Source organism: Mobula hypostoma (genome assembly GCF_963921235.1).
Source record: "Mobula hypostoma chromosome Y unlocalized genomic scaffold, sMobHyp1.1 SUPER_Y_unloc_1, whole genome shotgun sequence".
Taxonomy (NCBI): Eukaryota; Metazoa; Chordata; class Chondrichthyes; order Myliobatiformes; family Myliobatidae; genus Mobula; species Mobula hypostoma.
In genome coordinates this window covers 638,701-702,797 of record NW_026948171.1, presented here as the reverse complement: position 1 = coordinate 702,797, position 64,097 = coordinate 638,701, and the positions used below count along the sequence as shown (strand labels likewise).

Genomic DNA, 64,097 nt, shown 5'->3' with positions numbered 1-64,097 from the left:
TCCTGAAACTGGTGGTGTGGGGACTGAGGATCCTGCACTTTCACCCTGAATGTTGAGTGTTAATAACGGTTGCCGAACCTGATGCTGTGGGTCCTGGAGCTCCTATACATCCTTCCTGATTGTTTTGGGATAATAACTGTTCCTGACACTGGTGTCATGGATCCTGAGGCTCCTGTACCATCACCCGGACGGTTGACGTGTATTAACTGTTCCTGAATCTGGTGGTGTGAGTCCTGATGCTCCTGTACCTTCACCCTGACAGTTGAGAGGTAATAAACATTCCTGTACCTGGTGCTGTTGGTCATGTGGCTCCTGTACCTCTTTCCTGATGTTTGAGAGGTAATAACTCTTCCTAAACATGGTGGTCTGGGTCTTGAGGCTCCTGTACCTTAACCCTGATGGTTGAGGGATAATAACCATTCCTGTACCAGGTGCTGTTGGTCCTGAGGCTCTTGTACCTCTTCCTGATGGTTAAGAAGTAATAACTGTTCCTAACCTGGGTGGTCTGGGTCCTGAGGCTCCTATACCTCCTTCCTGATGGTTGTTGGTTAATAACTGATCCTAAACATGGTGGTCTGGGTACTGAGGCTCCTGTACCATCACCATGATCGTTGAGGGGTAGAAACGGTTCCTAAACCTGGTGGTGTGGATCCTGAGGCTCCTATACCTTCACTCTGATGGTTGAGGGGTAATAACAGTTCCTGAACCTGGTGCTGTGGGTCCTGACGTACCTGTACCTTTACTCTGATAGTTGAAGGTTAATAACTGTTCCTGAACCTGCTGGTGTAGGTCCTGAGACTCCTGTATCTTCACCCTGATATTTGAGGGCTAATATCTGTACCTGAACCTGGTGGTGTGGGTCCCGAGGCTCCTATAATTTCACCCTGATGGTTGATGGGTAAAAACTGTTACTGAACCTGGTGTTGTGGGTCCTGAAACACCTGTACCATTACTCTGATAGTTGAAAGTTAATAACTGTTCCTGAACCTGTTGGTGTGGGTCCTGAGATCCTGTACATTCACGCTGATGATTCAGATGCAACAACTGTTCCTGAACCTAGTGGTGTGCGTCCTAAGGCTCCTGTACATCTTTCCGGAAGGTTGTGCGGTAATAACTATTCCTGAAACTGGTGGTGTGGGGACTGAGGCTCCTGCACATTCACCCTGATGGTTGAGGGTTAATAACTGTTCCTGAACCTGGTGATGTGCGTCCTGGGGTTCCTATAATTCCTTCGTGATGGTTGTGGGATAATAACTGTTCCTGAAACTGGTGTCGTGGGTCCTGAGGCTCCTTTACCATCACCCGGACGGTCGATGAGTATTAACTGCTCCTGAACCTGGTCGTGTGAGACGTGATGCTCCTGGAACTTCATCCTGACAGTTGAGAGGGAATAACCATTCCTGTACCTGGTGATTTTGGTCATAAGGCTCCTGTACCTCTTTCCTGATGGTTGAGACGTAATAACTCTTCCTAAAAATGGTGGTCTGGGTTCTGAGGCTCCTGTACCTCCTTCCTGACGGTTGTGGGGTAATAACAGTTCCTGAACCTGGTGGTGTGTGTCCTTTTGCTCTTTTGTCTTCACCCTGATGGTTGAGGGTTAATAAAATTCCTGAAGCTGGGGGTGTGAGTCGTGAGGCTCCTATTCCTCCTTCCTGATGGTTGAAGGGTAATAACTGTTCCTGAATGTGGCGGTGTTGGTCCTGAGGCTCCTGTACCTCCTTCCTGATGGTTATTTGTTATTACCTGCTACTGAACCTGGTGGTGTGGGTCCTGAGGCTTCTGTACATTCACCCTGATGGTTGAGGATTAATAACGTTTACTGAACCTGGTGGTGTGGATCCTGGGGCTGCCATACATCCTTCCTGATGGTTGTGGAATAATAACTGTTCCTGAAACTGGTGTCGTGGGTCCTGAGGCTCCTGTACCATCACCCAGACGGTTGACATTTATTAACTGTTCCTGAATCTGGTGCTGTGAGAACTGATGCTCCTATACCTTCACCCTGATGGTAGAGAGGTAATAAACGTTCCTAAACATGGTGGTGTGTATCTTGAGGCTCCTATAGCTTCACCCTGATATTTGATGGGTAATAACTGTTACTGAACCAGGTTGTGTGGGCCCTGTGGCACCAGTAGCTTTACTCTGATAGTTGAAAGTTACTAACTGTTCCTCAACTTGGTGGTGTGGGTCCTGAGACGCCTGTATCTTCACCCTGATATTTGAGGGGTAATAACTCTCCCTGAACCTGGTGGTGTGGGTCCTGAGGCTCCTATACTTTCACCATTATGGTTGATGGGTAATAACTGTTACTGAACCTGGTGTTGTGGGTCCTGAGACACCTGTAACTTTATTCTGATAGTTGAAAGTTAATAACTCTTCCTGAACCTGTTGGTATGGGTCCTGAGATCCTGTACATTCACCCTGATGATTCAGATGCAATAACTGTTTCTGAACATGCTGGTATGTGCCCTGAGGCTCCTGTTCTTGATGGCTTCAGTATAATAATGGTTCCTGAAACTGGTGGTGTGGGTACTGCGACTCCTGTACATTCTTCATGATGGTTGAAGTGCAATATCTTTTCCTGAAGCTGGTGGTGTTGGACCTGAGGCTTCTGTTCCTTCACCCTGATAGTTAGGCTGTAATAACTGTTCCTGAAACTAGTGGTGTGCATCCTGAGGCTCCTGTACATCCTTCCGGATGGTTGTGGGGTAATAACCATTCCTGAAACTGGTGGTGTGGGGACTGAGGCTCCTGCACATTCACCCTAATGGTTGAAGATTCATAACTGATCCTGAACCTGGTGATGTGGGTCCTGGGGTTCCTTTACATCGTTCCAGATGGTTGTGGGATAATAACTGTTCCTGAAACTGGTGTCATGGGTCCTGAGGCTCCTATACTTTCACCCTTATGTTTGATGGATAAAAACTGTTATTGAACCTGGTGGTGTGGGACCTGAGGCTCCTGTTCCTTCACCTTGATAGTTATGGTGTAATAACTGTTCCTGAACCTAGTGGTGTGCGTCCTGAGCCTCCTGTACATCCTTCCGGATGGCTGTGGTGTAATAACTATTCCGGAAACTGGTGGTGTGGAGACTGAAGCTCCTGCACTTTCACCCTGAATGTTGAATGTTAATAACGGTTGCTGAACCTGATGCTGTGGGTCCTGGGGCTCCTATACATCCTTCCGGATGGTTGTTGGGTAATAACTTTTCCTGAACCTGGTGGTGTGAGGACTGAGGCTCCTGCACATTCACTCTGATGGTTGACGGTTAATAACTGTTCCTGAACCTGGTGTTGTGCTTCCTGAGGCTCCTGTACCATCACCCGGACGGTTGATGAGTATTAACTCTTCCATAACCTGCTGGTGTGAGACCTGATGCTTCTGTAATTTCATCCTGAGGGTTGAGAGGTAATACCCATTCCTGTACCTGGTGGTTTTGGTCATGAGGCTCCTGTATCTCTTTCCTGATGGTTGAGAGGTAATAACTCTTCCTAATCATGGTGGTCTGGGTCCTGAGGCTCCTGTACCTCCTTCCTGACGGTTGCGGGGTAATAACAGTTCCTGAACCTGGTTGTGAGTGTCCTCTTGCTCTTTTGTCTTCACCCTGATGGTTGAGTGGTAATAGCAGTTCCTGAACCTGGATGTATGGGACCTGAGGCCCCTGTATCTGCACTCTGATGGTTGAGTAGTAATAACTGATCCTAAACTTGGAGGTCTTCGTCTTGAGGTTCCTGTACATTCACACTGATGGTTATTTGATAATACCTGCTACTGACCCTGCTGGTGTTGGTCCTGAGTCTCCTGTACCTTCGCACTGATGGCTGAGGGGTAATAGCTGCTCCTAAACCTGATGCTAAGGCCACCGAGGCTCCTGTACCTCCTTCTTGATGGTTAAGGTGTAATAACTATTGCTGAAACAGGTGGTGTGGGTCTCGAGGTTCCTGTAGCTTCACCCTGATGGTTCAGGGGCAATAACTGTCCCTGAACATGGTGGTGTGGGTCCTGAGGCTCCTATAGCTTCACCCTGATATTTGATGGGTAATAACTGTTACTGAACCAGGTTGTGTGGGCCCTGTGGCACCAGTAGCTTTACTCTGATAGTTGAAAGTTACTAACTGTTCCTCAACTTGGTGGTGTGGGTCCTGAGACGCCTGTATCTTCACACTAATATTTGAGGGGTAATAACTCTCCCTGAACCTGGTGGTGTGGGTCCTGAGGCTCCTATACTTTCACCCTTATGGTTGATGGATAATAACTGTTTTTGAACCTGGTGGTGTAGGACCTGAGGCTCCCGTCCCTTCACCTTGATAGTTATGGTGTAATAACTGTTCCTGAACCTAGTGGTGTGCGTCCTGAGGCTCCTGGACATCCTTCCGGATGGCTGTGGGGTAATAACTATTCCTGAAACTGGTGGTGTGGGGACTGAGGCTCCTGCACTTTCGCCCTGAATGTTGAGTGTTAATAATGGTTGCTGAACCTGATGCTGTGGGTCCTGGGGCTCCTATACATCGTTCCTGATATTTTTTGGGATAATAACTGTTCCTGACACTGGTGTCATGGATCCTGAGGCTCCTGTACCATCACCCGGACGGTTGACGTGTATTAACTGTTCCTGAATCTGGTGGTGTGAGTCCTGATGCTCCTGTACCTTCACCCTGACAGTTGAGAGGTAATAAACATTCCTGTACCTGGTGCTGTTGGTCATGTGGCTCTTGTACCTCTTTCCTTTCTTTTTAAATCTTTTTATTGAGTAAGTATACAAAAAAGGTAAGCCATATAAACATTAATACAATGTTAAAGTATAATAAAATTCCAAAAGATAACAATACCAAAAAGAAAATACTACAAACAATGTAATTTAAGCATAAGAAACCAAAATAACATAATAGTATACTAGATTTTATATATATCAATGGAAAAAAAGAAAAAAAAAACCCAAAAAAAAACCCCACCGTGCAACTAACTAAAAGCAAAGCAAAGCAATGGGCTAACTTGAAACCAAACAGAGTTAAACTTAAAATCACGTCCTCAATCCCGACCTCCATTAAAACAGTGAAAAAAAAACAAGAAGGGTAAATATTACATTAAATGAAAATATCGAATAAAAGGTCCCCAAATCTGTTCAAATTTAAATGAAGAATCATGAAGGTTACTTCTAATTTTCTCCAGATTCAAACATAAAATCGTCTGAGATCTTGTACCTCTTTCCTGATGTTTGAGAGGTAATAACTCTTCCTAAACATGGTGGTCTGGGTGTTGAGGCTCTTATACCTTAATCCTGATGGTTGAGGGATAATAACCATTCCTCTACCAGGTGGTGTTGGTCCTGGGGCTCTTGTACCTCTTTCCTGATGGTTAAGAGGTAATAACTGTTCCTCACCTGGGTGGTCTGGGTCCAGAGGCTCCTACACCTCCTTCTTGATGGTTGTTGGTTAATAACTGGTCCTAAACATGGTGGTCTGTGTACTGAGGCTCCTGTACCATCACCATGATCGTTGAGGGGTAGAAACGGTTCGTAAACCAGGAGGTGTGGCTCCTGAGGCTCCTGTATCTTCTCCCTGATGGCTGTGGGGAAATAACTGTTCCTGAACATGGTGGTGTGTATCCTGAGGCTCCTATACCTTTACTCTGATGGTTGAGGGGTAATAACTCTTCCTAATCATGGTGGTCTGGGTCCTGAGGCTCCTGTACATCCTTCCTGACGGTTGCGGGGTAATAACAGTTCCTGAACCTGGTGGTGAGTGTCCTCTTGCTCTTTTGTCTTCACCCTGATGGTTGAGTGGTAATAGCAGTTCCTGAACCTGGTGGTGTGAGTCGTGAGGCTCGTATACCTCCTTCCTGATGGTTGAAGGGTAATAACTATTCCTGAATGTGATGGTGTTGGTTCTGAGGCTCCTGTACCTCCATCCTGATGGTTATTTGTTAATACCTGCTACTGCACCTGGTGGTGTGGGTGTTGAGGCTCCTGTACCTTCACCTTGATGGTTGAGGGGTAATGACTTTCCCTAACCCTGGTGGTGTGGGTCCTGAGGCTCCTGTTCCTCCTTCCTAATAGTTGAGGGGTAATAAATGTTCCTGAACCTGGATGTATGGGACCTGAGGCCCCTGTATCTTCACTCTGATGGTTGAGGAGTAATAACTGATCCTGAACTTGGAGGTCTTCGTCTTGAGGTTCCTGTACATTCACACTGATGGTTATTTGATAATACCTGCTACTGACCCTGCTGGTGTTGGTCCTGAGTCTCCTGTACCTTTGCACTGATGGCTGAGGGGTAATAGCTGCTCCTGAACCTGGTGCTAAGGTCACCGAGGCTCCTGTACCTCCTTCTTGATGGTTAAGGTATAATAACTATTGCTGAAACAGGTGGTGTAGGTCTCGAGGTTTCTGTAGCTTCACCCTGATGGTTCAGGGGCAATAACTGTCCCTGAAGATGGTGGTGTGGGTCCTGAGGCTCCTATAGCTTCACCCTGATATTTGATGGGTAATAACTGTTACTGAACCTGGTTGTGTGGGCCCTGTGGCACCTGTAGCTTTACTAACTGTTCCTCAACTTGGTGGTGTGGGTCCTGAGATGCCTGTATCTTCACACTGATATTTGAGGGCTAATAACTCTCCCTGAACCTGGTGGTGTGGGTCCTGAGGCTCCTATACTTTCACCCTTATGGTTGATGGATAATAACTGTTTATGAAACTGGTGGTGTAGGACCTGAGGCTCCCGTCCCTTCACCTTGATAGTTATGGTGTAATAACTGTTCCTGAACCTAGTGGTGTGCATCCTGAGGCTCCTGGACATCCTTCTGGATGGTTGTGGGGTAATAACTATTCCTGAAACTGGTGGTGTGGGGACTGAGGCTCCTGCACTTTCGCCCTGAATGTTGAGTGTTAATAACGGTTGCTGAACCTGATGCTGTGGGTCCTGGGGCTCCTATACATCGTTCCTGATTTTTTTGGGATAATAACTGTTCCTGACACTGGTGTCATGGATCCTGAGGCTCCTGTACCATCACCCGGACGGTTGACGTGTATTAACTGTTCCTGAATCTGGTGGTGTGAGTCCTGATGCTCCTGTACCTTCACCCTGACAGTTGAGAGGTAATAAACATTCCTGTACCTGGTGCTGTTGGTCATGTGGCTCTTGTACCTCTTTCCTGATGTTTGAGAGGTAATAACTCTTCCTAAACATGGTGGTCTGGGTCTTGAGGCTCTTATACCTTAATCCTGATGGTTGAGGGATAATAACCATTCCTCTACCAGGTGGTGTTGGTCCTGAGGCTCTTGTACCTCTTTCCTGATGGTTAAGAGGTAACTGTTCCTAACCTGGGTGGTCTGGGTCCAGAGGCTCCTACACCTCCTTCTTGATGGTTGTTGGTTAATAACTGGTCCTAAAAATGGTGGTCTGGGTACTGAGGCTCCTGTACCATCACCATGATCGTTGAGGGTAGAAACGGTTCATAAACCAGGTGCTGTGGCTCCTGAGGCTCCTGTATCTTCTCCCTGATGGCTGTGGGGAAATAACTGTTGCTGAACATGGTGGTGTGTATCCTGAGGCTCCTATACCTTTACTCTGATGGTTGAGGGGTAATAACAGTTCCTGAACCTGGTGCTGTGGGTCCTGAGGTACCTGTACTTTTACTCTGATAGTTGAAGGTTAATAACTGTTCCTGAACCTGCTGGGGTAGGTCCTGAGACTCCTGTATCTTCACCCTGATATTTGAGGGCTAATATCTGTCCCTGAACCTGGTGGTGTGGTTCCTGAGGCTTCTATACTTTCACCCTGATGGTTGATGGGTAATAACTGTTACTGAACCTGGTGTTGTGGGTCCTGAGACACCTGTAACTTTATTCTGATAGTTGAAAGTTAATAACTCTTCCTGAACCTGTTGGTATGGGTCCTGAGATCCTGTACATTCACCCTGATGATTCAGATGCAATAACTGTTTCTGAACATGCTGGTATGTGTCCTGAGGCTCATGTTCTTGATGGCTTCGGTATAATAACGGTTCCTGAAACTGTTGCTGTGTGTCCTGCGGCTCCTGTACATTATTCATGATGGTTGAAGTGTAATATCTTTTCCTGAAGCTGGTGGTGTTGGACCTGAGGCTTCTGTTCCTTCACCCTGATCGTTAGGCTGTAATAACTGTTCCTGAACCTAGTGGTGTGCATCCTGAGGCTCCTGTACATCCTTCCGGATGGTTGTGGGGTAATAACTATTCCTGAAACTGGTGGTGTGGGGACTGAGGCTCCTGCACATTCACCCTAATGGTTGAAGATTATTAACTGATCCTGAACCTGGTGATGTGGGTCCTGGGGTTCCTTTACATCGTTCCAGATGGTTGTGGGAAAATAACTGTTCCTGAAACTGGTGTCATGGGTCCTGAGGCTCCTTTACCATCACCCAGACGGTTAATGAGTATTAACTGCTCCTGAACCTGGTGGTGTGAGACCTGATGTTTCTGTAACTTCATCCTGACGGTTGAGAGGTAATAACCATTCCTGTACCTGGTGCTTTTGGTCATGAGGCTCCTGTATCTCTTTCCTGATGGTTGAGAGGTAATAACTCTTCCTAATCATGGTGGTCTGGGTCCTGAGGCTCCTGTACCTCCTTCCTGACGCTTGTGGGGTAATAACAGTTCCTGAACCTGGTGGTGAGTGTCCTCTTGCTCTTTTGTCTTCACCCTGATGGTTGAGGGGTAATAGCAGTTCCTGAACCTGGTGGTGTGAGTCGTGAGGCTCGTATACCTCCTTCCTGATGGTTGAAGGGTAATAAATGTTCCTGAATGTGATGGTGTTGGTCCTGAGGCTCCTGTACCTCCTTCCTGATGGTTATTTGTTAATACCTGCTACTGAACCTGGTGGTGTGGGTGTTGAGGCTCCTGTACCTTCACCTTGATGGTTGAGGGGTAATGACTTTCCCTAAGCCTGGTGGTGTGGGTCCTGAGGCTCCTGTTCCTCCTTCCTAATAGTTGAGGGGTAATAAATGGTCCTGAACCTGGATGTATGGGACCTGAGGCCCCTGTATCTTCACTCTGATGGCTGAGGAGTAATAACCGATCCTGAACTTGGAGGTCTGCGCCTTGAGATTCCTGTACATTCACACTGATGGTTATTTGATAATACCTGCTACTGACCCTGCTGGTGTTGGTCCTGTGTCTCCTGTACCTTCGCACTGATGGCTGAGGGGTAATTACTGCCCCTGAACCTGGTGCTCTGGGCACCGAGGCTCCTGTACCTCCTTCTTGATGGTTAAGGTGTAATAACTATTCCTGAACCTGGTGGTGTGGGTCTCGAGGTTCCTGTAGCTTCACCCTGATGGTTCAGGGGCAATAACTGTCCCTGAACATGGTGGTGTGGGTCCTGAGGCTCCTATACCTTCACCCTGATGTTTGAGGGGTAATAACTGTCCCTGAACCTGGTAGTGTGGGTCCTGAGGCTCCTGTACCTTCACCCTGATGGTTGAGGGGTAATAACTGCCCCTGAACCTGCTGATGTGGGTCCCGAGACACCTGTAACTTTGCCCTGATATTTCATATGTAATAACTGTTACTGAACCTGGTTGTGTGGGCCCTGTGGCACCTGTAGCTTTACTCTGATAGTTGAAAGTTACTAACTGTTCCTCAACTTGGTGGTGTGGGTCCTGAGACGCCTGTATCTTCACACTGATATTTGAGGGCTAATAACTCTCCCTGAACCTGGTGGTGTGGGTCCTGAGGCTCCTATACTTTCACCCTTACGGTTGATGGATAATAACTGTTTTTGAACCTGGTGGTGTGGGACCTGAGGCTCCCGTCCCTTCACCTTGATAGTTATGGTGTAATAACTGTTCCTGAACCTAGTGGTGTGCGTCCTGAGGCTCCTGGACATCCTTCCGGATGGTTGTGGGGTAATAACTATTCCTGAAACTGGTGGTGTGGGGACTTAGGCTCCTGCACTTTCGCCCTGAATGTTGAGTGTTAATAACGGTTGCTGAACCTGATGCTGTGGGTCCTGGAGCTCCTATACATCCTTCCTGATTGTTTTGGGATAATAACTGTTCCTGACACTGGTGTCATGGATCCTGAGGCTCCTGTACCATCACCCGGACGGTTGACGTGTATTAACTGTTCCTGAATCTGGTGGTGTGAGTCCTGATGCTCTGTACCTTCACCCTGACAGTTGAGAGGTAATAAACATTCCTGTACCTGGTGCTGTTGGTCATGTGGCTCTTGTACCTCTTTCCTATTGTTTGAGAGGTAATAACTCTTCCTAAAAATGGTGGTCTGGGTCTTGAGGCTCTTATACCTTAATCCTGATGGTTCAGGGATAATAACCATTCCTCTACCAGGTGGTGTTGGTCCTGAGGCTCTTGTACCTCTTTCCGAATGGTTAAGAGGTAATAACTGATCCTAAACATGGTGGTCTGGGTACTGAGACTCCTGTACCATCAGCATGATTGTTGAGGGGTAGAAACGGTTCGTAAACCAGGTGGTGTGGCTCCTGAGGCTCCTGTATCTCCCTGATGGCTGTGGGGAAATAACCGTTCCTGAACATGGTGGTGTGTATCCTGAGGCTCCTATACCTTTACTCTGATGGTTGGAGGGTAATAACAGTTCCTGAACCTGGTGCTGTGGGTCCTGAGGTACCTGTACTTTTACTCTGATAGTTGAAGGTTAATAACTGTTCCTGAACCTGCTGGTGTAGGTCCTGAGACTCCTGTACCTTCACCCTGATATTTGAGGGCTAATATCTGTCCCTGAACCTGGTGGTGTGGTTCCTGAGGCTCCTATACTTTCGCCCTGATGGTTGATGGGTAATAACTGTTACTGAACCTGGTGTTGTGGGTCCTGAGACACCTGTAACTTTATTCTGATAGTTGAAAGTTAATAACTCTTCCTGAACCTGTTGGTATGGGTCCTGAGATCCTGTACATTCACCCTGATGATTCAGATGCAATAACTGTTTCTGAACATGCTGGTATGTGCCCTGAGGCTCCTGTTCTTGATGGCTTCGGTATAATAATGGTTCCTGAAACTGGTGGTGTGGGTCCTGCGGCTCCTGTACATTATTCATGATGGTTGAAGTGTAATATCTTTTCCTGAAGCTGGTGGTGTTGGACCTGAGGCTTCTGTTCCTTCACCGTGATAGTTAGGCTGTAATAACTGTTCCTGAAACTAGTGGTGTGCATCCTGAGGCTCCTGTACATCCTTCCGGATGGTTGTGGGGTAATAACTATTCCTGAAACTGGTGGTGTGGGCACTGAGGCTCCTGCACATTCACCCTAATGGTTGAGTGTTAATAACTGTTCCTGAACCTGGTGATGTAGGTCCTGGGGTTCCTATACATCGTTCCAGATGGTTGTGGGATAATAACTATTCCTGAAACTGGTGTCGTGGGACCTGAGGCTCCTTTACCATCACCCAGACGGTTGATGAGTATTAACTGCTCCTGAACCTGGTGGTGTGAGACCTGATGTTTCTGTATCTTCATCCTGACGGTTGAGAGGTAATAACCATTCCTGTACCTGGTGCTTTTGGTCATGAGGCTCCTGTATCTCTTTCCTGATGGTTGAGAGGTAATAACTCTTCCTAATCATGGTGGTCTGGGTCCTGAGACTCCTGTACCTCCTTCCTGACGCTTGTGGGGTAATAACAGTTCCTGAACCTGGTGGTGAGTGTCCTCTTGCTCTTTTGTCTTCACCCTGATGGTTGAGGGGTAATAGCAGTTCCTGAACCTGGTGGTGTGAGTCGTGAGGCTCATATACCTCCTTCCTGATGGTTGAAGGGTAATAAATGTTCCTGAATGTGATGGTGTTGGTCCTGAGGCTCCTGTACCTCCTTCCTGATGGTTATTTGTTAATACCTGCTACTGAACCTGGTGGTGTGGGTGTTGAGGCTCCCGTACCTTCACCTTGATGGTTGAGGGGTAATGACTTTCCCTAACCCTGGTGGTGTGGATCCTGAGGCTCCAGATCCTCCTTCCTAATAGTTGAGAGGTAATAAATGTTTCTGAACCTGGTTGTATGGGACCTGAGGCCCCTGTATCTTCACTCTGATGGCTGAGGAGTAATAACTGATCCTGAACTTGAAGGTCTGCGTCTTGAGGTTCCTGTACATTCACACTGATGGTTATTTGATAATACCTGCTACTGACCCTGCTGGTGTTGGTCCTGAGTCTCCTGTACCTTCGCACTGATGGCTGAGGGGTAATAACTGCTCCTGAAACTGGTGCTAAGGCCACCGTGGCTCCTGTACCTCCTTCTTTATGGTTAAGGTGTAATAGCTATTCCTGAACCTGGTGGTGTGGGTCTTGAGGTTCCTGTAGCTTCACCCTGATGGGTCAGGGGCAATAACTGTCCCTGAACATGGTGGTGTGGGTCCTGAGGCTCCTACAGCTTCACCCTGATGTTTGAGTGGTAATAACTGTCCCTGAACCTGGTGGTGTTGGTCCTGAGGCTCCTGTACCTTCACCCTGATGGTTGAGGGGTAATAACTGTCCCTGAACCTGCTGGTGTGGGTCCCAAGACACTTGTAACTTTGCCCTAATATTTGATGGGTAATAACTGTTACTGAACCTGGTTGTGTGGGCCCTGTGGCACCTGTAGCTTTACTCTGATAGTTGAAAGTTACTAACTGTTCCTCAACTTGGTGGTGTGGGTCCTGAGACACCTGTATCTTCACACTGATATTTGAGGGCTAATAACTCTCCCTAAACCTGGTGGTGTGGGTCCTGAGGCTCCTATACTTTCACCCTTATGGTTGATGGATAATAACTGTTTTTGAACCTGGTGGTGTGGGACCTGAGGCTCCTGTTCCTTCACCTTGATAGTTATGGTGTAATAACTGTTCCTGAACCTAGTGGTGTGCATCCTGAGGCACCTGTACATCCTTCCTGACGGTTGTGGGCTAATAACAGTTCCTGAACCTGGTGGTGTGTGTCCTCTTGCTCTTTTGTCTTCACCCTGATGGTTGAGGTGTAATAGCAGTTCCTGAACCAGGTGGTGTGAGTCGTGAGGCTCGTATACCTCCTTCCTGATGGTTGAAGGGTAATAACTGTTCCTGAATGTGATGGTGTTGGTCCTGAGGCTCCTGTACCTCCATCCTGATGGTTATTTATTAATACCTGCTACTGCACCTGGTGGTGTGGGTGTTGAGGCTCCTGTATCTTCACCTTGATGGTTGAGGGGTAACGACTTTCCCTAACCCTGGTGGTGTGGGTCCTGAGGCTCCTGTTCCTCCGTCCTAATAGTTGAGGGGTAATAGATGTTCCTGAACCTGGTGGTATGGGACCTGAGGCGCCTGTATCTTCACTCTGATGGTTGAGGAGTAATAACTGATCCTGAACTTGGAGGTCTGCATCTTGAGGTTCCTGTACATTCACACTGATGGTTAATTGATAATACCTGCTACTGACCCTGCTGGTGTTGGTCCTGAGTCTCCTGTACCTTCGCACTGATGGCTGAGGGGTAATAACTGCTCCTGAACCTGGTGCTAAGGCCACCGAGGCTCCTGTACCTCCTTCTTGATGGTTAAGGTGTAATAACGATTCCTGAACCAGGTGGTGTGGGTCTCGAGGTTCCTGTAGCTTCACCCTGATTGTTGAGGGGCAATAACTGTCCCTGAACATGGTGGTGTGGGTCCTGAGGCTCCTGTACCTTCACCCTGATGGTTGAGGGGTAATAACTGCCCCTGAACCTGCTGATGTGGGTCCCGAGACACCTGTAACTTTGCCCTGATATTTGATGTGTAATAACTGTTACTGAACCTGGTTGTGTGGGCCCTGTGGCACCTGTAGCTTTACTCTGATAGTTGAAAGTTACTAACTGTTCCTCAACTTGGTGGTGTGGGTCCTGAGACGCCAGTATCTTCACACTGATATTTGAGGGCTAATAACTCTCCCTGAACATGGTGGTGTGGGTCCTGAGGCTCCTACAGCTTCACCCTGATGTTTGAGTGGTAATAACTGTCCCTGAACCTGGTGGTGTTGGTCCTGAGGCTCCTGTACCTTCACCCTGATGGTTGAGGGGTAATAACTGTCCCTGAACCTGCTGGTGTGGGTCCCGAGACACTTGTAACTTTGCCCTAATATTTGATGGGTAATAACTGTTACTGAACCTGGTTGTGTGGGCCCTGTGGCACCTGTAGCTTTACTCTGATAGTTGAAAGTTACTAACTGTTCCTCAACTTGGTGGTGTGGGTCCTGAGACACCTGTATCTTCACACTGATATTTGAGGGCTAATAACTCTCCCTGAACCTGGTGGTGTGGGTCCTGAGGCTCCTATACTTTCACCCTTATGGTTGATGGATAATAACTGTTTTTGAACCTGGTGGTGTGGGACCTGAGGCTCCTGTTCCTTCACCTTGATAGTTATGGTGTAATAACTGTTCCTGAATCTAGTGGTGTGCGTCCTGAGGCTCCTGTACATCCTTCCTGACGGTTGTGGGCTAATAACAGTTCCTGAACCTGGTGGTGTGTGTCCTCTTGCTCTTTTGTCTTCACCCTGATGGTTGAGGTGTAATAGCAGTTCCTGAACCTGGTGGTGTGAGTCGTGAGGCTCGTATACCTCCTTCCTGATGGTTGAAGGGTAATAACTGTTCCTGAATGTGATGGTGTTGGTCCTGAGGCTCCTGTACCTCCATCCTGATGGTTATTTATTAATACCTGCTACTGCACCTGGTGGTGTGGGTGTTGAGGCTCCTGTATCTTCACCTTGATGGTTGAGGGGTAACGACTTTCCCTAACCCTGGTGGTGTGGGTCCTGAGGCTCCTGTTCCTCCGTCCTAATAGTTGAGGGGTAATAGATGTTCCTGAACCTGGTGGTATGGGACCTGAGGCCCCTGTATCTTCACTCTGATGGTTGAGGAGTAATAACTGATCCTGAACTTGGAGGTCTGCATCTTGAGGTTCCTGTACATTCACACTGATGGTTAATTGATAATATCTGCTACTGACCCTGCTGGTGTTGGTCCTGAGTCTCCTGTACCTTCGCACTGATGGCTGAGGGGTAATAACTGCTCCTGAACCTGGTGCTAAGGCCACCGAGGCTCCTGTACCTCCTTCTTGATGGTTAAGGTGTAATAACAATTCCTGAACCAGGTGGTGTGGGTCTCGAGGTTCCTGTAGCTTCACCCTGATTGTTGAGGGGCAATAACTGTCCCTGAACATGGTGGTGTGGGTCTTGAGGCTCCTGTACCTTAACCCTGATGGTTGAGGGGTAATAACTGCCCCTGAACCTGCTGATGTGGGTCCCGAGACACCTGTAACTTTGCCCTGATATTTGATGTGTAATAACTGTTACTGAACCTGGTTGTGTGGGCCCTGTGGCACCTGTAGCTTTACTCTGATAGTTGAAAGTTACTAACTGTTCCTCAACTTGGTGGTGTGGGTCCTGAGACGCCAGTATCTTTACACTGATATTTGAGGGCTAATAACTCTCCCTGAACCTGGTGGTGTGGGTCCTGAGGCTCCTATACTTTCACCCTTATGGTTGATGGATAATAACTGTTTTTGAACCTGGTGGTGTGGGACCTGAGGCTCCTGTTCCTTCACCTTGATAGTTATGGTGTAATAACTGTTCCTGAACCTAGTGGTGTGCGTCCTGAGGCTCCTGGACATCCTTCCGGATGGCTGTGGGGTAATAATTTTTCCTGAAACTGGTGGTGTGGGGACTGAGGCTCCTGCACTTTCACCCTGAATGTTGAGTGTTAATAACGGTTGCTGAACCTGATGCTGTGGTTCCTGGGGCTCCTATACATCCTTCCGGATGGTTGTTGGGTAATAACTATTCCTGAACCTGGTGGTGTGAGGACTGAGGCTCCTGCACATTCACCCTAATGGTTGAGTGTTAATAACTGTTCCTGAACCTGGTGATGTAGGTCCTGGGGTTCCTATACATCGTTCCAGATGGTTGTGGGATAATAACTATTCCTGAAACTGGTGTCGTGGGACCTGAGGCTCCTTTACCATCACCCAGACGGTTGATGAGTATTAACTGCTCCTGAACCTGGTGGTGTGAGACCTGATGTTTCTGTATCTTCATCCTGACGGTTGAGAGGTAATAACCATTCCTGTACCTGGTGCTTTTGGTCATGAGGCTCCTGTATCTCTTCCCTGATGGTTGAGAGGTAATAACTCTTCCTAATCATGGTGGTCTGGGTCCTGAGACTCCTGTACCTCCTTCCTGACGCTTGTGGGGTAATAACAGTTCCTGAACCTGGTGGTGAGTGTCCTCTTGCTCTTTTGTCTTCACCCTGATGGTAGAGGGGTAATAGCAGTTCCTGAACCTGGTGGTGTGAGTCGTGAGGCTCATATACCTCCTTCCTGATGGTTGAAGGGTAATAAATGTTCCTGCATGTGATGGTGTTGGTCCTGAGGCTCCTGTACCTCCTTCCTGATGGTTATTTGTTAATACCTGCTACTGAACCTGGTGGTGTGGGTGTTGAGGCTCCCGTACCTTCACCTTGATGGTTGAGGGGTAATGACTTTCCCTAAGCCTGGTGGTGTGGATCCTGAGGCTCCAGATCCTCCTTCCTAATAGTTGAGAGGTAATAAATGTTTCTGAACCTGGTTGTATGGGACCTGAGGCCCCTGTATCTTCACTCTGATGGCTGAGGAGTAATAACTGATCCTGAACTTGAAGGTCTGCGTCTTGAGGTTCCTGTACATTCACACTGATGGTTATTTGATAATACCTGCTACTGACCCTGCTGGTGTTGGTCCTGAGTCTCCTGTACCTTCGCACTGATGGCTGAGGGGTAATAACTGCTCCTGAAACTGGTGCTAAGGCCACCGTGGCTCCTGTACCTCCTTCTTTATGGTTAAGGTGTAATAGCTATTCCTGAACCTGGTGGTGTGGGTCTTGAGGTTCCTGTAGCTTCACCCTGATGGGTCAGGGGCAATAACTGTCCCTGAACATGGTGGTGTGGGTCCTGAGGCTCCTACAGCTTCACCCTGATGTTTGAGTGGTAATAACTGTCCCTGAACCTGGTAGTGTTGGTCCTGAGGCTCCTGTACCTTCACCCTGATGGTTGAGGGGTAATAACTGTCCCTGAACCTGCTGGTGTGGGTCCCGAGACACTTGTAACTTTGCCCTAATATTTGATGGGTAATAACTGTTACTGAACCTGGTTGTGTGGGCCCTGTGGCACCTGTAGCTTTGCTCTGATAGTTGAAAGTTACTAACTGTTCCTCAACTTGGTGGTGTGGGTCCTGAGACGCCAGTATCTTCACACTGATATTTGAGGGCTAATAACTCTCCCTGAACCTGGTGGTGTGGGTCCTGAGGCTCCTATACTTTCACCCTTATGGTTGATGGATAATAACTGTTTTTGAACCTGGTGGTGTGGGACCTGAGGCTCCTGTTCCTTCACCTTGATAGTTATGGTGTAATAACTGTTCCTGAACCTAGTGGTGTGCGTCCTGAGGCTCCTGGACATCCTTCCGGATGGCTGTGGGGTAATAATTTTTCCTGAAACTGGTGGTGTGGGGACTGAGGCTCCTGCACTTTCACCCTGAATGTTGAGTGTTAATAACGGTTGCTGAACCTGATGCTGTGGTTCCTGGGGCTCCTATACATCCTTCCGGATGGTTGTTGGGTAATAACTATTCCTGAACCTGGTGGTGTGAGGACTGAGGCTCCTGCACATTCACCCTAATGGTTGAGTGTTAATAACTGTTCCTGAACCTGGTGGTGTAGGTCCTGGGGTTCCTATACATCGTTCCAGATGGTTGTGGGATAATAACTATTCCTGAAACTGGTGTCGTGGGACCTGAGGCTCCTTTACCATCACCCAGACGGTTGATGAGTATTAACTGCTCCTGAACCTGGTGGTGTGAGACCTGATGTTTCTGTATCTTCATCCTGACGGTTGAGAGGTAATAACCATTCCTGTACCTGGTGCTTTTGGTCATGAGGCTCCTGTATCTCTTCCCTGATGGTTGAGAGGTAATAACTCTTCCTAATCATGGTGGTCTGGGTCCTGAGACTCCTGTACCTCCTTCCTGACGCTTGTGGGGTAATAACAGTTCCTGAACCTGGTGGTGAGTGTCCTCTTGCTCTTTTGTCTTCACCCTGATGGTTGAGGGGTAATAGCAGTTCCTGAACCTGGTGGTGTGAGTCGTGAGGCTCATATACCTCCTTCCTGATGGTTGAAGGGTAATAAATGTTCCTGAATGTGATGGTGTTGGTCCTGAGGCTCCTGTACCTCCTTCCTGATGGTTATTTGTTAATACCTGCTACTGAACCTGGTGGTGTGGGTGTTGAGGCTCCCGTACCTTCACCTTGATGGTTGAGGGGTAATGACTTTCCCTAAGCCTGGTGGTGTGGATCCTGAGGCTCCAGATCCTCCTTCCTAATAGTTGAGAGGTAATAAATGTTTCTGAACCTGGTTGTATGGGACCTGAGGCCCCTGTATCTTCACTCTGATGGCTGAGGAGTAATAACTGATCCTGAACTTGAAGGTCTGCGTCTTGAGGTTCCTGTACATTCACACTGATGGTTATTTGATAATACCTGCTACTGACCCTGCTGGTGTTGGTCCTGAGTCTCCTGTACCTTCGCACTGATGGCTGAGGGGTAATAACTGCTCCTGAAACTGGTGCTAAGGCCACCGTGGCTCCTGTACCTCCTTCTTTATGGTTAAGGTGTAATAGCTATTCCTGAACCTGGTGGTGTGGGTCTTGAGGTTCCTGTAGCTTCACCCTGATGGGTCAGGGGCAATAACTGTCCCTGAACATGGTGGTGTGGGTCCTGAGGCTCCTACAGCTTCACCCTGATGTTTGAGTGGTAATAACTGTCCCTGAACCTGGTGGTGTTGGTCCTGAGGCTCCTGTACCTTCACCCTGATGGTTGAGGGGTAATAACTGTCCCTGAACCTGCTGGTGTGGGTCCCGAGACACTTGTAACTTTGCCCTAATATTTGATGGGTAATAACTGTTACTGAACCTGGTTGTGTGGGCCCTGTGGCACCTGTAGCTTTACTCTGATAGTTGAAAGTTACTAACTGTTCCTCAACTTGGTGGTGTGGGTCCTGAGACGCCAGGATCTTCACACTGATATTTGAGGGCTAATAACTCTCCCTGAACCTGGTGGTGTGGGTCCTGAGGCTCCTATACTTTCACCCTTATGGTTGATGGATAATAACTGTTTTTGAACCTGGTGGTGTGGGACCTGAGGCTCCTGTTCCTTCACCTTGATAGTTATGGTGTAATAACTGTTCCTGAACCTAGTGGTGTGCGTCCTGAGGCTCCTGGACATCCTTCCGGATGGCTGTGGGGTAATAATTTTTCCTGAAACTGGTGGTGTGGGGACTGAGGCTCCTGCACTTTCACCCTGAATGTTGAGTGTTAATAACGGTTGCTGAACCTGATGCTGTGGTTCCTGGGGCTCCTATACATCCTTCCGGATGGTTGTTGGGTAATAACTATTCCTGAACCTGGTGGTGTGAGGACTGAGGCTCCTGCACATTCACCCTAATGGTTGAGTGTTAATAACTGTTCCTGAACCTGGTGGTGTAGGTCCTGGGGTTCCTATACATCGTTCCAGATGGTTGTGGGATAATAACTATTCCTGAAACTGGTGTCGTGGGACCTGAGGCTCCTTTACCATCACCCAGACGGTTGATGAGTATTAACTGCTCCTGAACCTGGTGGTGTGAGACCTGATGTTTCTGTATCTTCATCCTGACGGTTGAGAGGTAATAACCATTCCTGTACCTGGTGCTTTTGGTCATGAGGCTCCTGTATCTCTTCCCTGATGGTTGAGAGGTAATAACTCTTCCTAATCATGGTGGTCTGGGTCCTGAGACTCCTGTACCTCCTTCCTGACGCTTGTGGGGTAATAACAGTTCCTGAACCTGGTGGTGAGTGTCCTCTTGCTCTTTTGTCTTCACCCTGATGGTTGAGGGGTAATAGCAGTTCCTGAACCTGGTGGTGTGAGTCGTGAGGCTCATATACCTCCTTCCTGATGGTTGAAGGGTAATAAATGTTCCTGAATGTGATGGTGTTGGTCCTGAGGCTCCTGTACCTCCTTCCTGATGGTTATTTGTTAATACCTGCTACTGAACCTGGTGGTGTGGGTGTTGAGGCTCCCGTACCTTCACCTTGATGGTTGAGGGGTAATGACTTTCCCTAAGCCTGGTGGTGTGGATCCTGAGGCTCCAGATCCTCCTTCCTAATAGTTGAGAGGTAATAAATGTTTCTGAACCTGGTTGTATGGGACCTGAGGCCCCTGTATCTTCACTCTGATGGCTGAGGAGTAATAACTGATCCTGAACTTGAAGGTCTGCGTCTTGAGGTTCCTGTACATTCACACTGATGGTTATTTGATAATACCTGCTACTGACCCTGCTGGTGTTGGTCCTGAGTCTCCTGTACCTTCGCACTGATGGCTGAGGGGTAATAACTGCTCCTGAAACTGGTGCTAAGGCCACCGTGGCTCCTGTACCTCCTTCTTTATGGTTAAGGTGTAATAGCTATTCCTGAACCTGGTGGTGTGGGTCTTGAGGTTCCTGTAGCTTCACCCTGATGGGTCAGGGGCAATAACTGTCCCTGAACATGGTGGTGTGGGTCCTGAGGCTCCTACAGCTTCACCCTGATGTTTGAGTGGTAATAACTGTCCCTGAACCTGGTGGTGTTGGTCCTGAGGCTCCTGTACCTTCACCCTGATGGTTGAGGGGTAATAACTGTCCCTGAACCTGCTGGTGTGGGTCCCGAGACACTTGTAACTTTGCCCTAATATTTGATGGGTAATAACTGTTACTGAACCTGGTTGTGTGGGCCCTGTGGCACCTGTAGCTTTACTCTGATAGTTGAAAGTTACTAACTGTTCCTCAACTTGGTGGTGTGGGTCCTGAGACGCCAGGATCTTCACACTGATATTTGAGGGCTAATAACTCTCCCTGAACCTGGTGGTGTGGGTCCTGAGGCTCCTATACTTTCACCCTTATGGTTGATGGATAATAACTGTTTTTGAACCTGGTGGTGTGGGACCTGAGGCTCCTGTTCCTTCACCTTGATAGTTATGGTGTAATAACTGTTCCTGAATCTAGTGGTGTGCGTCCTGAGGCTCCTGTACGTCCTTCCTGACGGTTGTGGGCTAATAACAGTTCCTGAACCTGGTGGTGTGTGTCCTCTTGCTCTTTTGTCTTCACCCTGATGGTTGAGGTGTAATAGCAGTTCCTGAACCTGGTGGTGTGAGTCGTGAGGCTCGTATACCTCCTTCCTGATGGTTGAAGGGTAATAACTGTTCCTGAATGTGATGGTGTTGGTCCTGAGGCTCCTGTACCTCCATCCTGATGGTTATTTATTAATACCTGCTACTGCACCTGGTGGTGTGGGTGTTGAGGCTCCTGTATCTTCACCTTGATAGTTGAGGGGTAACGACTTTCCCTAACCCTGGTGGTGTGGGTCCTGAGGCTCCTGTTCCTCCGTCCTAATAGTTGAGGGGTAATAGATGTTCCTGAACCTGGTGGTATGGGACCTGAGGCCCCTGTATCTTCACTCTGATGGTTGAGGAGTAATAACTGATCCTGAACTTGGAGGTCTTCGTCTTGAGGTTCCTGTACATTCACACTGATGGTTAATTGATAATACTTGCTACTGACCCTGCTGGTGTTGGTCCTGAGTCTCCTGTACCTTCGCACTGATGGCTGAGGGGTAATAACTGCTCCTGAACCTGGTGCTAAGGCCACCGAGGCTCCTGTACCTCCTTCTTGATGGTTAAGGTATAATAACGATTCCTGAACCTGGTGGTGTGGGTCTCGAGGTTCCTGTAGCTTCACCCTGATTGTTGAGGGGCAATAACTGTGCCTGAACATGGTGGTGTGGGTCCTGAGGCTCCTGTACCTTCACCCTGATGGTTGAGGGGTAATAACTGCCCCTGAACCTGCTGATGTGGGTCCCGAGACACTTGTAACTTTGCCCTGATATTTGATGTGTAATAACTGTTACTGAACCTGGTTGTGTGGGCCCTGTGGCACCTGTAGCTTTACTCTGATAGTTGAAAGTTACTAACTGTTCCTCAACTTGGTGGTGTGGGTCCTGAGACGCCAGTATCTTCACACTGATATTTGAGGGCTAATAACTCTCCCTGAACCTGGTGGTGTGGGTCCTGAGGCTCCTATACTTTCACCCTTATGGTTGATGGATAATAACTGTTTTTGAACCTGGTGGTGTGGGACCTGAGGCTCCTGTTCCTTCACCTTGATAGTTATGGTGTAATAACTGTTCCTGAACCTAGTGGTGTGCGTCCTGAGGCTCCTGGACATCCTTCCGGATGGCTGTGGGGTAATAATTTTTCCTGAAACTGGTGGTGTGGGGACTGAGGCTCCTGCACTTTCACCCTGAATGTTGAGTGTTAATAACGGTTGCTGAACCTGATGCTGTGGTTCCTGGGGCTCCTATACATCCTTCCGGATGGTTGTTGGGTAATAACTATTCCTGAACCTGGTGGTATGAGGACTGAGGCTCCTGCACATTCACTCTGATGGTTGACGGTTAATAACTGTTCCTGAGCCTGGTGTTGTGCTTCCTGAGGCTCCTGTACCATTACCCGGACGGTTGATGAGTATTAACTCTTCCTGAACCAGCTGGTGTGCGACCTGATGATCCTGTCCCTTCATCCTGATGGTTGAGAGGTAATAACCATTCCTCTCCCTGGTGGTTTAGGTCATGAGGCTCCTGTACCTCTTTCCTGATGGTTGAGAGGTAATAACTCTTCCTAATCATGGTGGTCTGCGTCCTGAGGCTCCTGTACCTCCTTCCTGACGGCTGCGGGGTAATAACAGTTCCTGAACCTGGTGGTGAGTGTCCTCTTGCTCTTTTGACTTCACCCTGATGTTTGAGGGGTAATAGCAGTTCCTGAACCTGGTGGTGTGAGTCGTGAGGCTCGTATACATCCTTTCTGATGGTTGAAGGGTAATAACTGTTCCTGAATGTGATGGTGTTGGTCCTGAGGCTCCTGTACCTCCTTCCTGATGGTTATTTGGTAATACCTGCTACTGAACCAGGTGGTGTGGGTGTTGAGGCTCCTGTACCTTCACCTTGATGGTTGAGGGGTAATGACTTTCCCTAACCCTGGTGGTGTGGGTCCTAAGGCTCCTGTTCCTCCTTCCTAATAGTTGAGGGGTAATAAATGTCCCTGAGCCTAGTGGTATGGGACCTGAGGCCCCTGTATCTTCACTCTGATGGTGAGGAGTAATAACTGATCCTGAACTTGGAGGTCTGCATCTTGAGGTTCCTGTACATTCACACTGATGGTTATTTGATAATACCTGCTACTGACCCTGCTGGTGTTGGTCCGGAGTCTCCTGTACCTTCGCACTGATGGCTGAGGGGTAATAACTGCTCCTGAACCTGGTGCTAAGGCCACCGAGGCTCCTGTGTCTCCTTCTTGATGGTTAAGGTGTAATAACTATTCCTGAACCTGGTGGTGTTGGTCTCGAGGTTCCTGTAGCTTCACCCTGATGGTTCAGGGGCAATAACTGTCCCTGAAGATGGTGGTGTGGGTCCTGAGGCTCCTATACCTTCACCCTGATGTTTCAGGGGTAATAACTGTTCCTGAACCTGGTGGTGTGGGTCCTGAGTCTCCTGTACCTTCACCCTGATGGTTGAGGGGTAATAACTGTCCCTGAACCTGCTGGTGGGGGTCCCGAGACACCTGTAACTTTGCCCTGATATTTGATGGGTAATAACTGTTACTGAACCTGGTTGTGTGGGCCCTGTGGCACCTGTAGCTTTACTCTGATAGTTGAAAGTTACTAACTGTTCCTCAACTTGGTGGTGTGGGTCCTGAGACACCTGTATCTTCACACTGATATTTGAGGGGTAATAACTTTCCCTGAATCTGGTGGTGTGGGTCCTGAGGCTCCTATACTTTCACCCTTATGGTTGATGGATAATAACTGTTTTTGAACCTGGTAGTGTAGGACCTGAGGCTCCTGTTCCTTCACCTTGATAGTTATGGTGTAATAACTGTTCCTGAAACTAGTGGTGTGCGTCCTGAGGCTCCTGTATCTCCCTGATGGCTGTGGGGAAATAACTGTTCCTGAACATGGTGGTGTGTATCCTGAGGCTCCTATACCTTTACTCTGATGGTTGAGGGGTAATAACAGTTCCTGAACCTGGTGCTGTGGGTCCTGAGGTACCTGTACTTTTACTCTGATAGTTGAAGGTTAATAACTGTTCCTGAACCTGCTGGTGTAGGTCCTGAGACACCTGTATCTTCACCCTGATATTTGAGGGCTAATATCTGTCCCTGAACCTGGTGGTGTGATTCCTGAGGCTCCTATACTTTCACCTTGATGGTTGATGGGTAATAACTGTTACTGAACCTGGTGTTGTGGGTCCTGAGACACCTGTAACTTTATTCTGATAGTTGAAAGTTAATAACTCTTCCTGAACCTGTTGGTATGGGTCCTGAGATCCTGTACATTCAAACTGATGATTCAGATGCAATAACTGTTTCTGAACATGCTGGTATGTGTCCTGAGTCTCCTGTACCACTTTTCTGATGGCTCCGGTATAATAACTGCTCCTGGACCTGCTGGTATGTGACCTGCGGCTCCTGTACCACCTTCTTGATGGCTTCAGTATAATAACGGTTCCAGAAACTGGTGGTGTGGGTCCTGTGGCTCCTGTACATTCTTCATGATGGTTGAAGTGTAATATCTTTTCCTGAAGCTGGTGGAGTTGGACCTGCGGCTTCTGTTCCTTCACCCTGATAGTTAAGCTGTAATAACTGTTCCTGAAACGAGTGGTGTGCATCCCGAGGCTCCTGTACATCCTTCCGGATGGTTGTGGGTTAATAACTATTCCTGAAACTGGTGGTGTGGGCACTGAGGCTCCTGCACATTCACCCTAATGGTTGAGTTTTAATAACTGTTCCTGAACCTGGTGATGTAGGTCCTGGGGTTCCTATACATCCTTCCAGTTGGTTGTGGGATAATAACTGTTCCTGAAACTGGTGTTGTGGGTCCGGAGGCTCCTTTACCATCACCCAGACGGTTGATGAGTATTAACTGCTCCTGAACCTGGTGGTGTGAGACCTGATGTTTCTGTAACTTCATCCTGACGGTTGAGAGGTAATAACCATTCCTGTACCTGGTGGTTTTGGTCATGAGGCTCCTGTATCTCTTTCCTGATGGTTGAGACGTAATACCTCTTCCTAATCATGGTGGTCTGGGTCCTGAGGCTCCTGCACCTCCTTCCTGACGCTTGTGGGGTAATAACAGTTCCTGAACCTGGTGGTGAGTGCCCTCTTGCTCTTTTGTCTTCACCCTGATGGTTGAGGTGTAATAGTAGATCCTGAACCTGGTGGTGTGAGTCGTGAGGCTGGTATACCTCCTTCCTGATGTTGAAGTGTAATAACTGTTCCTGAATGTGATGGTGTTGGTCCTGAGGCTCCTGTACCTCCTTCCTGATGGTTATTTGTTAATGCCTGCTACTGAACCTGGTGGTGTGGGTGTTGAGGCTCCTGTACCTTCACCTTGATGGTTGAGGGGTAATGACTTTCCCTAACCCTGGTGGTGTGTGTCCTGAGGCTTCTGTTCCTCCTTCCTAATAGTTGAGGGGTAATAAATGTTCCTGAGCCTGGTGGTATGGGACCTGAGGCCCCTGTATCTTCACTCTGATGGTTGAGGAGTAATAACTGATCCTGAACTTGGAGGTCTGCGTCTTGAGGTTCCTGTACATTCAGACTGATGGTTATTTGATAATACCTGCTACTGACCCTGGTGTTGTTGGTCTTGAGTCTCCTGTACCTTCGCACTGATGGCTGAGGGGTAATAAATGCTCCTGAACCTGGTGCTAAGGCCACCGAGGCTCCTGTACCTCCTTCTTGATGGTTAAGGTGTAATAACGATTCCTGAAACTGGTGGTGTGGGTCTCGAGGGTCCTGTAGCTTCACCCTGATGGTTCAGGGGCAATAACTGTCCCTGAACATGGTGGTGTGGGTCCTGAGGCGCCTATAGCTTCACCCTGATGTTTGACGGGTAATAACTGTCCCTGAACCTGGTGGTGTGGGTCCTGAGGCTCCTGTACCTCCTTCCTGATGGTTATTTGGTAATACCTGCTACTGAACCTGGTGGTGTGGGTCTTGAGGCTCCTGTACCTTCACCTTGATGGTTGAGGGGTAATGACTTTCCATAACCCTGGTGGTGTGGGTCCTGAGGCTCCTGTTCCTCCTTCCTAATAGTTGAGGGGTAATAAATGTTCCTAAGCCTGGTGGTATGGGACCTGAGGCCCCTGTATCTTCACTCTGATGGTTGAGAAGTAATAACTGATCCTGAACTTGGAGGTCTGCGTCTTGAGGTTCCTGTACATTCACACTGATGGTTATTTGATAATACATGCTACTGACCCTGCTGGTTTTGGTCCTGAGTCTCCTGTACCTTCGCACTGATGGCTGAGGGGTAATAGCTGCTCCTGAACCTGGTGCTAAGGCCACCGATTCTCCTGTACCTCCTTCTTGATGGTTAAGGTGTAATAACTATTCCTGAACCTGGTGGTGTGGGTCTCGAGGTTCCTGTAGCTTCACCCTGATGGTTGAGGGGCAATAACTGTCCCTGAACCTGGTGGTGTGGGTCCTGAGGCTCCTGTACCTTCACCCTGATGGTTGAGGGGTAATAACTGTCCCTGAACCTGCTGATGTGGGTCCCGAGACGCCTGTAACTTTGCCCTGATATTTGATGGGTAATAACTGTTACTGAAACTGGTTGTGTGGGCCCTGTGGCACCTGTAGCTTTACTCTGATAATTGAAAGTTACTAACTGTTCCTCAACTTGGTGGTGTGGGTCCTGAGACGCCTGTATCTTCACACTTATATTTGAGGGGTATTAACTCTCCCTGAACCTGGTGGTGTGGGTCCTGAGGCTCCTATACTTTCACCCTTATGGTTGATGGATAATAACTGTTCTTGAACCTGGTGGTGTGGGACCTGAGGCTCCTGTTCCTTCACCTTGATAGTTATGGTGTAATAACTGTTCCTGAATCTAGTGGTGTGTGTCCTGAGGCTCCTGTACATCCTTCCGGATAGCTGTGGGGTAATAACTTATCCTGAAACTGGTGGTGTGGGGACTGAGGCTCCTGCACTTTCACCCTGAATGTTGAGTGTTAATAACGGTTGCTGAACCTGATGCTGTGGGTCCTGGGGCTCCTATACATCCTTCCGGATGGTTGTTGGGTAATAACTATTTCTGAACCTGGTGGTGTGAGGACTGAGGCTCCTGCACATTCACTCTGATGGTTGACGGTTAATAACTGTACCTGAACCTGGTGTTGTGCTTCCTGAGGCTCCTGTACCATCGCCCGGACGGTTGATGAGTATTAACTCTTCCTGAACCTGCTGGTGTGCGACCTGATGATCCTGTACCTTCATCCTGATGGTTGAGAGGTAATAACAATTCCTATACCTGGTGGTTTAGGTCATGAGGCTCCTGTACCTCTTTCCTGATGGTTGAGAGGTAATAACTCTTCCTAATCATGGTGGTCTGGGTCCTGAGGCTCCTGTACCTCCTTCTTGACGGTTGCGGGGTAATAACAGTTCCTGAACCTGGTGGTGAGTGTCCTCTTGCTCTTTTGTCTTCACCCTGATGGTTGAGGGGTAATAGCAGTTCCTGAACCTGGTGGTGTGAGTCGTGAGGCTCGTATACCTCCTTTCTGATGGTTGAAGTGTAATATCTGTTCCTGAATGTGATGGTGTTGGTCCTGAGGCTCCTGTACCTCCTTCCTGATGGTTATTTGGTAATACCTGCTACTGAACCTGGTGGTGTGGGTGTTGAGTCTCCTGTACCTTCACCTTGATGGTTGAGGGGTAATGACTTTCCCTAACTCTGGTGGTGTGGGTCCTAAGGCTCCTGTTCCTCCTTCCTAATAGTTGAGGGGTAATAAATGTTCCTGAGCCTGGTGGTATGGGACCTGAGGCCCCTGTATCTTCACTCTGATGGTGAGGAGTAATAACTGATCCTGAACTTGGAGGTCTGCATCTTGAGGTTCCTGTACATTCACACTGATGGTTATTTGATAATACCTGCTACTGACCCTGCTGGTGTTGGTCCGGAGGCTCCTGTACCTTCGCACTGATGGCTGAGGGGTAATATCTGCTCCTGAACCTGGTGCTAAGGCCACCGAGGCTCCTGTACCTCCTTCTTGATGGTTAAGGTGTAATAACTATTCCTGAACCTGGTGGTGTGGGTCTCGAGGTTCCTGTAGCTTCACCCTGATGGTTGAGGGGCAATAACTGTCCCTGAACATGGTGGTGTGGGTCCTGAGGCTCCTATACCTTCACCCTGATGTTTCAGGGGTAATAACTGTTCCTGAACCTGGTGGTGTGGGTCCTGAGTCTCCTGTACCGTCACCCTGATCGTTGAGGGGTAATAACTGTTCCTGAACCTAGTGGTGTGCGTCCTGAGGCTCCTGTACCACTTTTCTGATGGCTTCGGTATAATAACTGTTCCTGACCTGCTGGTATGTGTCCTGCAGCTCCTGTACCACCTTCTTGATGGCTTCGGTATAATAACGGTTCCAGAAACTGCTGGTGTGGTTCCTGCGGCTCCTGTACATTCTTCATGATGGTTGAAGTGTAATATCTTTTCCAGAAGCTGGTGGAGTTGGACCTGCGGCTTCTGTTCCTTCACCCTGATAGTTAAGCTGTAATAACTGTTCCTGAAACGAGTGGTGTGCATCCTGAGGCTCCTGTACATCCTTCCGGATGGTTGTGGGGTAATAACTATTCCTGAAACTGGTGGTGTGGGCACTGAGGCTCCTACACATTCACCCTAATGGTTGAGTGTTAATAACTGTTCCTGAACCTGGTGATGTAGGTCCTGGGGTTCCTATACATCCTTCCAGTTGGTTGTGGGATAATAACTGTTCCTGAAACTGGTGTTGTGGGTCCTGAGGCTCCTTTACCATCACCCAGACGGTTGATGAGTATTAACTTCTCCTGAATCTGGTGGTGTGAGACCTGTTGTTTCTGTAACTTCATCCTGACGGTTGAGAGGTAATAACCATTCCTGTACCTGGTGATTTTGGTCATGAGGCTCCTGTATCTCTTTCCTGATGGTTGAGAGGTAATAACTCTTTCTAATCATGGTGGTCTGGGTCCTGAGGCTCCTGTACCTCCTTCCTGACGCTTGTGGGGTAATAACAGTTCCTGAACCTGGTGGTGAGTGTCCTCTTGCTCTTTTGTCTTCACCCTGATGGTTGAGGTGTAATAGCAGTTCCTGAACCTGGTGGTGTGAGTCGTGAGGCTGGTATACCTCCTTCCTGATGGTTGAAGTGTAATAACTGTTCCGGAATGTGATGGTGTTGGTCCTGAGGCTCCTGTACCTCCATACTGATGGTTATTTGTTAATGCCTGCTACGGAACCTGGTGGTGTGGGTGTTGAGGCTCCTGTACCTTCACCTTGATGGATGAGGGGTAATGACTTTCCCTAACCCTGGTGGTGTGGGTCCTGAGGCTCCTGTATCTCCTTCCTAATAGTTGAGGGGTAATAAATGTTCCTGAGCCTGGTGGTATGGGACCTGAGGCCCCTGTATCTTCACTCTGATGGTTGAGGAGTAATAACTGATCCTGAACATGGAGGTCTGCGTCTTGAGGTTCCTGTACATTCACACTGATGGTTATTTGATAATACCTGCTACTGACTCTGCTGGTGTTGGACCTGAGTCTCCTGTACCTTCGCACTGATGGCTGAGGGGTAATAACTGCTCCTGAACCTGGTGCTAAGGCCACCGAGTCTCCTGTACCTCCTTCTTGATGGTTAAGGTGTAATAACTATTCTTGAACCTGGTGGTCTGGTCTCGAGGATCCTCTAGCTTCACCCTGATGGTTGAGGGGCAATAACTGTCCCTGAACCTGGTGGTGTGGGTCCTGAGACGCCTGTATCTTCACACTTATATTTGAGGGTAATAACTCTCCCTGAACCTGGTGGTGTGGGTCCTGAGGCTCCTATACTTTCACCCTTATGGTTGATGGATAATAACTGTTTTTGAACCTGGTGGTGTGGGACCTGAGGCTCCTGTTCCTTCACCTTGATAGTTATGGTGTAATAACTGTTCCTGAATCTAGTGGTGTGCGTCCTGAGGCTCCTGTACATCCTTCCGGATAGCTGTGGGGTAATAACTTATCCTGAAACTGGTGGTGTGGGGACTGAGGCTCCTGCACTTTCACCCTGAATGTTGAGTGTTAATAACGGTTGCTGAACCTGATGCTGTGGGTCCTGGAGCTCCTATACATCCTTCCGGATGGTTGTGGTGTAATAACTTTTCCTGAACATGGTGGTGTGAGGACTGAGACTCCTGCACATTCACTCTGATGGTTGACGTTTAATAACTGTTCCTGAGCCTGGTGTTGTGCTTCCTGAGGCTCTTGTACCATCACCCGGACGGTTGATGAGTATTAACCCTTCCTGAACCTGCTGGTGTGCGACCTGATGATCCTGTACCTTCATCCTGATGGTTGAGAGGTAATAACCATTGCTATACCTGGTGGTTTAGGTCATGAGGCTCCTGTATCTCTTTCCTGATGGTTGAGAGGTAATAACTCTTTCTAATCATGGTGGTCTGGGTCCTGAGGCTCCTGTACCTCCTTCCTGACGCTTGCGGGGTAATAATAGTTCCTGAACCTGGTGGTGAGTGTCCTCTTGCTCTTTTGACTTCACCCTGATGGTTGAGGGGTAATAGCAGTTCCTGAACCTGGTGGTGTGAGTCGTGAGGCTCGTAGACCTCCTTCCTGATGGTTGAAGGGTAATAACTGTTCCTGAATGTGATGGTGTTGTTCCTGAGGCTCCTGTACCTCCTTCCTGATGGTTATTTGGTAATACCTGCTACTGAACCAGGTGGTGTGGGTGTTGAGTCTCCTGTACCTTCACCTTGATGGTTGAGGGGTAATGACTTTCCCTAACCCTGGTGGTGTGGGTCCTGAGGCTCCTGTTCCTTCTTCCTAATAGTTGAGGTGTAACAAATGTTCCTGAACCTGGTGGTATTGGACCTGAGGCCCCTCTATCTTCACTCTGATGGTTGAGCAGTAATAACTGATCCTGAACTTGGAGGTCTGCGTCTTGAGGTTCCTGTACATTCACACTGATGGTTATTTGATAATACCTGCTACTGACCCTGCTGGTGTTGGTCCTGAGTCTCCTGTACCTTAGCACTGATGGCTGAGGGGTAATAACTGCTCCTGAACCTGGTGCTAAGGCCACCGAGGCTCCTGTACCTCCTTCTTGATGGTTAAGGTGTAATAACTATTCCTGAACCTGGTGGTGTGGGTCTCGAGATTCCTGTAGCTTCACCCTGATGGTTCAGGGGCAATAACTGTCCCTGAACATGTTGGTGTGGGTGCTGAGGCTCCTATAGCTTCACCCTGATGTTTAAGTGTTAATAACTGTCCCTGAACCTGGTGGTGTGGGTCCTGAGGCTCCTGTACCTTCACCCTGATGGTTGAGGGGTAATAACTGTCCCTGAACCTGCTGGTGTGGGTCCCGAGACACTTGTAACTTTGCCCTGATATTTGATGTGTAATAACTGTTACTGAACCTGGTTGTGTGCGCCTTGTGGCACCTGTAGCTTTACTCTGATAGTTGAAAGTTACTAACTGTTCCTCAACTTGGTGGTGTGGGTCCTGAGACGCCTGTATCTTCACACTGATATTTGAGGGCTAATAACTCTCCCTGAACCTGGTGGTGTGGGTCCTGAGGCTCCTATACTTTCACCCTTATGGTTGATGGATAATAACTGTTTTTGAACCTGGTGGTGTGGGACCAGAGGCTCCTGTTCCTTCACCTTGATAGTTATGGTGTAATAACTGTTCCTGAACCTAGTGGTGTGCGTCCTGAGGCTCCTGTACATCCTTCCGTATGGCTGTGGGGTAATAATTTTTCCTGAAACTGGTGGTGTGGGGACTGAGGCTCCTGCACTTTCACCCTGAATGTTGAGTGTTAATAACGGTTGCTGAACCTGATGCTGTGGGTCCTGGGGCTCCTATACATCCTTCCGGATGGTTGTTGGGTAATAACTATTCCTGAACATGGTGGTGTGAGGACTGAGGCTCCTGCACATTCACTCTGATGGTTGACGGTTAATAACTGTTCCTGAACCTGGTGTTGTGCTTCCTGAGGCTCCTGTATCATCACCCGGACGGTTGATGAGTATTAACTCTTCCTGAACCTGCTGGTGTGCGACCTGATGATCCTGTACCTTCATCCTGATGGTTGAGAGGTAATAACAATTCCTATACTTGGTTGTTTAGGTCATGAGGCTCCTGTACCTCTTTCCTGATGGTTGAGAGGTAATAACTCTTCCTAATCATGGTGGTCTGGGTCCTGAGGCTCCTGTACCTCCTTCTTGACAGTTGCGGGGTAATAACAGTTCCTGAACCTGGTGGTGAGTGTCCTCTTGCTCTTTTGTCTTCACCCTGATGGTTGAGGGGTAATAGCAGTTCCTGAACCTGCTGGTGTGGGTCCCGAGACACCTGTAACTTTGCCCTGATATTTGATGGGTAATAACTGTTACTGAACCTGGTTGTGTGGGCCCTGTGGCACCTGTAGCTTTACTCTGATAGTTGAAAGTTACTAACTGTTCCTCAACTTGGTGGTGTGGGTCCTGAGACGCCTGTATCTTCACACTGATATTTGAGGGCTAATAACTCTCCCTGAACCTGGTGGTGTGGGTCCTGATGCTCCTATACTTTCACCATTATGGTTGATGGATAATAACTGTTTTTGAACCTGCTGGTGTGGGACCTGAGGCTCCCTTTCCTTCACCTTGATAGTTATGGTGTAATAACTATTCCTGAACCTAGTGGTGTGCGTCCTGAGGCTCCTGTATCTCCCTGATGGCTGTGGGGAAATAACTGTTCCTGAACATGGTGGTGTGTATCCTGAGGCTCCTATACCTTTACTCTGATGGTTGAGGGGTAATAACAGTTCCTGAACCTAGTGCTGTGGGTCCTGAGGTACCTGTACTTTTACTCTGATAGTTGAAGGTTAATAACTGTTCCTGAACCTGCTGGTGTAGGTCCTGAGACTCCTGTATCTTCACCCTGATATTTGAGGGCTAATATCTGTCCCTGAACCTGGTGGTGTGGTTCCTGAGGCTCCTATACTTTCACCCTGATGGTTGATGGGTAATAACTGTTACTGAACCTGGTGTTGTGGGTCCTGAGAGACCTGTAACTTTATTCTGATAGTTGAAATTTAATAACTCTTCCTGAACCTGTTGGTATGGGTCCTGAGATCCTGTACATTCAAACTGATGATTCAGAAGCAATAACTGTTTCTGAACATGCTGGTATGTGTGCTGAGGCTCCTGTACCACTTTTCTGATGGCTTCGGTATAATAACTGTTCCTGGACCTGCTGGTATGTGTCCTGCGGCTCCTGTACCACCTTCTTGATGGCTTCGGTATAATAACGGTTCCAGAAACTGGTGGTGTGGGTCCTGAGGCTCCTATACTTTCACCCTTATGGTTGATGGATAATAACTGTTCTTGAACCTGGTGGTGTGGGACCTGAGGCTCCTGTTCCTTCACCCTGATAGTTAGGCTGTAATAACTGTTCCTGAAACGAGTGGTGTGCATCCCGAGGCTCCTGTACATCCTTCCGGATGGTTGTGGGTTAATAACTATTCCTGAAACTGGTGGTGTGGGCACTGAGGCTCCTGCACATTCACCCTAATGGTTGAGTGTTAATAACTGTTCCTGAACCTGGTGATGTAGGTCCTGGGGTTCCTATACATCCTTCCAGTTGGTTGTGGGATAATAACTGTTCCTGAAACTGGTGTTGTGGGTCCTGAGGCTCCTTTACCATCACCCAGACGGTTGATGAGTATTAACTGCTCCTGAACCTGGTGGTGTGAGACCTGTTGTTTCTGTAACTTCATCTGACGGTTGAGAGGTTATAACAATTCCTGTACCTGGTGGTTTTGGTTATGAGGCTCCTGTATCTCTTTCCTGATGGTTGAGAGGTAATAACTCTTCCTAATCATGGTGGTCTGGGTCCTGAGGCTCCTGTACCTCCTTCCTGACGCTTGTGGGGTAATAACAGTTCCTGAACCTGGTGGTGAGTGTCCTCTTGCTCTTTTGTCTTCACCCTGATGGTTGAGGTGTAATAGCAGTTCCTGAACCTGGTGGTGTGAGTCGTGAGGCTGGTATACCTCCTTCCTGATGGTTGAAGTGTAATAACTGTTCCTGAATGTGATGGTGTTGGTCCTGAGGCTCCTGTACCTCCTTCCTGATGATTATTTGGTAATACCTGCTACTGAACCAGGTGGTGTGGGTGTTGAGGCTCCTGTACCTTCACCTTGATGGTTGAGGGGTAATGACTTTCCCTAACCCTGGTGGTGTGGGTCTCGAGGTTCCTGTAGCTTCACCCTGATGGTTCAGGGGCAATAACTGTCCCTGAACATGGTGGTGTGGGTGCTGAAGCTCCTATAGCTTCACCCTGATGTTTAAGTGTTAATAACTATCCCTGAACCTGGTGGTGTGGGTCCTGAGGCTCCTGTACCTTCACCCTGATGGTTGAGGGGTAATAACTGTCCCTGAACCTGCTGGTGTGGGTCCCGAGACACTTGTAACTTTGCCCTGATATTTGATGTGTAATAACTGTTACTGAACCTGGTTGTGTGGGCCCTGTGGCACCTGTAGCTTTACTCTGATAGTTGAAAGTTACTAACTGTTCCTCAACTTGGTGGTGTGGGTCCTGAGACGCCTGTATCTTCACACTGATATTTGAGGGCTAATCACTCTCCCTGAACCTGGTGGTGTGGGTCCTGAGGCTCCTATACTTTCACCCTTATGGTTGATGGATAATAACTGTTTTTGAACCTGGTGGTGTGGGACCTGAGGCTCCTGTTCCTTCACCTTGATAGTTATGGTGTAATAACTGTTCCTGAACCTAGTGGTGTGCGTCCTGAGGCTCCTGTACATCCTTCCGTATGGCTGTGGGGTAATAATTTTTCCTGAAACTGGTGGTGTGGGGACTGAGGCTCCTGCACTTTCACCCTGAATGTTGAGTGTTAATAACGGTTGCTGAACCTGATGCTGTGGGTCCTGGGGCTCCTATACATCCTTCCGGATGGTTGTTGGGTAATAACTATTCCTGAACATGGTGGTGTGAGGACTGAGGCTCCTGCACATTCACTCTGATGGTTGACGGTTAATAACTGTTCCTGAACCTGGTGTTGTGCTTCCTGAGGCTCCTGTACCATCACCCGGACGGTTGATGATTATTAACTCTTCCTGAACCTGCTGGTGTGCGACCTGATGATCCTGTACATTCATCCTGATGGTTGAGAGGTAATAATTCCTATACCTGGTGGTTTAGGTCATGAGGCTCCTGTACCTCTTTCCTGATGGTTGAGAGGTAATAACTCTTCCTAATCATGGTGGTCTGGGTCCTGAGGCTCCTGTACCTCCTTCTTGACGGTTGTGGGGTAATAACAGCTCCTGAACCTGGTGGTGAGTGTCCTCTTGCTCTTTTGTCTTCACCCTGATGGTTGAGGGGTAATAGCAGTTCCTGAACCTGGTGGTGTGAGTCGTGAGGCTCGTATACCTCCTTTCTGATGGTTGAAGGGTAATATCTGTTCCTGAATGTGATGGTGTGGGTGTTGAGGCTCCTGTACCTTCACCTTGATGGTTGAGGGGTAATGACTTTCCCTAACCCTGGTGGTGTGGGTCGTGAGGCTCATGTTCCCCCTTCCTAATAGTTGAGGGGTAATAAATGTTCCTGAGCCTGGTGGTATGGGGCCTGAGGCCCCTGTATCTTCACTCTGATGGTTGAGGAGTAATAACTGATCCTGAACTTGGAGGTCTGCGTCTTGAGGTTCCTGTACATTCACACTGATGGTTATTTGATAATACCTGCTACTGACCCTGCTGGTGTTGGTCCTGAGTCTCCTGTACCTTCGCACTGATGGCTGAGGGGTAATAACTGCTCCTGAACCTGGTGCTAAGTCCACCGAGGCTCCTGTACCTCCTTCTTGATGGTTAAGGTGTAATAACTATTCCTGAACCTGGTGGTGTGGGTCTCGAGGTTCCTGTAGCTTCACCCTGATGGTTCAGGGGCAATAACTGTCGCTGAACATGATGGTGGGTCCTGAGGCTCCTATACCTTCACCCTGATGTTTGAGGAGTAATAACTGTCCCTGAACATGGTGGTGTGGGTCCTGAGGCTCCTGTACCTTCACCCTGATGGTTGAGGGGTAATAACTGTCCCTGAACCTGCTGGTGTGGGTCCTGAGGCTCCTGTACCTTCACCCTGATGGTTGAGGGGTAATAACTGTCCCTGAACCTGCTGGTGTGGGTCCCGAGACACCTGCAACTTTGCCCTGATATGGTGTAATAACTGTTCCTGAATCTAGTGGTGTGCGTCCTGAGGCTCCTGTACATCCTTCCGGATGGTTGTGGGGTAATAACTATTCCTGAAACTGGTGGTGTGGGGACTGAGGCTTCTGCACTTTCACCCTAATGGTTGAAGATTAATAACTGATCCTGAACCTGGTGATGTGGGTCCTGGGGTTCCTATACATCCTTCCAGATGGTTGTGGGATAATAACTGTTCCTGAAACTGGTGTCGTGGGTCCTGAGGCTCCTTTACCATCACCCAGATGGTTGATGAGTATTAACTACTCCTGAACCTGGTGGTGTGAGATCTGATGCTTCTGTAACTTAATCCTGACGGTTGAGAGATAATAACCATTCCTGTACCTGGTGGTTTTGTTCATGAGGCTCCTGTATCTCTTTCCTGATGGTTGAGAGGTAATAACTCTTCCTAATCATGGTGGTCTGGGTCCTGAGGCTCCTGTACCTCCTTCCTGATGCTTGTGGGGTAATCACAGTTCCTGAACCTGGTGGTGTGTGTCCTCTTGCTCTTTTGTCTTCACCCTGATGGTTGAGGGGTAATAGCAGTTCCTGAACCTGGTGGTGTGAGTCATGAGGCTCGTATACCTCCTTCCTGATGGTTGAAGGGTAATAACTGTTCCTGAATGTGGTGGTGTTGGTCCTGAGGCTCCTGTACCTCCTTCCTGATGGTTATTTGTTAATACCTGCTACTGAACCTGGTGGTGTGGCTCCTGAGACTCCTGTACCTTCACCTTGATGTTTGAGGGGTAATGACTTTCCCTAACCCTGTTGGTGTGGGTCCTGAGGCTCCTGTTCCTCCTTCCTAATAGTTGAGGGGTAATAAATGTTCCTGAACCTGGTGGTATGGGACCTGAGGCCCCTGTATCTTCACTCTGATGGTTGAGGAGTAATAACTGATCCTGAACTTGGAGGTCTGCGTCTTGAGGTTCCTGTACATTCACACTGATGGTTATTTGATAATACCTGCTACTGACCCTGGTGGTGTTGGTCTTGAGTCTCCTGTACCTTCACACTGATGGCTGAGGGGTAATAACTGCTCCTGAACCTGGTGCTCTGGGCACTGAGGCTCCTGTACATCCTTCTTGATGTTTAAGGTGTAATAACTATTCCCGAACCTGGTGGCGTGGGTCTCGAGGTTTCTGAAGGTTCACCCTAATGGTTGAGGGGCAATAACTGTCCCTGAACATGGTGGTGTGGGTCCTGAGGCTCCTATATCTTCACCCAGATGATTGATGAGTATTAACTGCTACTGAACCTGGTGGTGTGAGACCTGATGCTTCTGTAACTTCATCCTGACGGTTGACAGATAATAACCATTCCTGTACCTGGTGGTTTTGGTCATGAGGCTCCTGTACCTTTTTCCTGATGGTTGAGAGCTAATAACTCTTCCTAATCATGGTGGTCTGGGTCCTGAGGTTCCTGTACCTCCTTCCTGACGTTTGTGGTGTAATAACAGTTCCTGAACCTGGTGGTGAGTGTCCTCTTGCTCTTTTGTCTTCACCCTGATGGTTGAGGGGTAATAGCAGTTCCTGAACCTGGTGGTGTGAGTTGTGTGACTCGTATACCTCCTTCCTGATGGTTGTAGGGTAATAACTGTTCCTGAATGTGATAGTGTTGGTCCTGAGGCTCCTGTACCTCCTTCCTGATGGTTTTTTGTTAATACCTGCTACTGAACCTGGTGGTGTGGGTCCTGAGGCTCCTGTACCTTCACCTTGATGGTTGAGGGGTAATGACTTTCCCTAACCCTGTTGGTGTGGGTCCTAAGGCTCCTGTTTCTCCTTCCTAATAGTTGAGGGGTAATAAATGTTCCTGAACCTGGTGGTATGGGACCTGAGGCCCCTGTATCTTCACTCTGATGGTTATTTGCTAATACCTGCTACTGACCCTGGTGGTGTTGGTCCTGAGTCTCCTGTAGCTTCACACTGATGGCTGAGGTGTAATAACTGTTCCTGATCCTGGTGCTATGGGCACTGAGGCTCCTGTACCTCCTTCTTGATGTTTAAGGTGTAATAACTATTCCTGAACCCAGTGGTGTGGGTCTCGAGGTTCCTGTAGGTTCACCCTGATGGTTGAGGGGCAATAACTGCTCCTGAACATGGTGGTGTGGGTCCTGAAGCTCCTATAACTTCACCCTGATGTTTGAGGGGTAATAACTGTCCATGAACCTGGTGGTGTGGGTCTGAGGCTCCTGTACCTTCACCCTGATGGTTGAAGGGTAATAACAGTCCCTGAACCTGCTGGTGTGGGTCCTGAGACACCTGTAACATCGCCCTGATATTTGAGGGCTAATAACTGTTACTGAACCTGCTTGTGTGGGCCCTGAGGCACCTGTAGCTTTACTCTGATAGTTGAAAGTTACTAACTGTTCCTCAACCTGGTGGTGTCAGTCCTGAGGCTCCTATACTTTCACCCTTATGGTTGATGTATAATAACTGTTATTGAAGCTGGTGGTGTCGGACCTGAGGCTCCTGTTCCTTCACCTTGATCGTTTTGGTGTAATAACTGTTCCTGAATCTATTGGTTTGCATCCTGAGGCTCCTTTATATCCTTCCGGATGGCTGTGGGGTAATAACAGTTCCTGAAACTGGTGATGTGGGTACTGAGGCTCCTGCACTTTCACCCTGAATGTTGAGTGTTAATAACTGTTGCTGAACCTGATGCTGTGGGTCCTGGGGCTCCTATACATCCTTCCTCATTGTTTTGGGATAATAACTGTTCCTGACACTGGTGTCGTGGATCCTGAGACTCCTGTACCATCACCCCGATTGTTGACGTGTATTAACTGTTCCTGAATCTGGTGGTGGGAGTCCTGATGCTCCTGTACCTTCACCCTGACAGTTGAGAGGTAATAAACATTCCTGTACCTTGTGCTGTTGTTCATGTGGCTCCTGTACCTCTTTCCTGATGGTTGAGAGGTAATAACTCTTCCTAAACATGGTGGTCTGGGTCTTGAGGCTCCTGTACCTTAATCCTGATGGTTGAGGGATAATAACCATTCCTCTACCAGGTGGTGTTGGTCCTGAGGCTCTTGTACCTCTTTCCTGATGGTTAAGAGGTAATAACTGTTCCTAACCTGGGTGGTCTGGGTCCTGAGGCTCCTATACCTCCTTCCTGATGGTTGTTGGTTAATAACTGATCCTAAACATGGTGGTCTGGGTACTGAGGCTCCTGTACCATCACCATGATCATTGAGGGGTAGAAACGGTTCGTAAACCAGGTGGTGTGGCTCCAGAGGCTCCTGTATCTTATCCCTGATGGCTGTGGGGAAATAACTGTTCCTGAACATGGTGGTGTGTATCCTGAGGCTCCTATACCTTCACTCTGACAGTAGAGGGGTAATAACAGTTCCTGAACCTGGTGCTGTGGGTCCTGAGGAACCTGTACCCTTACTCTGATAGTGGAAGGTTAATAACTGTTCCTAAACCTGCTGGTGTAGGTCCTGAGACTCCTGTATCTTCACCCTGATATTTGAGGGGTATTAACTGTCCCTGAACCTGGTGGTGTGGTTCCTGAGGCTCCTATACTTTCACCCTGATGGTTGATGGGTAATAACTGTTACTGAACCTGATGTTCTGGGTCCTGAGACACCTGTAACTTTACTCTGATGTTTGTAAGTTAATAATTATTCCTGAACCTGTTGGTGTGGGTCCTGAGATCCTGTACATTCACCCGGATGATTCAGATGCAATAACTGTTTCTAAACCTGCTGGTATGTGTCCTGAGGCTCCTGTACCACTTTCCTGATGGCTTCAGTATAATAACGGTGAAACTGGTGGTGTGGGTCCTGTGGCTCCTGTACATCCTTCATGATGGTTGAAGTGTAATATCTTTTCCTGAAGCTGGTGGTGTTGGACCTGAGGCTCCTGTTCCTTCACCCTGATAGTTAAGCTGTAATAACTGTTCCTGAACCTAATGGTGTGCGTCCTGAGGCTCCTGTACATCCTTCCGGATGGTTGTGGGGTAATAACTATTCCTGAAACTGATGGTGTGTGGACTGAGGCTCCTGCACATTCACCCTGATGGTTGAGGGTTAATAACTGTTCCTGAACGGGGTGATGTGGGTCCTGGGGTTCCTATACATCCTTCCTGATGGTTGTGGGATAATAACTGTTCCTGAAACTGGTGTCGTGGGTCCTGAGGCTCCTTTACCATCACCCAGATGGTTGATGAGTATTAACTGCTCCTGAACCTGGTGGTGTGAGACATGATGCCTCTGTAACTTCACCCTGACGTTGAGAGGTAATAACCATTCCTGTACCTGGTGGTTTTGGTCATGAGGCTCCTGTATCTCTTTCCTGATGGTTGAGGGGTAATAACAGTTCCTGAAGCTGGTGGTGTGAGTCGTGAGGCTCGTATACCTCCTTCCTGATGGTTGAAGGGTAATAACTGTTCCTGAATGTGATGGTGTTGGTCCTGAGGTTCCTGTACTTCCTTCCTGATGGTTATTTGATAATACCTGCTACTGAACCTGGTGGTGTGGGTCCTGAGGCACCTGTACAATCACCCGGACGGTTGACGAGTATTAACTGTTCCTGATTCTGGTGGTGTGAGTCTTGATGCTCCAGTACCTTCACCCTGACGGTAGAGAGGTAATAAACATTCCTATACCTGGTGGTGTTGGTCACGAGGCTCCTGTACCTCTTTCCTGATGGTTGAGAGGTAATAACTCTTCCTAAACATGATGGTCTGTGTCCTGAAGCTCCTGTACCTCCATCTTGATGGTTGAGGTTAATAACCATTCCCGTAATAGGTGGTGTTGGTCCTGAGGCTCCTCTACCTCTTTCCTGAAGTTTAAGATGTAATAACTGTTCCTTAGCGGGGTGCTCTGGTTTCTGAGATTCCTGTACCTCCTTCCTGATGGTTGTTGGTTAATAACAGTTCCTGAACCTGGTGATCTGTGTCGTCTTGATCTTGTGTCTTCACCCTAATGGTTAAGGGGTAATAACTGTTCCTGAACCTGGTGGTCTAGGTCCTGAGGCTCCTGTACCTTTACTCTGATAGTTGAAGTTTAATAACTGTTCCTGAACCTGGTGGTGTGGGTCCTGAAGCTCCTGTACCTCCTTCTTTGTGGTTGTTGGTTAATAACTGTTCCTAAACCTGGTGGTGTGCGTACTGAGACTCTTGTCCCATCACTATGATGGATGAGCGGTAATAACTGCTCCTGACAATGCTGCTGTGGTTTCTGAGGTTCCTGTTCCTCCTTCTTGATGGTTAACTTGTAATAACTAATCCTGATCCTGGTGTTGTGGTCCAGAGACTGCTGAACATCCTTCTTGATGGTTGTGGGATAATACCTGCTCCTGAAGCTGGTGTTGTGGGTCCTGAGGCTCCTGTACCATCAACCTGATGGTTGACAAATATTAATATTCTGGAACCTAGTGGTGTGTGTCCTGAGGCTCCTATAACTCCTTCCTGATGACTGTTGGTTAATAACTGATCCTAAACCTGGTGGTCTGGGTACTGAGGCTCCTGTACCATCACCATGATCATTGAGGGGTAGAAACGGTTCCTGTACCTGGTCGTATGGGTCCTGAGGATCCTGTACTTCCTTCCTGATGGTTGAGGTGTAATCACTGTTCCTGAACCTGGTGGTGTGGCTCCTGATGTTTCTGTACCTTTACACTGATGGTTGAGGGGTAATATCTGCTCCTGAACCTGGTGCTGTGGGTACTGAGGCTCCTGTACCAGCTTCTTGATGGTTAAGGTGTAATAACTATTCCTGAACCTGGTGGTGTGCGTCTCGAGGCTCCTGTACCTTCACCCTCATGGTTGAGGGGTAATAACTGTTCCTGAACCTGGGGCTGTGGGTCCTGAGATACCTGTACCTTTACTCTGATGGTTGATGGTTAATAACTGTTCCTGAACCTGGTGGTGTAAGTCCTGAGAATCCTGTATCTTCACCCTGATATTTGAGGGGTAATAACTGTTACTGAACCTGGTGTTGTGGGTCCTGAGACACCTGTATCTTTACTCTGATAGTTGAAAGTTAATAACTGTTCCTGAACCTGTTGGTGTGGATCCTGAGATCCTGTACATTCACCCTGATGATTCAGGCATAATAACTGTTCCTGAACCTGCTGGTATGTGTCCTGAGGCCTCTGTACCACTTTCCTGATGGCTTAGGTATAATAGCGGTTCCTGAACCTGCTGGTGTGGGTCCTGTGGCTCCTGTACATCCTTCATGATGGTTGAAGTGTAATAACTTTTCCTGAAGCTGGTGGTGTTGGACCTGAGGCTCCTGTACCTTCACTCTGATAGTTATGGTGTAATAACTGTTCCTGAACCTAGTGGTGTGCATCCTGAGGCTCCTGTACCTCCTTCCTGGTGGTTATTGGTTAATAACTGTTCCTAAACCTGGTGGTGTGGGCACTGAGGCTCCTGTCCCATCACCATGATGGATGAGGGGTAAGAACTGTTCCCGCACCTGGTCCTGTGAATCCTCAGGATCCTGTATATCCTTCCTGATGTTTGAGGGGTAATAACTGTTCCCAAATCTGGTGGATTGGTTCCTGAAGGTGCTCTCCCTCCTTTGTGATAATTAAGGGGAAATAACTGTTCATAAAACTGGTGGTGTGTGTCCTGAGGCTCCTGTACCTCCTTCCTGGTGGTTGTTGGTTAATAACTGTTCCTAAACCTGGTGGTGTGGGTCCTGACACTCCTCTCCCATCACAATGATGGATGAGGGGTAATAACTGCTCCTGACCTTGCTGCTGTGGGTTCTGAGGCTGCTGTTCCTCCTTCTTGATGGTTAACGTGTAATAACTAATCCTGAACCTGGTGTTGTTGGTCCTGACACTGCTGTACATCCTTCCTGATAGTTGGGGGATAATACCTGTTCCTGAAGCTGTTGTTGTGGGTCCTGAGGCTCCTTTACCATCAGTCTGATAGTTGACAAATATTAACTATTCCGGAACCTAGTGGTGTGTGTCCTGAGGCTCCTATATCTCCTTCCTGATGGTTGTTGGTTAATAACTGATCCTAAACCTGGTGGTTTGGGTACTGTGGCTCCTGTACCATCACCATAATCGTTGAGGGGTAAAAATGGTTCCTGTACCTGGTCGTGTGGGTACTGAGGATCCTGTAAATCCTTCCTGATGGCTGACGTGTAAGAACTGCTCCTGAACCTGGTTGTATTTTCCCTGAGGCTCCTGTACCTTCACACTGATGGTTGAGGGGTAAGAACTGCTCCTAAATCTGGTGCTGTGGGTACTGAGGCTCCTGTACCTCCTTCTTGATGGTTAAGATGTAATAACTATTCCTGAACCTGGTGGTGTGGGGCTCGAGGCTCCTGTACCTTCACTCTGATGGTTGAAGGGTAATAACTGTTCCTGAACCTGGTGGTGTGGGTCCTGAGGTTCCAATACTTTCACCCTGATTGTTTATGGGTAATAACTGTTACTGAACCTGGTGGTGTGGGTGCTGAGGCACCTGTACCTTTACTCTGATAGTTGAAAGTTAATAACTGCTCCTAAACCTGGTGCTGTGGGTCCTGAGACACCTGTATCTCACCCTGATATTTGAGGGGTAATAACTGTCCCTAAACCTGGTTGTGTGGGTCATGAGGCTCCTATACGTTCACCCTGACTGTTGATGGGTAATAACCGTTACTGAACCTGGTGGTGTGGGATCTGAGGCTCCTGTTCCTTCATCTTGTTAGTTATGGTGTAATAACTGTTCCTGAATCTAGTGGTGTGGGTCCTGGGGCTCCTATACATCCTTCCTGATGGTTGTGGGTAATGACTTTTCCTGAAACTGGTGTCGTCGGTCCTGAGGCTCCAGTACCATCATCCGGATGGTTAAAGAGTATTAACTGTTCCTGAATCTGGTGGTGTGAGTTCTGATGCTCCTGTACATTCACCCTGATGGTTGAGAGGTAATAACCATTGCTGTACCTGGCGGTGTTGGTCATGAGGCTCCTGTACCTGTTTCCTGATGGTTGAGAGGTAATAACTCTTCCTAAACTTGGTGGTCTGGGTCCTGAGCCTCCTGTACCTCCTTCCTGATGATTGTGGGTTAATAACTGTTCCTGAACCTGGTGATCTGTGTCGTCTTGCTCTGAGTCTTCACCCTAATGGTTAAGGGGTAATAACTGTTCCTGAACCTGGTAGTCTGGGTCCTGAGGCTCCTGTACCTTCACTCTGATAGTTGAAGGTTAATAATTGTTCCTGAAACTGGTGGTGTGCGTCCTGCGGCTCCTGTTCATCCATCCTCATGGTTCAGGGGCAATAACTGTTCCTGAACCTGGTTGTGTGGGTCCCAAGGATTCTATACCTTGACCCTGATGGTTGAGGGGTAATACCTGTCCCTGAACATGGTGGTGTGGGTCCTGAAGCTCCTATACATTCACCATGATGGTTGAGGTGTAATAACGTTTCCTGAACCTGGTGGTGTGGGTCCTGAGACTGCTGTATCTTCACCCTGATGTTTGAGGGGTAGTAACTGTCCCTGAACCTGGTGGTGTGGGTCCTGAGGCTCCTGTACCTTTGCTCTGATAGTTGAAGGTTAATAACTATTCCTGAACCTGGTGGTGTGGGTCCTGACGCTCCAGTACCACCTTCCTGGTGGTTGTTGGTTAATAACTGTTCCTAAACCTGGTGGTGTGGGTACTGAGGTTCCTGTCCCATCACCATGACGGATGTGTGGTAAGAACTGTTCCTGCACCTGGTCATGTAGATCCTGAGGATCCTGTATATCTTTCCTGATGTTTGAGGGGTAATAACTGTTCACGAACCTAGTGCATTTGTTCCTGAAGGTGCTGTCCCTCCTTCCTGATGTTTAAGAGGAAATAACCGTTCTTAAAACAGGTGTTGTGGGTCCTGAGCCTCCTGAACCACCATCCTGATGGTTGAGGGGTAATAACTGTTCCTGAACCTGGTGGTATGGGACCTGAGGCCCCTGCATCTTCATCCTGATGGGTGAGGGGTACTGACTGGTCCAGAACTTGCAGGTCTGCATCTTGAGGCTCCTGTACATTCACACTGATGGTTAAGGGGTAATAACTGCTCCTGACCCTGGTGCTGCGGGTTCTGAGGCTCCTGTTCCTCCTTTTTGATGGTTAACGTGTAATAGCTAATCCTGATCCTGGTGTTGTGGGTGCTGAGACTGCTGTACATCCTTTCTGATGGTTGTGGGATAATACCTGCTTCTGAAGCTGGTGTGGTGGGTCCCGAGGCTCCTGTACCATCACCATGATCGTTGAGGGGTAAAAACGGTTCCTGTACGGGTCATGTGGGTCCTGTGGATCCTGTACTTACTTCCTGATTGTTGAAGTGTAATAACTGTTCCTGAACCTGGTGGTGTGGCTCCTGAGGTTCCTGTATCTTCACCCTGATGGTTGAGGGGTAATAACTGTTCCTGAACCTGGCGGTTTGGGACCTGAGGACCCTGCACCTTCACCCTGATGGTTGAGGGGAAATAACTGTTCCTGAACTTGCTGGTCTGCGTCTTGAGGCTCCTGTACATTCACACTGATGTTTGAGGTGTAATAACTGTTCCTGAAGCTGGTGGTGTGGGTCCAGAGGCTCCTGTACCATCAGCCTGATGGTTGACAAATATTAACTACTCTGGAACCTTGTGGTGCATGTCCTGAGGCTCCTATATCTCCTGCCTGATGGTTGTTGGTTAATAACTGATCCTAAACCTGGTGGTTTGTGTACTGAGGCTCCTGTACCATCACCATGATCGTTGAGGGGTAAAAATGGTTCCTGTACCTGGTCGTGTTGGTCCTGTGGATCCTGTACCTCCTTCCTGATGGTTGAAGTGTAATAACTGTTCCTGAACCTGGTGGTGTGGCTCCTGAGTCTCCTGTACATCCATCCTCATGGTTCAAGGGCAATAACTGTTCCTGAACATGGTGGTGTGGGTTCTGAGGCTCCTATACCTTCACCGTGATGGTTGAGGGGTAATAACAGTTCCTGAATCTGGTGCTGTGGGACCTGAGGCTCCTGTTCCTTCACTCTGATAGTTATGGTGTAATGACTGTTCCTGAACCTAGTGGTGGGCGTCCTGAGGCTCTTGTACATCCTTCCGGATGGTTGTGGGGTAATACATATTCCTGAACCTGGTCTCGTGGGTCCTGAGTCTCCTGTACCACAATCCTGATGGTTGAGGGGTAATAATCATTCCTGTACCAGGTGGTGTTGGTCCTGAGGCTCCTGTACCTCTTTCCTGATGGTTAAGAGATAATAACTGTTCCTAAACCGGGTGGTCTGGTTTCTGAGACTCCTGTACCTCCTTCCTGATGGTTGTGGATTGATAACTGTTCCTGAACCTGGTGGTCTGTGTCGTCTTGCTCTTGTTTCTTCACCCTAATGGTTGAGTGGTAATAACTGCTCCTGAACCTGGTGGTCTGGGTCCTGAGGCTCCAGTACCACCTTTCTGATGGTTGCAGGGTAATAACAGTTCCTGAACCTGGTGGTGTTTGTCCTCCTGCTCTTGTGTCTTCACCCTGATGGTTGAGGGGTAATAATTGTTCCTGTACCTGGTGGTGTTGTTCCTGAGGCTCCTGTACCTTTTTCTGATGGTTGAGAGGTAATAACTGTTCCTAAATGTGGTGATATGGGTCCTAAGGCTCCTGTACATCCTTCCTGATGGATATTTGTTAATAACTTTCCCTGACCCTGGTGGTGTGGCTTCTAAGGCTCCTGTACCTCCTTCCTGACGGATGTGGGGAGCAACTGTTCCTGAACCTGGTGGTCTGGGTCAGACGCTCCTGAACGTTCACCCAGATGGTTGAGGGTAATTACTGTTCCTGACCTGTGGTGTGGGTGCTGAGGCTCCTGTACATTCATTCAGATGGCTGAGGTGTATAACTGTTCCTGAACCTGGTGGTGTGGGTGTTGATGGTCCTGTTCCTCCTTCCTGATGGTTCAGGGGTCATATCTGTTCCTGTTTCTGGTGCTGTGGGACCTGATGCTCCTGTACCTTCACCCTGATGGTGGACGGGTAATAACTTTCCCTGAATAAGGCGGTGTGTGTCCTGAGGCTCCAGTATCTTCACCGTGATGGTTGATGTATAATAACTGTTCCTGAACCTGGTGGTGTGGGTCCTGAGGCACCTGTACCTTCACTCTGATGGTTTATGGGTAAATGCAGTTCCTGAAACTGCTGATGTTCGTCTGAGGCTCCTATACCTCCTTCTTGATGGTTGAAGGGTAATAACTGTTCCTGAACATGGCGGTGTTGGTCCTGACGCTCCTGTACCTCCTTCCTTATGGTTATGTGTTAATACCTGTTCCTGAAACTGGTGGTCTGCATCCTGAGGCTCCTGTACCTTCACCCAGATGGTTGAGGGGTAATAACTGTTCCTGAACCTGGTGGTGTGGGTCCTGCGGCTCCTGTACCTTCATCCTGATGGTTGAGCAGTAGTAACTGTTCCTGAACCTAGTGGTGTGGGTCCTGATGCTTCTGTACTTTCACCCTGACGGTGAGGAGTAATAACCATTTCTATGCCTGGTGGTGTTGGTCATGAGGCTCCTGTACCTAATTCATGATGGATGAGAGGTAATAACTGTTCCTAAACCTGGTCATCTGGGTCCTGAGGCTCCTGTGCCCCCTTCCTGATGGTTGAGGGGTAGTAACTGTTCCTGTACCTTAACTGTAATGGTTGTGTGGTAATAACTGTTCCTGAATGTGGTGGAGTGTCTCCTGAGGCTCCTGTACCACCTTCCTGATGGTTTAGGGGTAATAACTGTTCCTGAACCTGGTGGTATTGGTCCTGAGGCTCTGTACCTTCACCCCGATGGTTAGGGGTAATTACTGTTCCTGAAACTGTTGATGTGCGTTGTGATGCTCCTATACCTCCTTCCTGATGGGTGAATGGTAATAACTGCTCCTAAACCTGGAGTTGTTGGTCCTGAATCTCAGTACCATCACCCTGATGGTTGTTGGCTAATACCTGTTCCTGAACCTGGTAGTGTGGGACCGGAGGCACCTGTACCTTCACCCTGATGGTTGACGGGTAATAGCTGTAGCTGAACCAGGAGGTGTGTGCATCCCGATGCTCCTGTACCTCCTTCCTGATGGTTGAGGGGTAATAACTGTTTGTGAAACAGGTGTTGTGGAACCTGACGCTCCTGTACCACCTTCCAGATGGTTGAGGGGCAATAACTGTTCCTGAATCTGGTGGTGTGTGTTCTGAGGCTCCAGTATCTTCACCCTGATGTTTGAGAGGTGATAACTGTTCCTGAACCTGGTGCTGTGGGTCTTGAAGTTCCTGTTCCTTCACCCTAATGGTTGAGGTGTAATTACTATTCCTGAAACTGCTGATGTGAGACGTGAGGCTCCTATACCTCCTTCCTCATGGTTGAAGGGTAATAACTGTTCATGAACGTGGTGGTGTTGGTCCTGAGGCTCCTGTTCCGCCTTCCTGATGGTTGAGGGGTAATAACTGTTCCTGAGCCTGGTGGTGTGGGTCCTTTCTTTTCCAATCCTTTTATTAGTTTCATAGAATACTAACATAACATGGCAATAATACAAAGTTATTGAGAATATATTGTAATACTTAACATGAGTAATTTTAAAATCAAATATTATTAAGTTGACAAAACTCCCAATCATATAGGATACCAATGCATAATACAGGACAAAAAAATATATCTAGACAAATATCATGAAAAAAGAAAGAAATGAATAAAATATATAAACCCCTCGAAAAAAAACTAATCTAAACAGAATTAATCAACTAAACTATAAAAAAGACCTGGAATCCTGTACCTCTTTCCTGTTGATTGAGAGTTAATAACTATTCCTGAACCTGGTGGTGTGGGTCCTGAGTCTCCTGCATCTTCAGCCAGATGGTTGAGTGGTAATTACTATTCCAGAGCCTGGTTGTGTGGGTCCTGAGGCTCCTGTACCTCCATCCTGATGGTTGAGCGGTAATAACTGCTCAAGAACCTGGTGGTGTGAGTCTGAGGCTAATGTACCTCCTTCCAGATGGTTGAGGGGTAATAACTGTTCCTGAACTTGGGCATGTGGGTCCTGTGGCTCCTGTACCTTCACCGTGATGGTTGAAGGGTAATAACAGTTCCTCAACCTGGTGGTGTGTGTCCTGAGGCTTCTGTACCTCCTTCCCGATGGTTGAGGGATAGTAACTGTTCCTGAACCTGGTGGTGTGTGTCCTGAGGCTCCTGTACCTTCACCCTGATGGTTGATGAGTAATAACTGTTCCTGAACCAGGTGGTCTGGGTCGCAATGCTCCTGTACTACTTTCCAGATGGTTGAGGGGCAATAATTGATCCTGAATCTGGTGGTGTGTGTCCTGAGGCTCCTGTATCTTCACCCTGATGTTTGAGGGGTGATAAATGTTCCTCAACCTGGTGGTGTTGCTCCTGAGGCTCTGTACCTTCACCCTGCTGGTTAAGGGGTAACAACTGTTCCTGAAACTGCAGATTTGAGTCATGAGGCTCCTATTCCTCCTTCTTGATGATTGAAGGGTAATAACTGTTACTGAACGTGGTGGTGTTGGTTCTGAGGCTCCTGTACCTCCTTCTGGATGGTTACGGGGTAATAACTGCTCCTGAACCTGGTGGTGTGGGTCCTGAGACTCCTGCATCTTCACCATGATGGTTGAGCTGTAATACCTGTTCCTAAACTTGGTGATGTGTTTCCTGATGCTCCTGTACCTTCACTCTGACGGTTGAGGTGTAATAACCACTCCTGTAATTGGTGGTGTTGGTTATGAGGCTCCTGTACCATCACCCTGATGGTTGACGGGTAAAACCTGTTCCTGAACCTGGTGGTGTGGGTCCTGAGACTCCTATATGTTCACCCTGAAGGTTGAGGGGTAATAACTTTTCCTGACCCTGGTGGTGTGGATCCTGAGGCTTCTGTTCCTCCTTCCTGATGGTTGAGGGTTAATTACTGTTCTTGAACCTAATGGAGTGGGTCCTGAGGCTCCTATATCTTCACCATAATGGATAAGGGGTAATACCCGTTCCTGAAACTGGTGGTGTGGTTCCTTTCTATTTCAATCTTTTTATTGCTTTCATTGAATATTTACATAACTTAGCAATAGTACCAGGTTATTGGGAATACATTGTTATACTTAACGTAAGTAATTTTAAAACCAAATAGTATTTAGTTGACAAAACTCCCAATCATAGCAGATACCAATGAATAATACAGGACAAAAAAAATCTAGACAAATATCACGAAAGAAGAAAAAACAATAAAAAATATATAACACCCTCAAAAAAGAAAATAATCAAAACGGAATTAATCAACTGAACTAAAAAAAGACCTAGGCTCCTTTACTACTTTCCTGACAGTTGAGGGGGGATAAATGTTCCTGACCCTGGTCTTATGGGTCCTGAGGCTCCTGAACCTCCTTCCTGATGGTTGAGGTGCAATAACTGTTTGTGAAACAGGTGCTGTGGTGTGTGCATCCCAATGCTCCTGAACCTCCTTCCCGATGGTTGAGGGGTAATAACTGTTTGTGAAACAGGTGTTGTGGAACCTAACGCTCCTGTACCACCTTCCAGATGGTTGAGGGGCAATAACTGTTCCTGAATCTGGTGGTGTGTGTCCTGAGGCTCCAGTATCTTCACCCTGATATTTGAGAGGTGATAACTGTTCCTGAACCTGGTGCTGTGGGTCTTGAAGCTCCTGTTCCTTCACCCTAATGGTTGAGGTGTAATTACTGTTCCTGAAACTGCTGATGTTTGAAGTAAGGCTCCTATACTTACTTCCTCATGGGTGAAGGGTAATAACTGTTCCTGAACGTGGTGGTGTTGGTCCTGAGGCTCCTGTTCCGCCTTCCTGTTGGTTGAGGGGTAATAACTGTTCCTGAACCAGGTGGTGTGGGACCTGAGTCTCCTGCATCTTCAGCCAGATTGTTGAGTGGTAATTACTGTTCCTGAACCTGGTGGTGTTGGTCCTGAGGCTCCTGTATCTTCACCCTGATGGTTGAGGGGTAATAACTGTTCCTGAACCTGGTGGTGTGGGTCCTGAGGCTCCTGCACCTTCACCCTGATGGTTGAGGTATACTAACAGTTCCTGAACCGGGTGGTGTGCATTCTGCGTCTCCTGTACCTCCATCCTGATGGTTGAGGGGTAATAACTGCTCCAGAACCTGGGCGTGTGAGTCTGAGGCTAATGTACCTCCTTCCAGATGGTTGAGGGTTAATAACTGTTCCTGAACCTGGTGGTGTGGGACCTGAGATTCCTGTAGCTTCACCATGATGGTTGAAGGGTAATAACTGTTCCTGAACTTGGTAGTGTGTGACCTGAGACTTCTGTACCTTCACCGTGACGGTTGAAGGGTAATAACCTGGGCTGTGGGTCATGAAGCTCCTTTACCTTCACCCTGACGGTTGAAGTGTAATAACCATTCCTGTACTTGGTGGTGTTGGTCATGAGGCTCCTGTACCTCTTTCCTGTAAGTTGAGAGGTAGTTACTGTTCCTAAACCTGGTGGTCTGGGTCCTGAGGCTTCTGTGCCTCCTTCCTGATGGTCGAGGGGTAGAAACTTATCCTGAACCAGGTGGTGATGGTTATCAGGCTCCTGTACCTCTTTCCTGATGGTTGAGCGGTAATAACTGTTACTAAACCTGGTGATCTGGGTTCTGAGGCTCCTGTACATCCTTCCTGATGGTTCAGGGGTAATACTGGTCCTGAACCTGGTGGTGTGTGTCCTTTTGCGCTTGTGTCTTCACCCTGGTGGTTGAGGGGTAATAACTGTCCCTAAACCTGGTGGTCTCGGTCCTGAGGCTCTTGTACCTTCACCCGGAAGGTTGAGGGGTAATAACTGCTCCTGAACCTGGGCGTGTGGGTCCTGAGGCTCCTGTACCATTACCCTGATGGTTATGGGGTAATAACTGTTCCCGAACCTGGTGGTGTGGGTCCTGAGGCTCCTGCATCTACACCGTGATAGTTGAGCTGTAATACCTGTTCCTAAACCTGCTGCTGTGGGTCCTGAGGCTCTGTACCTTCACCCTGACGGTTGAGTTGTAATAACCACTCCTGTACTTGGTGGTGTTGGTCATGGTCATGAGGCTCCTGTACTTCTTTCCTGATGGTTGAGAGGTAATAACTGTCCCTAAACCTAGTGGTCTGGGTCCTGAGGCTCCTGTACCATCACCCTGATGGTTGAAGGTTAATAACTTTTCCTGAACCAGGTGGTGTGGGTCCCAATGCTCCTGTACTACCTTCCAGATGTTTGAGGGCCAATTATTGTTCCTGAATCTGGTGGTGTGTGTCCTGAGGCTCCTGTATATTCACCCTGATGTTTGAGGGGTGATAACTGTTCCTCAACCTGGTGGTGTGGGTCCTGAGACTCCTATATCTTCACCATAATGGTTGAGCAGTAATAACCGTTCCTGAAACTGGTGGTGTGGTTCCTTTCTTTTTCAATCTTTTTATTGCTTTCATAGAATATTTACATAACTTAGCAATAATACCTGGTTCTTGGGAATACATTGTTATACTTAACGTGAGTTACTTTAAAAGCAAATATTATTTAGTTGACAAAACTCCCAATCATATAGGATACCAATGCATAATACAGGACAAAAAAATATATCTAGACAAATATCATGAAAAAAGAAAAAAATGAATAAAATATATAATCCCCTCAAAAAAAAGCTAATCTAAACAGAATTAATCCACTAAACTAAAAAAAATGACCTGTGCTCCTGTACCTCTTTCCTAATGATTGAGAATTAATAACTGTTCCCGAACCTGGTGATGTGAGACCTGAGTCTCCTGCATCTTCAGTCAGATGGTTGAGTGGTAATTACTGTTCCTGAACCTGGTGGTGTTGGTCCTGAGGCTCCTGTACCTTCACCCTGATGGTTGAGGGGTAACAACTGTTCCTGAACCTGGTGGTGTGGGTCCTTAGGCTCCTGTACCTTCACCCTGATGGTTGAGGTGTACTAACAGTTCCTGAACCGGGTGGTGTGCGTTCTGCGTCTCCTGTACCTCCATCCTGATGGTTGAGGGGTAATAACTGCTCCAGAACCTGGTGGTGTGAGTCTGAGGCTAATGTACCTCCTTCCAGATGGTTGAGGGTTAATAACTGTTCCTGAACCTGGTGGTGTGGGACCTGAGACTCCTGTAGCTTCACCGTGATGGCTGAAGGGTAATAACTGTTCCTCAACCTGGTGGTGCGTGTCCTGAGGCTTCTGTACTTCCTTCCTGATGGTTGAGGCACAATAACTTTTCCTGAACCTAGTGGTGTTGGTCCTGAGGAAGCTGTACCTTCACCCTGATGGTTGAGGGGTAATGACTGTTCCTGAAACTAGTGGTATGACTTCTGAGGCTGCTGTTCATACACGCTGATGGTTGAGGGGTATTAACTATTCCTGAACCTGATGGTGTGGCGCCTGATGCTCCTGTACCTCCGTTCTGATGGTTGAAGGGTAATAACTGTTCCTGAACTTGGTGGTGTGTGACCTGAGACTCCTGTACCTTCATCGTGACGGTTGAAGGGTAATAACCTGGGCTGTGGGTCATGAAGCTCCTTTACCTTCACCCTGACGGTTGAGGTGTAATTACCATTCCTGTACTTGATGGTGTTGGTCATGAGGCTCCTGTAGCTCTTTCCTGTTGGTTGAGAGGTAGTAACTGTTCCTAAATCTGGTGGTCTGGGTCCAGAGGCTCCGGTGCCTCCTTCCTGATGGTTGAGGGGTATAAACTTTTCCTGAACCAGGTGGTGTGGGTCCCGATGCTCCTGTACAACCTTCCTGATGTTTGAGGGGCAATAACTGTTCCTGAATCTGGTGGTGTGTGTTCTAAGGCTCCAGTATCTTCACCCTGATGGTTGAAGGTAATAAACACTCCTGTACCTGGTTGTGTGAGTCCTGATGCTCCTGTACATTCACCGTGATAGCTGAGGTGTAATAACCACTCCTGTACCTGGTGGGGATGGTCATCAGGATCCTGTACCTCTTTCCTGATGGTTGAGCGGTAATAACTGTTACTAAACCTGGTGATCTGGGTTCTGAGGCTCCTGTACATCCTTCCTGATGGTTCAGGGGTAATACTGGTCCTGAACCTGGTGGTGTGTGTCCTCTTGCACTTGTGTCTTCACCCTGGTGGTTGAGGGGTAATAACTGTTCCTAAACCTGGTGGTCTCGGTCCTGAGGCTCTTGTACCTTCACCCGGAAGGTTGAGGGGTAATAACTGCTCCTGAACCTGGGCGTGTGGGTCCTGAGGCTCCTGTACCATTACCCTGATGGTTATGGGGTAATAACTGTACCCGAACCTGGTGGTGTGGGTCCTGAGGCTCCTGCATCTACACCGTGATAGTTGAGCTGTAATACCTGTTTCTAAATCTGGTGCTGTGGGTCCTGAGGCTCCTGTACCTTCACCCTGACGGTTGAGGTGTAATAACCACTCCTGTACTTGGTGGTGTTGGTCATGAGGCTCCTGTACTTCATTCCTGATGGTTGAGAGGTAATAACTGTCCCTAAATCTGGTGGTCTGGGTCCTGAGGCTCCTGTACCATCACCCTGATGGTTGAAGGTTAATAACTGTTCCTGAAACTGGTGGTGTGGGTCCCAATGCTCCTGTACCTTCACCCTGACGGTTGAGGTGTAATAACCACTCCTGTACTTGGTGGTGTTGGTCATGAGGCTCCTGTACTTCTTTCCTGAATGTTGAGAGGTAATAACTGTCCCTAAATCTGGTGGTCTGGGTCCTGAGGCTCCTGTACCATCACCCTGATGGTTGAAGGTTAATAACTGTTCCTGAAACTGGTGGTGTGGGTCCCAATGCTCCTGTACCTTCACCCTGACGGTTGAGGTGTAATAACCACTCCTGTACTTGGTGGTGTGGGTCCGGATGCTCCTGTACAGCCTTCCTGATGGCTGAGGGGCAATAACTGTTCCTGATTCTGGTGGTGTGTGTCCTGAGGCTCCAGTATCTTCACCCTGATGTTTGAAGGTAATAACCACTCCTGTACCTGGTGGTGATGGTCATCAGGCTCCTGTACTTCATTCCTGATGGTTGAGCAGTAATAACTGTTCCTAAACCTGGTGATCTGGGTTCTGAGGCTCCTGTACATCCGTCCTGATGGTTCAGGGGTAATACTGGTCCTGAACCTGGTGGTGTGTGTCCTCTTGCTCTTGTGTCTTCACCCTGAAGGTTGAGGGTTAATAACTGTTCCTAAACCTGGTGGTCTCGGTCCTGAGGCTCTTGTACCTTCACCCGGAAGGTTGAGGGGTAATAACTGCTCCTCAACCTGGGCGTGTGGGTCCTGAGGCTCCTGTACCATTACCCTGATGGTTATGGGGTAATAACTGTTCCTGAACCTGGTGGTGTGGGTCCCGAGGCTCCTGTACCTTCACCCTGACGGTTGAGGTGTAATAACCACTCCTGTACCGGGTGGTGATGGTCATGAGGCTCCAGTACCTCTTTCCTGATGGTTGAGAGGTAATAACTGTCCCTAAACCTGGCGGTCTGGGTCCTGAGGCCCATGTACCATCACCCTGATGGTTGAAGGGTAATAACTGTTCCTGAAACTGGAGGTGTGGGTCCCAATGCTCCTGTACCTTCACCCTGATGGTTGACGAGTAATAACTGTTCCTGAACCAGGTGGTGTGGGTCCCAATGCTCCTGTACTACCTTCCAGATGGTTGAGGGGCAATAATTGTTACTGAATCTGGTGGTGTGTGTCCTGAGGCTCCCGTATATTCACCATGATGTTTGAGGGGTGAAAAACTATTCCTCAACCTGGTGGTGTGGGTCCTGAGACTCCTATATCTTTACTATAATGGTTGAGGGGTAATGACCGTTGCTGAAACTGGTGGTGTGGTTCCTTTCTTTTTCAATCTTTTTATTGCTTTCATAGAATATTTACATAACTTAGCAATAATACCAGGTTATTGGGAATACATTGTTATACTTAACGTGAGTAATTTTAAAACCAAATATTATTTAGTTGACAAAACTCCCAAACATATAGGATACCAATGTATAATACAGGACAAAAAAATATATCTAGACAAATATCATGTAAAAAGAAAGAAATGATAAAAATATATAAACCCCTGAAAAAAAACGAATCTAAACAGAATTAATCAACTAAACTAAAAAAAAGACCCGGGCTCCTGTACCTCTTTCCTGATGATTGAGATTTAATAACTGTTCCTGAACCCGATCGTGTGGGTCCTGAGGCTCTGCACCTTCACCCCGATAGTTAAGGGGCAATTACTGTTCCTGAAACTGTTGATGTGATTCGTGATGGTCCTATACCTCCTTCCTGATGGGTGAATGGTAATAACTGCTCCTCAACCTGGAGTTGCTGGTCCTGAGGCTCTGTACCATCACCCTGCTGGTTGTTGGCTAATACCTGTTCCTGCACCTGGTAGTGTGGGACCGGAGGCACCTGTACCTTCACCCGGATGGTTGACGGGTAATAGCTGTAGCTGAACCAGGTGGTGTGTGCATCCCGATGTTCCTGTACCTCCTTCCTGATGGTTGTGGGGTAATAACTGTTTGTGAAACAGGTGTTGTGGAACTTGATGCTCCTGTACCACCTTCCAGATGGTTGAAGGGCAATAACTGTTCCTGAATCTGGTGGTGTGTGTCCTGAGGCTCCAGTATCTTCACCCTGATGTTTGAGAGGTGATAACTGTTCCTGAACCTGTTGCTGTGGGTATTGAAGCTCCTGTTCCTTCACCCTAATGGTTGAGGTGTAATTACTGTTCCTGAAACTGCTGAGGTGAGAACTGAGGCTCCTATACCTCCTTCCTCATGGTTGAAGGTTAATAACTGTTCCTGAACGTGGTGGTGTTGGCCCTGAGGCTCCTGTTCCACATTCCTGATGGTTGAGGGGTAATACTGTCCCTGAACCTGCTTGTGTGGGTCCTTTCTTTTCCAATCTTTTTATTAGTTTCATAGAATACTAACACAACATGGCAATAATACAAAGTTATTGGGAGTATATTGTAATAGTTAACGTGAGTAATTTTAAAACCAAATAGTATTTAGTTGACAAAACTCCCAATCACAGCAGATACCAATGAATAATACAGGACAAAAAAAGTCTAGCCAAATATCACGAAAAAAGAAAAAAAAAGAAAAAATATATAACACCCTCAAAAAAGAAAATAATCAATACGGAATTATTCAACTGAACTAAAAATAGACCTAGGCTCCTTTACTACTTTCCTGACAGTTGAGGGGGAATAAATGTTCCTGACCCTGGTGTTGTGGGTCCTGAGGCTCCTGTACCTCCTTCCTGATGGTTGAGGTGCAATAACTGTTCCTGAACCTAGTGGTGTTGGTCATGAGGAACCTTTAACTTCACCCTGACGGTTGAGCGGTAATAACTGTTCCTGAAACTAGTGGTATGACACCTGAGGATGCTGTTCATACACCCTGACGGTTGAGGGGTAATAACTGTTCCTGAACCTGATGGTGTGGGTCCTGATGCTCCTGTACCTCCGTTCTGATGGTTGAAGGGTAATAACTGTTCCTGAACTTGGTGGTGTGTGACCTGAGACTTCTGTACCTTCATTGTGATGGTTGAAGTGTAATAACCTGGGCTATGGCTCGTGACGCTCCTTTACCTTCACCCTGACGGTTGAGGTGTAATAACCATTCCTGTACTTAGTGGTGTTGATCATGAGGCTCCTGTACCTCTTTCATGTTGGTTGAGAGGTAGTAACTGTTCCTAAACCTGGTGGTCTGGGTCCTGAGGCTCCTATACCTCCTTCCTCATGGTTGAAGGTTAATAACTGTTCCCGAACGTGGTGGTGTTGGCCCTGAGGCTCCTGTTCCACATTCCTGATGGTTGAGGGGTAATAACTGTTCCTGAACCTGCTTGTGTGGGTCCTTTCTTTTCCAATCTTTTTATTAGTTTCATAGAATACTAGCATAACATGGCAATAATACAAAGTTATTGGGAATATGTTGTAATACTTAATGTGAGTAATTTTAAAACCAAATAGTATTTAGTTGACAAAACTCCCAATCATAGCAGATACCAATGAATAATACAGGACAAAAAAAATCTAGACAAATATCACGAAATAAGAAAAAAAAATAAAAAATATATAACACCCTCAAAAAAGAAAATAATCAAAACGGAATTAATCAACGGAACTAAAAAAAGAACTAGGCTCCTTTACTACTTTCCTGACAGTTGAGGGGGAATAAATGTTCCTGACCCTGGTGTTGTGGGTCCTGAGGCTCCTGCACCTCCTTCCTGATGGTTGAGGTGCAATAACTGTTCCTGAACCTAGTGGTATTGGTCCTGAGGAACCTATGCCTTCACCCTGATGGTTGAGTGGTAATAACTGCTCCTGAAACTAGTGGTATGATTCCTGAGGCTGCTGTTCATACACCCTGATGGTTGAGGGGTAATAACTGTTCATGAACCTGATGGTGTGGGTCCTGATGCTCCTGTACCTCCGTTCTGATGGTTGAAGAGTAATAACTGTTCCTTAACTTGGTGGTGTGTCACCTGAGACTCCTGTACCTTCGCCATGATGGTTGAAAGGTAATAACCTGGGCTGTGGGTCATGAAGCTCCCTTACCTTCACCCTGACAGTTGAGGTGTAATAACCATTCCCTGTACTTGGTGGTGTTGGTCATGAGGCTCCTGTACCTCTTTCCTGCTGGTTGAGAGGTAGTAACTGATTCTAAACCTGGTGGTCTGGGTCCTGAGGCTCCTGTGCATCCTTCCTGGTGGTCGAGTGGTAGAAATTTTTCCTGAACCAGGTGGTGTGGGTCCCGATGCTCCTGTACAACCTTACTGATGGTTGAGGGGTAATAACTGTTCCTGAATCTGGTGGTGTGTATCCTGAGGCTCCAGTATCTTCACCCCGATGTTTGATGGTAATAACCACTCCTGTACCTGGTTGTGTGGGTCCGAATGCTCCTGTACATTCACCGTGATGGCTGAGGTGTAATAACCACTCCTGTACCTGGTGGTGAAGGTCATGAGGCTCCTGTACTTCTTTCCTGATGGTTGAGCGGTAATAACTGTTACTAAACCTGGAGATCTGGGTTCTGAGGCTCCTGTACATCCTTCCTGATGGTTCAGGGGTAATACTGGTCCTGAACCTGGTGGTGTGTTTCCTCTTGCTCTTGTGCCTTCACCCTGATGGTTGAGGGGTAATAACTGTTCCTAAACCTGGTGGTCTCGGTCCTGAGGCTCTTGTACCTTCACCCAGAAGGTTGTGGGGTAATAACTGCTCCTGAACCTGTGCGTGTGGGTCCTGAGGCTCCTGTACCATTACCCTGATGGTTATGGGTTAATAACTGTTCCCGAACCTGGTGGCGTGGGTCCTGAGGCTCCTGCATCTTCACCCTGATAGTTGAGCTGTAATACCTGTTGCTAAACCTGGTGGTGTGCGTCCTGAGGCTCCTGTACCTTCACCCTGACGGTTGAGGTGTAATAACCACACCTGTACTTGGTGGTGTTGGTCATGAGTCTGCTGTACCTCTTTCCTGATAGTTGAGAGGTAATAACTGTCCCTAAGCCTGGTGGTCTGGGTCCTGAGGCTCCTGTACCAACACCCTGATGGCTGAAGGGTAATAACTGTTCCTGAACCTGCTGGTGTGGGTCGCAATGCTCCTGTACCTTCACCCTGAAGGTTGACGAGTAATAAATGTTCCTGAACCAGGTGGTGTGGGTCCCAATGCTCCTGTACTACCATCCAGATGGTTGAGGGCCAATTATTGTTCCTGAATTTGGTGGTATGTGTCCTGAGGCTCCTGTATATTCACCCTGATGTTTGAGGGGTGATAACTGTTCCTCAACCTGGTGGTGTGGGTCCTGAGACTCCTATATCTTCACCATAATAGTTGAGGGGTAATGACCGTTCCTGAAACTGGTGGTGTGGTTCCTTTCTTTTTCGATCTTTTTATTGCTTTCATAGAATATTTACATAACTTAGCAATAATACCAGGTTATTGGGAATACATTGTGTTACGAGAATACACATAAAATTAAGATGTTTGCTGGCCTGGGTTAGCATCAGTGACATCAGCAAGTGGTCTGCCACCTGCCCTCAGTGGAAGGAGAGATAAGGAACAATGGAGCAGCGTCTGGAGATGTGTAATGAAGGGACGGGGGAGAGAGAGCTGTCTGGAGCGGCTCCCCCCTTTGAACCTTGAACTGTTTGACGTGATGGACAGGCGATAGCCCAGCAGGGGGATAAAAAGGGACCGGTTCGCTAAGGCAGGACACACGCCACTCGAGGTAACGAGACCCTGGAAGCGGTACGCCTCTCACGAGTCGGTGGAGAGTACCAGACAACGGATAGGGTGGAAAGGTACGATCAGCGGGAACCCAGTGTGTGTCCGCCCTTGCCTGGGTGCCGGGTTAACTGCAGAGGATCGACCGCATCTGGAGGAGGGGTCACAGTCGGTGACCTCAGGTGACATCACCAAGGACCTGCCCAAAAGCTGCTTGTGAGCCATATCGCCGGTCTGCGAGTGAAGCCGTGTCTGAATGATCAATTATTCCTGTTCCCTCTCTCTCTCCCCCCACGTTGTCCATCTCCAGGGCAACGATTACTGCGAACTGAACTACTAAACTGGACTGAACTTTGAGTCACTTTGAAATTTGATCATTTACCCCTAGACAACGATAGAGCTTGATTGATGCTGTTATCTTAATTCTGTGCACATGTGTGTTTATCATTGCTGAACTGTTGCATTTATTATCCTTTCGATTACTGTGTTGCTTATTTCTTTAATAAAACTTTCTTAGTTCTATTACTCCAGACTCCAACTGAGTGATCCATTTCTGCTGGTTTGGCAACCCAGTTACGGGGTACGTAACATAAGTGGGGTTCTCGTGCGCGATTTTGAACGCTAAATTTGGGACGGAGTAAATTGATTGGGTTAAAATTCCTGAAAGAAAGAAAAGACAAACAGCAGAAATGGAGGCTGAGGAATTTATAAAGGCGCCGACCTTGGAGGCATTAGAGGATGCCAGGAAATCGGAATTGGTAGCTGTGGCCAAACGGTTGAATCTTGCGAAGGTGAAGTCGACAATGAGGAGAGAGGAGATACACAGAGCTATTGTAGAGCACTATGTATCTAAAGGTGTGTTTCCCCAAGGTGAGCTGGGGGTGGTGTCTATTGAAAAACCTGCTGGAGACACGGTACAGGTGCAGCTTGAAAAACTGAGACTCGAACACGAGTTCCGGGTACGGCAGTTAGAACACGAAGAGAAACAGTTAGAAAGGCAGGAGAGAGAGTTAGAAAGGCGGGAGAAAGAGAAAGAGGTAGAAAGGCAGGAGAGAGAGAGAGACAGTTAGAGAGAGAGGAGAAAGAGAGGCAATGGGAGCGAGAAGAGAGAGGGAAACAGAGGGAAAGGGAATTTGAGCTAGAGAAGTTAAAGATAAGGGCCGAGCAGGGGCGCGTGCCGAACCAAGGTGGAGGGTTCCGGGCGACCCAGGAGGTTAGGCTGGTTCCCCCATTTGACGATACCGACGTGGATCGGTACTTTCTCCACTTCGAAAAAGTGGCTATAAGTCAGGACTGGCCGAGGGATAAGTGGGTTGTTTTACTTCAGAGTGTACTGAAAGGGAAAGCCCAAGAAGCTTACTCAGCTTTGTCCGCGGAAGATGCCCAGACGTATGAGGTGGTGAAAGAGGCCATCCTCAGGATTTATGGGTTGGTCCCGGAGGCATACCGGCAGAGGTTCCGGAATGCGAGGAAGCAGTGGGACCGCACGTATTTGGAGTTTGCCCGTGAGATGCAGACATATTGTGAGCGTTGGTGCGCCTCGAAGGGGGTAGAGGGGGATTATGACAGACTACTGCAGCTGATTCTGATTGAGCAGTTTAAAGGTTGTGTCCCTGAGGGTATGAGACCCTACCTCGATGAGAAAGAGGCAGCCACGTTAGCCGCAACTGCTAAGTTAGCGGATGAGTACGCGTTGACGCATAAAATGAAGTTTGCCCCGAGTAAAGGCTACCAGAAGGGTAGTCAGGACGGCGGGGAGAGTCCGCCGGAAAAGTCAGAAAGTAAGCCGGGGACTAGTGAAAAGGATAAGGTAGACCGGGAGCAGTCTGGTAGGAAGTCTCCTGGGGTTGTCTGTTATAATTGTGGGAAAGTCGGACACTTTGCGTCCAGGTGCTTTGCCCCAAAGAAGGAGACGGGAAAAGGAAAACCGGCAATGTTGAATGGCTGTATCGAGCTGTTAAGCGAACCGCTAGGGAAGGACAGGTCTGAAAAAGTCCAGGAAGGGCGCGAGAGTTTTATCTCGGCCGGATTGGTGTCAGTGAAGGAGGGGTTAAAACCAGTTCCAGTGCGGATCTGGAGAGACACGGGAGCGTGTCAGTCACTAATACTGAAGAGTGTATTAGAGGTTAGCTCAGAGACCCAGACTGGGGAGGTAGAGGTCAAAGGTGTTGGGGAAGGGACAGAGTCCGTCCCTTTGCACCAGATACACTTACAAAGCAACCTGGTCTCTGGACTAGTCACGATCGGGGTGAGGTCCGAATTACCGATGAAAGACGTGGAAGTCTTGCTCGGTAATGACATCGCCGGAGGAATCGTGTTCCCAGTCGTGAGATTGACAGGTCAGCCTGCCAGCATTGAGGCCCCGCCCATGGACTCACAGGTTTATCACGGGCCCGCGATAGTGAATTTAGCTGAAACGTTTCTGCCAACCTTGTATGAGACGGGATGTAATGAGACAAGAGGTAGTGAGGGAGCTGGGACGGACGTAGCAGTAGCCAGGAAAGAATTTGTGCAGACGCAGGAGCGAGACGAGGGGCTGATGTTTTGGCAGAGACAGCTCTCTCTGACACAGTTTTAACAAGGGAACTAGTAGGCTATTGTGTGGAGAAGGAAGTGCTAAGGAAAAAAGGGAAATCAAGTACAGTACCCACAGATGAGGAGTGGGGGATGGTGCAAAAGAGTTATGGGGATGAGGTTTTTAACATGGCCCACGAGGTACCCCCCGGTGGACATTTTGCGGTGCTGGAGGAAACAGTTGGTGGAATCATGAAAGAGATTTACCGGCTGCCCAGGGGGAAAATGTTATTGATCATGACCGACGCGAACTGAGACGGTCACCGGCTTTTGATATGCTAACAAACCTAGTCGGTGTTAGCGTGGAAATCAATGAAGCTAGGGGCCCCCTGATAAGAGAAAAAAACCATTTTGAAAAGATTAGTATGGGATCGATCAGATGGGAGAAGGCTATTGTTTTGGCCAGGTCTACTGATAAGGTCTCTCCCTTAATCCCCGAACAAAGCGAATCTTTAGAAGAACTAATTAAACGACTCGCACCCGTGTGTTTGATTGTCCCGAGGCAATGCAAAGAACTGGGACGTTGGGTGATTGTTGTTACAATAGGGCAGCCTAGTAAACAACAGCAATATTTAACGAGTAATTCAGTGACTAAAGGACTGAGGAACACAGATGTGTGTATTGGCAATTTAATACGGCTGTCTGAAGCCAGCTTGATAGTGAACCTTGAAAAAATGAATTCGGCCACACGAGGGTCACCTACCTGGGAATTGTGGTGACACAGGGGCAGCTGGCAGTGATGCAAGCTACAGTGCAGGCTATCACTGACCTCCCAACCCCGACAGACAAGAGGGCCCTCAGAAGGCTCTTGGAGATGGTGGGGTACTGCAGGATGTTTTGCAATAACTCTGCGGTCAAGACCCGTCCCCCTCCTACTAAGCCCTTGTGAGAGAAAACTGAGTCGGAATGGGACGACCCTTGTTATTGTGGTCCGGGACAAAACCAAATGAGAGGTTACATTGGTCGCAATTCATCAGTGTTTTTGGCCACTATGAACTTTGCTGAGTTGGAGTCTGGTCTAAGGGGTTATTAATAACACGTGTAAAAG

General features: G+C 48.1%; 5 pseudogenes; all 5 read right to left on the bottom strand.

The window, feature by feature from the left end:
• Nucleotides 1-11,269: 11,269 nt before the first annotated feature.
• On the bottom strand, nucleotides 11,270-16,014 carry LOC134341428 (uncharacterized; annotated as a pseudogene).
• Nucleotides 16,015-17,386: 1,372 nt separating this feature from the next.
• On the bottom strand, nucleotides 17,387-19,440 carry LOC134341427 (uncharacterized; annotated as a pseudogene).
• Nucleotides 19,441-26,936: 7,496 nt separating this feature from the next.
• LOC134341429 (uncharacterized) lies at nucleotides 26,937-28,691 on the bottom strand (annotated as a pseudogene).
• Nucleotides 28,692-42,551: 13,860 nt separating this feature from the next.
• Nucleotides 42,552-43,738, bottom strand: LOC134341421 (uncharacterized; annotated as a pseudogene).
• A 2,449-nt stretch (nucleotides 43,739-46,187) lies between these two features.
• On the bottom strand, nucleotides 46,188-53,849 carry LOC134341425 (uncharacterized; annotated as a pseudogene).
• Nucleotides 53,850-64,097: the final 10,248 nt, after the last annotated feature.